This window comes from Pseudophryne corroboree, chromosome 1 (assembly GCF_028390025.1).
Source record: "Pseudophryne corroboree isolate aPseCor3 chromosome 1, aPseCor3.hap2, whole genome shotgun sequence".
NCBI lineage: Eukaryota > Metazoa > Chordata > Amphibia > Anura > Myobatrachidae > Pseudophryne > Pseudophryne corroboree.
The window spans coordinates 1,006,354,929-1,006,427,017 of NC_086444.1; the positions used below are offsets into that span (position 1 = coordinate 1,006,354,929).

General features: G+C 38.6%; 8 non-coding genes across 8 annotated transcripts; 1 reads left to right on the top strand and 7 right to left on the bottom strand.

Annotated features, from left to right (window-relative positions):
- Window positions 1-17,397: 17,397 nt before the first annotated feature.
- On the bottom strand, window positions 17,398-17,469 carry TRNAC-GCA (transfer RNA cysteine (anticodon GCA)). The gene has a single exon. It is a non-coding gene; the product is annotated as a tRNA-Cys (tRNA).
- Window positions 17,470-18,225: 756 nt separating this feature from the next.
- Window positions 18,226-18,297, bottom strand: TRNAG-CCC (transfer RNA glycine (anticodon CCC)). The gene has a single exon. It is a non-coding gene; the product is annotated as a tRNA-Gly (tRNA).
- A 3,230-nt stretch (window positions 18,298-21,527) lies between these two features.
- Window positions 21,528-21,599, bottom strand: TRNAC-GCA (transfer RNA cysteine (anticodon GCA)). Its single transcript has one exon. It is a non-coding gene; the product is annotated as a tRNA-Cys (tRNA).
- A 4,321-nt stretch (window positions 21,600-25,920) lies between these two features.
- TRNAC-GCA (transfer RNA cysteine (anticodon GCA)) lies at window positions 25,921-25,992 on the bottom strand. The gene has a single exon. It is a non-coding gene; the product is annotated as a tRNA-Cys (tRNA).
- Window positions 25,993-26,750: 758 nt separating this feature from the next.
- Window positions 26,751-26,822, bottom strand: TRNAC-GCA (transfer RNA cysteine (anticodon GCA)). Its single transcript has one exon. It is a non-coding gene; the product is annotated as a tRNA-Cys (tRNA).
- A 7,402-nt stretch (window positions 26,823-34,224) lies between these two features.
- On the top strand, window positions 34,225-34,296 carry TRNAC-GCA (transfer RNA cysteine (anticodon GCA)). The gene has a single exon. It is a non-coding gene; the product is annotated as a tRNA-Cys (tRNA).
- A 2,130-nt stretch (window positions 34,297-36,426) lies between these two features.
- On the bottom strand, window positions 36,427-36,498 carry TRNAC-GCA (transfer RNA cysteine (anticodon GCA)). The gene has a single exon. It is a non-coding gene; the product is annotated as a tRNA-Cys (tRNA).
- Window positions 36,499-39,738: 3,240 nt separating this feature from the next.
- Window positions 39,739-39,810, bottom strand: TRNAC-GCA (transfer RNA cysteine (anticodon GCA)). Its single transcript has one exon. It is a non-coding gene; the product is annotated as a tRNA-Cys (tRNA).
- Window positions 39,811-72,089: the final 32,279 nt, after the last annotated feature.

The window sequence follows — 72,089 nt, forward strand, 5'->3', positions numbered from 1 at the left end:
GCCACCACAGGTATACAATGTAGATGGATGGATAGTATACTTTATAGATGACGAGTGACGACACAGAGGTAGGTACAGCAGTGGCCTACCGTACTGCTATATACAGTATAATGGACCTGGTGGACACTGTCAGCAAACTGCTAAACTACTAGTATAAAAAAAAGCCACCACAGGTATACAATGTAGATGGATGGATAGTATACTTTATGGATGACGAGTGATGACACAGAGGTAGGTACAGCAGTGGCCTACCGTACTGCTATATACAGTATAATGGACCTGGTGGACACTGTCAGCAGACTGCTGAACTACTAGTATAAAAAAAAAGCCACCACAGGTATACAATGCAGATGGATGGATAGTATACTTTATGGATGACGAGTGATGACACAGAGGTAGGTACAGCAGTGGCCTACCGTACTGCTATATACAGTATAATGGACCTGGTGGACACTGTCAGCAAACTGCTAAACTACTAGTATTAAAAAAAGGCCACCACAGGTATACAATGTAGATGGATGATTAGTATACTTTATGGATGACGAGTGACGACACAGAGGTAGGTACAGCAGTGGCCTACCATACTGCTATATACAGTATAATGGACCTGGTGGACACTGTCAGCAGACTGCTAAACTACTAGTATAAAAAAAAAGCCACCACAGGTATACAATGTAGATGGATGGATAGTATACTTTATGGATGACGAGTGACGACACAGAGGTAGGTACAGCAGTGGCCTACCGTACTGCTATATACAGTATAATGGACCTGGTGGACACTGTCAGCAAACTGCTAAACTACTAGTATAAAAAAAAGCCACCACAGGTATACAATGTAGATGGATGGATAGTATACTTTATGGATGACGAGTGATGACACAGAGGTAGGTACAGCAGTGGCCTACCGTACTGCTATATACAGTATAATGGACCTGGTGGACACTGTCAGCAGACTGCTGAACTACTAGTATTAAAAAAAAAGCCACCACAGGTATACAATGCAGATGGATGGATAGTATACTTTATGGATGACGAGTGATGACACAGAGGTAGGTACAGCAGTGGCCTACCGTACTGCTATATACAGTATAATGGACCTGGTGGACACTGTCAGCAAACTGCTAAACTACTAGTATAAAAAAAAGCCACCACAGGTATACAATGTAGATGGATGGATAGTATACTTTATGGATGACGAGTGACGACACAGAGGTAGGTACAGCAGTTGCCTACCGTACTGCTATATACAGTATAATGGACCTGGTGGACACTGTCAGCAGACTGCTAAACTACTAGTATAAAAAAAAAAGCCACCACAGGTATACAATGTAGATGGATGGATAGTATACTTTATGGATGATGAGTGATGACACAGAGGTAGGTACAGCAGTGGCCTACCGTACTGCTATATACAGTATAATGGACCTGGTGGACACTGTCAGCAGACTGCTAAACTACTAGTATAAAAAAAAAAGCCACCACAGGTATACAATGTAGATGGATGGATAGTATACTTTATGGATGACGAGTGACGACACAGAGGTAGGTACAGCAGTGGCCTACCGTACTGCTATATACAGTATAATGGACCTGGTGGACACTGTCAGCAGACTGCTAAACTACTAGTATAAAAAAAAAGCCACCACAGGTATACAATGTAGATGGATGGATAGTATACTATTACTTTATGGATGACGAGTGACGACACAGAGGTAGGTACAGCAGTGGCCTGCCGTACTGCTATATACAGTATAATGGACCTGGTGGACACTGTCAGTAGACTGCTAAACTACTAGTATAAAAAAAAGCCACCACAGGTATACAATGTAGATGGATGGATAGTATACTTTATGGATGACGAGTGACGACACAGAGGTAGGTACAGCAGTGGCCTACCGTACTGCTATATACAGTATAATGGACCTGGTGGACACTGTCAGCAGACTGCTAAACTACTAGTATAAAAAAAAAGCCACCACAGGTATACAATGTAGATGGATGGATGGTATACTTTATGGATGACGAGTGACGACACAGAGGTAGGTACAGCAGTGGCCTACCGTACTGCTATATACAGTATAATGGACCTGGTGGACACTGTCAGCAAACTGCTAAACTACTAGTATAAAAAAAAAAGCCACAGGAGTGTTTTTCAGGCAGACAAATGTTTACTGGTGGTCACTGTTAGCAAAACTCTGCACTGTACTCCTGCTATAGCTGATCCCCAGTCCCCACAATTAAGCAGTGTGAGCACTCAGCACAGATATATCATGCAGCACACTGAGCACAGATATGGTATGGAGCGTTTTTTTCAATCAGAGAAGAAAACGGATAAAAAACTGGTGGTCACTATCAGCAAAACTCTGCACTGTACTCCTCCTAACAGCTGCTCCCCAATCCTCCCCACAATAGTAAAATAAACAAGCAAAGCAAAGCAATCAGATCAACTGTAGTGTCTCGTATAAACGGAGAGGACGCCAGCCACGTCCTCTCCCTATCAATCTCAATGCACGTGTGAAAATGGCGGCGACGCGCGGCTGCTTATAGAATCCGAATCTCGCGAGAATCCGACAGCGGGATGATGACGTTCGTGCGCGCTCGGGTTAGCCGAGCAAGGCGGGAGGATCCGAGCCTGCTCGGACCCGTGTAAAAAAAGGTAAAGCTCGGGTGGGTTCGGTTTCTCGGAAACCGAACCCGCTCATCACTAATATTTTCTGAAAACTATCTGACCGTGGTACATTTGTGCTAATACAATAAAATATTTGATTTTTGGGTCAGTGGGCTCATATGATCGGAAATCATGTATGTCTTATGGACTAATAGCAAATTCGTTCTGAGTTCAAAATATGGCTGCACCAAACATTTTAGAATTCTGCAATGGTAATGCCCAATACTACCTTATTTATCAAAATTGGTGAGGAATAAAGCATACATCCTTCATGTACAGTTATTTTTTTGCTGTATAATTCTCTATCACAAGGTACAGTTAAACAGGCCACTGATACTGTACTTTCCTGAGGTAAAGTATTAAGTTTAAATTTTAACATTTATTGTTGTCTGGCTGTCACTTAAATCTGTTTTAACTTTACTTCAGTCCCAAACGAGCTATAGACTGCAAAGTGATTCTATACATTAAAAGCAAGGTATAGGGGGCTCACGCATTTTAACCAGGGACCTTTTGATCTGCAGTCAAATGCTCTACCACTGAGATATATCCCCAGCTTTTCCTAACTGTAAGTACATACACATTGCAGCCTTGATGTAAAGGTTACTGTACTGTATTTTTTGTACAGCAGGAGGTGAGGATGAGTCTGTGTATTTATGGTGATGCTTTGGAGTTATTAGTTAGGGCAGTGGTTTCCAAACTTTTTTGAATCATGGCACCCTAGAAAATCAGATTTTTTTTTTCATGTCACCACTAGGCCAAAAAGTTCCTATTGAGAAATTTAGAAAGAAATATTACATTAAGTAGATTGTGTTTATATGTCATCCTTAGGGTCAGTTGTGTTGTGAGGGACAATATTTGCTTCTGTTTGGCCACATATTTTATGACTGACAGCCACCAGCACTGGTCTTGCCTATTATATTGACCATGAATAATTTGAATTGGTCCTGAGCCACCAACCCAGGGCACCCCTGCAAGTGTCTCGAGGCACCCCAGGGAGCCATGGCACACAGTTTGGGAACCTCTGAGTTAGGGCATAAATAGAGAGTTCACATACTTTAGGTATAAGGGATGTGAATCATCAAATCGACAGTGTCTAGTTCGACAATCTTTAGGTCAACCACTATAGGTTGGCAGTCACTAGGTCGACAGGGTTGTAAGGGAGACAGGGTTTCTAGGTTGACTTGCTAGGTATACAGGTGAAAAGGTCGACATGAGTTTTATTGTGTATCAATATCTGCGTACAGTGACCAGAAAAATTAATTAGCGCACCATGTCCCCTCGCATGGCTCGCTTTGCTCACCATGATTCGGGCAATTACAGCTCCAGTCATAGTCCACGTGGATCGTTAAGTATGAGAAAGTTAAAAAAAAGAAAAACTCATGTCAACCTTTTGACCTGTCAAACTAGCACATGTCGACCTAGAAACCCTATCAACCTTCCAACCCTGTCGACCTAGTGACTGTCGACATTTAGTGGTCAACCTAAACATTGTCGACCTAGACAGTGTTGATCTTCAGACCGGATCCCAGGTATAAGCTGTGAGCATGCTCAAAAGGAAATTTTGATCATCCTAAAGCTCCACTATAGTTAGGGCTAGTCAGAGTAGAATATATTGAAATCCAGTTGTGACATTGCTTTATTGAAGCCAAACAGAACTAAAATACAAATTGTCACCAAACCAATACTAATAATTTCTGAAAAATATCTGATCGTGGTACATATTTGCTAATAAAATCAAATATTTGATTTTTGGGTCAGTGGGCTCAGATGTTCTTAATGTATGTATGCCTTATAGACTAATTGCAAAATTAGTCTGAGTTGAAAACATGGCTGTACCAGTAAAAACCTACAACTGATACTGTACTTTCCTGAGGTAAAGTATTAAGTTGACATTTCAACAGTTTTTGTTGCCTGACTGCCAATTGAGTATGTGTTGTCAAAGTCGAAAAATATCGTTATTCTCATTGCCTTGTACTAACCCCATGCGCTTGCCCGCTGCACGTGCACATTCTCTCCCGTGCATGTGCATATTCGCAGTTGCGCGACGGCGCCTCCACGGTCATGCGCTCAGGCGCGAGGTATGTGCATTTACGGTAGAGTTTGTGTGCGTCTGGCGGGCGACTCGATCGTTACATAATTAATCCAAATAGTGTATTTTATAGGTTATGGTCTCCTTAATAATATCAGTAAGTTTGTTTAGTGTAACTGGTTCATGGACAGAGAGATCCCTCTTTACATGATACGAAGGGTCAGACAGGTTTTGAGCAGTGGTGTTTAGTATGCAACGGTAGAGTATATTATTAGTAACATTCCGGTGTTGGTTTGAAAGAGATTAATCGCTCCTGCGAATAGTTATGGTTATAAGAAGTTTATGGACATTTACTGTATTTGCAATTCATTATCCATGCGGCGGGAATCCTGAGATTCCCTCCCACCTGAGCAGTATGAAATAGTCACAGCCCACCTGTTTGAATCAACCTATGACCTTTTGTTATAATGTGAAGACAGATTCCTGTGTCCAATGAACAATGAGATTGTAGGCCCCTTTGTAGTGTACTGTATGTAGTGTATATAAGACAGCCAGTCTGGGCCAGCTCAGTCTACTCTCCACAACGGTTTTCATCATTGACTAACTAGAGAGCTGGTACCAGGACTGCGCAGCGATCATTCCCCAGTGTGTAAGTTTTTCTCTGTAACCAACTTATTCTCTGTTTGTATTTGCCATACTCTCTCTCTCTCTCTGTTATTGTTACGCTGTTGTATATTGTATAAGTTCAGTTATTTTGTTTAGGTGTTTATGTTAGTGCTGTAGTGTATAAGCTGTAACAGTTTTCCCCTTTTACATACTAAAATCATCTAGATAAAGGTTTTGGAACCTTACAAGGTATTGTGTGTTTATCATTACGTTGCTAAGGGTATTCGGAGTGTCTCAATCGCTCAAGCAGCTTTTACATAATAGAGGTTAATCAGCTTTACATTGTGTTGTATACAAGGTTTACTGTGTGTCATCCTGTGAGCGTCTGCGCCGCTCGTTTTCCTCTTGTGGGCATAGCGTCCGCTACGCTAGTAGCGTAGCATTACGGTACTCGGACCGCCTATAACGTGCTCGATACCCAGCATAAGCCGTGAGCGAACGTGCCGCTCGTGCGTCTCGACCACGGCCTAGCGTCTGCTACGCTAAGTGCGTACCTTTACGGTACCCCGTTCGCCCATTGCGTACTGAGTCTCTTACCAATATATAGTGAATGTTATAAGATAAATAATTAGCTTTATCAATTGGTGGCTCGTCCGTCCTCCACATATCCGCTCTAGCGAACACAAGCAGACTTTATCTGTCAGCAAAGGGCGGGAAGGCAGTATCCCTTCGTATCCGTGTTGGTGGTGAGGGATACGGTAGTGCTGACTAGATAAGCGTCTGCATCGCTACGCTGTAGGAGTGCTGGTGGAATCCGGAACCGGAAGGTAAGAACAGTACGCTATTGTCTTTTAAAACAGTTTTATTTCTGTTTGATACACATTGCGTACGCAACACACGCACACACCTGCATGTTTCATTTGTGTAATTTTACATCTCACTTTCCTGTTTGCCATTTATCATTGATAACGTGCTGAGAAAGATTTGTTGCTATTGGTAGTTAAAAGTAAAATTAATACGTAAGGAAGTAATTTGTAAAACACGCACACGGCTTGCCTAAGATACAAGGAAGTTCTGTTTGGTGTCCAGTAAATGATTACAGTTAAATATCATTTGCATTGATAGAAACGTGTTACTTGTGCTACTGTGGACGTGTCTGGCCTGTGTACACGTGTCCCTAGCAAAGGGCGGGACAAGCGTGCGCGATGCAAGGGCCGATGCACGTAGCGTATATTACGCAACGGAGCGTATGGGTACGCCCACGTAATACAAATCACACGATAGTATTGTTTAGTAGGCGATACGAAAGCAACGCGATAATAGCGCAAGTCAATCTCAGTGTCCTAAATTTTAGCGTAAATAATCCTTCTCTAGTTGTAACTCCTTTCGGGACTAGACTGCGATACTGAATGAAAGGGATTTCTGCGCAGAAACAAAAGTAAAGAGTATATGAGGTGAAAGAGTGTATATATATATATATATGTTTCTCATTTTTGGGTGGAACCACAGGAAATCGAGTTCTCGTGAGGTACATTCGTGAAAGTGACAGCGCGGTGGCTTGGGAGGCATCCCTTGTTAAACATATTAAAATAAGAGCATTAGAGTATAGCAGACCAGGAGGTCACGGACCAGGAGGTCCAGAGACAGACCAGGAGGTCTAGGTACAGCGGACTAGGAAGTCCGCTATAGATAGAGTCAAGAAGCACAACCCCAGGAGGGTTGGTGCAATACCCATATAGGCCATTAAGCTCTGGCTGATGGAATTTGCAGCCACAATTTTCGATTCCACTGGTCGTTCCGCACATAAGATTAGTTGCTTATGTGCAGTACGATTGTACCGCATGTAATTGTGTGCATTAGTTTGTAACTTGACCCAGTACCATTTGCGTACGCTAGAGGGGTCATAAACGCTATTTGTACATTCTAACGTGATTTGTGTAACTTTTTTTATTTTAAGGGAGGTTCGCTGGTCACTCAGGAATTCTCCAGCAACTGATATTTACTGGGAAGGGTAAGTGCTCTTCGGATCACACCCACACGTTCCAGTAAATAGAGGTTCAGGTTGCAGGGGCCCTAGGTTGAGTACGCCAGCGCTAAGGCAGTGTGTGGGCGTATTGGTCGACGTGGGCGAGTGAGTGAAGGTACTCGGTAAACTTTCACCGTCGGCCTACCCCGGACATCTTGGTTTTTGTAAGGGTTCGCTGAAGACCCTGATTTGAAGGTCAGAGGTAGTGAAAGCAACACCTGCAAAGATGGGGGCCAGTTGTTCAGGTAGGGGGCGATCAACCCTGGTTCAGGTTGATTTAGTAAACCGACCAATAGGGTCGGCAAGTTATATCATGTGTGAGAAATACGGTTCACACACAGAGGTTTTGTGCGATGAATGGGAAAGAATGACTGTGCATGACGGGGAAAAGTTCCCACGGGTACGCAGTTTCAGCCCTGAGGTGTTACAAAATCTAAGGAGAAGGATATGTCTCATTAAATCTGCAAAGAGACGGATCAAACATTATGATTATTTACAATTATGGCAACAGGAAGGTGAAATACAAAGAGGATTGGCTCAAGCGGCTGGATCTTACCCTATCAGGAAACTGATAGCCACCGCACCACCACCACCATACATAACGGGAGAGGAAGTGGTTACAGAGAATGGCACACTGGTGTATGATAAACATGCACTTAGTAACTGTATAGATGTTAAGAATAATGGGGGTAATTCCAAGTTGATCGCAGCAGGATTTTTTTTAGCAATTGGGCAAAACCATGTGCACTGCAGGGGAGGCAGATGTAACATTTGCAGAGAGAGTTAGATTTGGGTGGGTTATTTTGTTTCTGTGCAGGTTAAATACTGGCTGCTTTATTTTTACACTGCAAATTAGATTGCAGATTGAACACACCCCACCCAAATCTAACTCTCTCTGCACATGTTATATCTGCCTCCCCTGCAGTGCACATGGTTTTTCCCAATTGCTATCAAAAATCCTGCTGCGATCAACTTGGAATTACCCCCAATGTAACTAAGATTGTTGATGGTAATACTAACTCGTGCAAGCTGTACCCTGTTTTAAACTTTCCCCAGGATTGTGACCAAGAGGATGAGCCCACAACAATATCGGCACTCTCTCTAGCAGCCACCATAGCAGAAACAACAGTGGGCACGTCCCAACCAGTAAGAGCAGTATCAAAGGCCCCTAGTGGAGGGACAGGTGAGGTCGTATCAACTGGTAAGTACGGCACTGTACACAATGCAGAAACCATTACACCACATGTTGTAGAATCTACTCAGAATGATGTTATTGAACTTAATCCCGTTAGGTTAATTGCAGTACCAAATGGGAAAACTGACACTTCAGGAGTCACTCCTGTCAGAAACATCGCCATGCACTGCCCCTTTTCCCGAACGGAATTAAGATCAATGGTGTCTGAATTCCCTGATCCTAGGAAAGATCTAGTTGCAAGCCAGAAGTACATTAGAGAGCTAGGAAATACTGTGGAGCCCAAAAACAAAGATTGGCGGATATTGCTGAGGGCATGTTTACCCTCCAATGTCGACTCAGCGAGATTTATAGCTGACTGTAGACTAGATGAAGAGGTACCCCTTACTGAGGAGTACAATCAAGATAATGTGAAAATAATTAATTTGCAGCTGGGAGTATATTTCCCAGCTGTTGCTAAATGGAACAAAATTTTCTCCATCAAGCAAAAAGAGGGAGAAATAGCTGCTGATTATTTTCATCGGGCACTGCAGGAAATGGCTAAGTATACAGGGATAGAAGACATTAAGACAAATGTGAATCATAGAGAAGTAGCAGTATCTGTGTTAATGGATGGTTTAAAGGAAGTATTGAGGACGAGGGTACAGACCACCCAACCATGTTGGCGAGGTTTGTCGGTGGCTACTTTGAGAGAGGCCGCTATTGATCATGATCGGAACATCACCAGACACAGGGAGTCGCAGAGTGATAAGCTGATGGCCGTAAGTATACAGGCCCTTACCACAAGGCCAACTCAGCATAAGTCTCAGACCCCTGTGGGTAAGTCAAATGTGGTAACTTGTTATTACTGTCATAAAGAGGGACATTTTGCATGAGACTGTAGATTGAAAAATGCACAAAAATCATATCAACCCCCTAGACAACGACATGACACACGAAATTGGGATCAAGGACCGCAGAGACGGAGTTATGAGCCACACGCAGGGGAAACAAAAAGGTATCCCCCAAGAAGAGACTGGCAAGTCTCTGATAGTTCCCATTTACCCCCTTCACAGGTAATAGCTGCCAGCGCAATGCAGGGAGGTCACCACATACAATAGGGGCGGGGCCACACCTGTAGTCTGCAGCCAGTGAAATTAATTGCGAGCCTTGGAAGTGAACCCGAGGTCACAATTGATGTAGCTGGTAAATCTCTAAATTTCCTTGTAGATTCGGGGGCGGCCAAGTCAGTGATAAATTCGACCGTGGGCATGAGAACCACTGGTAAAACAATTCCAGCCATGGGAGTAACAGGAGTAGTACAACACTACCCTTTAAGCAAACCTGCAGAGATTACGATAGGGCCTTTGCATACCAAGCATTCTTTTCTGCTGGCTACATCGGCTCCGACTAATCTCCTAGGGAGAGATTTACTGTGCAAAATGGGATGTGTCATATATTGTACTCCTGAAGGTGTGTTCTTGGACATACCCGAAAACCACGCTCAGGAAGTGCAGGATATGCTAGACTCCCCAACAAGATTAATGTCACACACTGTTGTTGTAAATAGGTGTCCGTCCAAGGTAGAGGAAATGATTTCCCAGATACCGGAATCACTTTGGACCAAGGATGGACAAGACACTGGATTAATGGCAAACGTAGCCTCAGTAGTTGTACAAGTAAAAGATGGTAGGATAGCTCCAAAAATCCCACAATACCCTCTGAAGCCAGAGGTGGAGTTAGGAGTTTACCCTGTAATAGAGCGCTTGCTACAACAGGGCATTCTGGTAAGGACGTCCAGCACTGCCAATAGTCCCATCTTCCCTGTTAAAAAGAGTGGGGGGAGGGGCTACAGATTAGTGCAGGATCTAAGAGGGATCAACAAAATAGTTGAGAGTCAATTCCCCGTAGTGCCAAATCCAGCTGTCATCCTTATGCAAATCCCTCCCACTGCCAAATTTTTCACTGTGATTGACCTCTGCTCCGCCTTCTTCTCGGTACCTCTGCACCCTGACAGTCAATACTTATTCGCATTTACATACAGAGGAGTTCAGTACACCTGGACTCGCTTACCACAAGGTTTCATTGACAGTCCAAGTATTTTCTCACAGGCCTTGCATGATTGTTTACAGTCTTTTCAACCTGAGAGTGGATCAATATTAATACAGTACGTAGATGACCTACTGCTGTGTTCAGATTCACTTGAATCGTCCCTGAGAGATACGAAACAACTCCTGTTTCATCTTTCAAACACCGGACACAAGGTTTCTAAAGACAAGATACAATTATGCCAGACCAAGGTTAAATATTTGGGACACTGTCTGACACAAGGACTGAGACACCTCACCGCTGATAGAATTCAAGCAATTCGTGACATGACCCTGCCACAAACCCAGCAACAGATTAGAACGTTTTTAGGAATGTGTGGGTATTGCCGTAACTGGATCCCAGGTTTTTCCATACTGGCCTTGCCTTTACAGGAGATGGTCTCCTCAAACAAACCTGATCGGATTTCGCACACAGACGAGTCTGAGATGGCATTTGAGAGACTTAAACAGTGCCTAACGCAGGCAACAGCATTAGGCATGCCAGATTATGGAAAACCCTTTGAGCTGTACGGAACAGAGAGTGCTGGGTGCGCGGCAGGTGTCTTAACCAGAAGCATGGTGATGCCAGCAGGCCGGTAGCCTACTATAGCGCTCAGCTAGACACAGTAGCGCGATCCCTCCCCACATGCTTGCGAAGTGTTGCAGCAATAGCATTGCTAGTAAGTAAAAGCGAAGATGTAGTGCTAGGACACAACCTCACAATTCATACACCACATGCAGTGTCAGCTTTACTGAATTCTGCCCAAACCAGACACGTCTCATCAGTGCGGTTTACAAGATGGGAATTGGCGTTGATGGCCCCCGTAAACATCACCATAAGGAGATGCAGCGCACTAAATCCTGCAAAATATCTCCCAGGTGTGCCTGGACAGGCACAAAGGGTGGATGATGAGAATGATGGTGAAGGAGGATTTAGTAAGGAAAATGACACACATGATTGTATGGAATATTTGACCCAAAATTTCACGGCAAGGCCTGACATCAGTGACAACCCACTGGAAGATGTAGATTTTACTTTCTACACTGACGGCAGTTGTCACAGACAGACGGACTCGGGAGACTTGTGTACTGGATACGCAGTCGTAGATGACCAAGGTACCATAGAAGCGGAACCCCTAGGCCCACCACACTCAGCACAAGTTGCTGAACTGGTTGCCCTAACCAGAGCATGCGAATTGGCTAAAGGCAAGTCAGCCAATATCTACACAGATTCTAGGTACGCCTTCGGAGTAGTCCATGATTTCGGGGCCCTATGGCGCCTCAGAAATTTCATGACGGCAGCTGGCACACCCGTAGCGCATGCAGCCCACATCAAAAGACTTCTAACAGCGATACAGGAACCCGACAGAGTGGCTGTTATCAAGAGTAAAGCTCACACGTATAGCCAAGACCCGGTACCACTTGGTAACAGCCGAGCAGACGAAGCTGCTAAATCAGCAGCCAGTAACACCATACAGACAGACAGCACACAACTGATGGTATTTAATACTGTAAACACACAGAAATTGTATGAAATGCAAAATTTGTGTTCACCACAAGAAAAGGCAGTCTGGAGGTCAAAAGGATATGGCCAGGAGTCCTCAGGACTCTGGACAGATGGACAGGGTAAGCCAGTGGCACCCAGAGCATACCTTCCAAGTCTAGCGGAAGCGGCACATGGGCTGACTCATCTAGGCAAAGAAGGAATGTGTAAGTTGGTAAGAGCTTATTGGTGCGCCCCAGGATTTTCTTCCCATGCGGGTAAAAGAGCGATGACATGTCTCACCTGCTTGAGGAAGAATATCGGAAAGGCAATACCAACAGAGCCATCCCATATCCCTCCTACAGATGGTCCTTTCCAGGTAATACAAATTGATTTCATACAATTGCCACATTGTAGAAATTTAAAATATGTATTGGTTTGTATTGACGTGTTCTCAAATTGGGTTGAAGCATTTCCCGCGGCCACAAATACCGCTGTGTTTACTGCAAAGAAAATTGTGCAGGAATTTGTGTGTAGGTACGGTATCCCTAGAATCATTGAGAGTGATAGGGGTACCCATTTTACAGGTGAAGTTTTTCAAGCAATGTGTAAGTTGATGGGTATTAATAGTAAGCTGCACACTCCGTACCGCCCCCAGGCGAGTGCGAAGGTGGAAAGAGTAAACACCACTATTAAAAACAAATTAAGCAAGGTAATGGCTGAAACAGGATTGTTGTGGCCCGAAGCTTTGCCAATCGTATTATACAGCATCAGAACCACTCCCAGGTCCCCTCTTAATCTATCTCCTTTTGAAATTCTTTTTGGTCGACAACCCCATGTTATGATTAACCCCCAGGATTATTTGAAATGTAACAATGAAGTCGCCGTAAAGTATTTAGTTAAGATGAGTAAGCAATTGAGGAATCAGAATGATAATATAAAGTTGATGATTCCTGATTTGCCAGACAGTAATTGTCATGACATTGAACCTGGGGATTATGTAATGATACGGAATTTTCTACGCTCAGGTTGCCTTATTGACAGATGGGAAGGACCATATCAAGTCTTATTGACCAGCCCGACAGCATTGAAGGTTGCCGAGAGAGAGACTTGGGTCCATTCGTCTCATTGTAAAAAGGTTGCTGACCCAGAGAGGTCCCGTGATAAAGAACAGACGGTAGAGGTTGTATCACTAGAGTGTCTGTTTCGGGAAGGTTGAGACGACACCTGAGCGCTGAGAATAATAAGACCGGAGGCGTTTGTCGAGCCAGATTTCTTTTTCCCTTGTGTTATTTTCTCCAGTTCCCATCTCCCTCCTATTCTCCGTCCCCCTTCTTATTTTTCTCCTTTTCCTCCTATAAGATGGACTTGCCCCAAGAGACTGTGATCCGGATTTTCCTGTTGACCATGATGTTGACCAGAACAGTCTGTTTCGGTGAGAGTACCATGGAGGTCGAGAAGGGATCTGGAATGGGTTCTGATTACCAGGATGGAGGCGTAGTTTTCCAAGAGCAACATAATCACCGAGTAAAGGCGAGTATCAGAAAACGATCAGGTAGCATTGACAATAGAAGGAATTGTGAAGGATTGTTAGCTGAAGAGAACTGCATCTGTAGGCATTGTGACAATATAGTTGAGGATGGGTGCATCAAGAAATGTCAGTCCAGTTTTAATGTCCACATGGACCGACATCCATTGAGTGACTATCACTCCTTAGTGGGTAAAGTGTTAAACCAGACAGACTGTTGGGTATGCTCTCAAGTACCTCAAGGTCATAGCAAATCAGGACTAGTACCATTCCCTTTAACTGTAGGAGAGGTACTTGAGTTAAGTGGTGGGAGGCCGGTGGACAAGAGGTTTAATATCTCTAGTCCTCCTAGTTTGAAGCTCCACCAGTATCATGTGGATAGGTCCTTAGTATGCTTTAACATTTCCAATCCCCGAAAGCCGGGAAATTGGGAAGTGTCATGGAGTAATCAAACCATGACCTTTTCATATAGAGCCGATAGAATGCCCATAGACACAGAGCTTATACGCCAGATAGCCAACAGTGGAAAATATTTCCGGTATAGGTATACTCTAGGAAGTAGGACCATGCGAGTTGGAGAAGTATCACCAGGATACTGTGCACATATCGTACAACCTAATACGTGTACTAGACAGATGGGAGAGTTAGGGTTAGGAGATTTCACATGGAAAATTTGTAACATGGTTATGTCATACTCAGTCCCATATGTTCTCCCCGATGATGCATATTTCATATGCGGGAGGAAGGCGTATAAGTGGCTTGCCCCAAACTCAGAGGGATTGTGTTACATTGGAGTACTGCCTGAAGTAATGACTGTATCTCATACCAAAATGAAAGACATTCACCGCGGTGCCCAAGCTCCTTATACTCACACTCATTACGAGCACGTCGTTAAACGGCACCTGATAGAGAGGACAGAGCATCCGGCCTCTGATCTGATCCATGAATCCACCGGGATTCAATTCCTACTCGCGTTAGATATCACTCGTACCGCCAGAGGAGTGATAAATTATAGATATATATCTGCGCTAGCAAACTTGTTAGACAATATCACCGAAATGTATGACGACACGTTCAGGTACACTGGGAAAGAGTTACAAGCCTACAAAACAGAGCTGGTTCAGCATAGGATGATTCTCAATTATCTCACAGCAGTGACAGGCGGGTATTGTGTTACCCTAGCAACTCAGTATGGAATAAAGTGCTGCACGTATATTACAAACAGCACCGAGGACCCGGCCGAGGTCATAGACCAAAAGATGGATGACATTTTGCAATTAAAGTGGGAGTTTCGAAGGAAACACAATATCACACTCGCTGCTGTGGGTAATGAGCTGACCAGTTGGGTGTCATGGTTGAACCCACGAAATTGGTTCTCCGGTTTAGGAGAATGGACCCAAGGTATTATAATGGACGTAGGGAAATTTCTCTTGTGTATTCTGGGAGTCGTCATATTGGTTTGTCTGATATTTAGATGCGTTCAGGCTTTAACGAAGTGTAAAGGTAGTACCAGAGTGATGAGTCTGAGGAGCGAGGACACTGTAATAACAACAACTAATTTGATTTATGACCCGACGATAGAGACAATGTTGTGATGAAAATGTGATTCCACGGTCCGTTTCTTTCACCCGTTTCTCCTTTGTTTTCCTCCAAGGTACAAAGACATCCGCTTGGAAGAAGAATTTGACAACCTCTTTTATACAGACCATTGATAAACTATGCCACAGACCCCCAATATCCCTAGTGACTTTAACTTTTTACGATAGCCCAATACTTTAGAGACTGTAATTTTATGGACAAGGGAACAGCTTTTGCTCACTATTTATAGCAAAAGCACCGAGAGACATCAGACAACATGTACATCAGACAAGACATCAGACAAGACCTCAATCGGCGACTGTTTATTTAAACTCACATAGTTTACGACTGCATTTATAACGATTGTTTCTTATCTTCATCTCTACAACCTCCAGGTAGTATCTCACATAGTCGACAGGGGATTCTCACATATTAGCATTCACATGTTCCCCCCTTCATGTATCATCAACTAAATGTGCTCCCCCATTTGTTGCAACCAAAAGCCGAAAAGAGCTCGGTAGAGTTTGACAGCCCATCCACAGACCCTTGATACGGGATAAGAAGGATTCAAATGTATACTTCGCAATACCTCGAAGCTTGATTTAAAACACGTACGGCACGATGATACATGACCCCTCAAACATGGATTCCATACATACATGCTTTTACTGTCTCACTAGGACATACTTTTCCCACCTTCTCCTCTCCTCCCTAACCCAATCATAAAAAGGTGTTTACATGATGACATATATTTTTCTGTTTTGTTTAGGAAGTGGCAGTTATTGGTGACTGCCAAAGGGTGGACTGTCAAAGTCGAAAAATATCGTTATTCTCATTGCCTTGTACTAACCCCATGCGCTTGCCCGCTGCACGTGCACATTCTCTCCCGTGCGTGCGCATATTCGCAGTTGCGTGATGGCGACTCCACGGTCATGCGCTCAGGCGCGTGGTATGTGCATTTACGGTAGAGTTTGTATGGGTCTGTCGGGCGACTCGATCGTTACATAATTAATCCAAATAGTGTATTCTATAGGTTATGGTCTCCTTAATAATATCAGTAAGTTTGTTTAGTGTAACTGGTTCATGGACAGAGAGATCCCTCTTTACATGATACGAAGGGTCAGACAGGTTTTGAGCTGTGGTGTTTAGTATGCAACGGTAGAGTATATTATTAGTAACATTCCGGTGTTGGTTTGAAAGAGATTTATCGCTCCTGCGAATAGTTATGGTTATAAGAAGTTTATGGACATTTACTGTATTTGCAATTCATTATCCATGCGGCGGGAATCCTGAGATTCCCTCCCACCTGAGCAGTATGAAATAGTCACAGCCCACCTGTTTGAATCAACCTATGACCTTTTGTTATAATGTGAAGACAGATTCCTGTGTCCAATGAACAATGAGATTGTAGGCCCCTTTGTAGTGTACTGTATGTAGTGTATATAAGACAGCCAGTCTGGGCCAGCTCAGTCTACTCTCCACAACGGTTTTCATCATTGACTAACTAGAGAGCTGGTACCAGGACTGCGCAGCGATCATTCCCCAGTGTGTAAGTTTTTTTCTGTAACCAACTTATTCTCTGTTTGTATTTGCCATACTCTCTCTCTCTCTCTCTGTTATTGTTACGCTGTTGTATATTGTATAAGTTCAGTTATTTTGTTTAGGTGTTTATGTTAGTGCTGTAGTGTATAAGCTGTAACTGTTTTCCCCTTTTACATACTAAAATCATCTAGATAAAGGTTTTGGAACCTTACAAAGTATTGTGTGTTTATCATTACGTTGCTAAGGGTATTCGGAGTGTCTCAATCGCTCAAGCAGCTTTTACATAATAGAGGTTAATCAGCGTTACATTGTGTTGCATACAAGGTTTACTGTGTGTCATCCTGTGAGCGTCTGCGCCGCTCGTGTTCCTCTTGTGGGCACAGCGTCCGCTACGCTAGTAGCGTAGCATTACGGTACTCGGACCGCTTATAGCGTGCTCGATACCCAGCGTAAGCCGTGAGCGAACGTGCCGCTCGTGCGTCTCGACCACGGGCTAGCGTCTGCTACGCTAAGTGCGTACCTTTACGGTACCCTGTACGCCCATTGCGTACTGAGTCTCTTACCAATATATAGTGAATGTTATAAGATAAATTATTAGCTTTATCAGTGTTTACATTACGTGAGTCCCAAACAAGGTATAGACTGCAAAGTGATGCTATACAGTAAATGCAAGTAATAGGGAGCACCCAGATTTGAACCAGGGACCTCTCGATCTGCAGTCGAATGCTCAACCACTGAGTTATACCCCCTGCTCTCTCTAACTATAAGCACATACACATTGCAGCCTTGATGTAAAGGTTACTCTACTGTATTTCCTGTCCTGCAGGAGGTGAAGATGAGTCTGTTTCTTTATGGTAATGCTTTGGAGTTATTAGTCAGGGCATAAATAGAGAGTTCACATACTGCAGGTATAATCTGTGAGCATGCTCAAAAAGAAACTTTGATCACCCTAAAGTTCCACTATAGTTAGTGCTAGTCAGAGTAGGATATATTGAAATCCAGTTGTGACATTGTTTTATGGAAGCAAAACTGAACTAAAATACAAATTGTTACCAAACCAATATTAATAATTTCTGAAAACTAACTGATCGAGATACATTTTGGTAATAAAATAAAATATTTGATTTTTAGGTCAGTGGGCTCAGATGTTCTGAATGCATGTATGCCTTATGGACTAATTGCAAAATCAGTATGAGTTCAAAACATGGCTGCACCAAAAAAATTGTAATTCTGCCATGTTAATGCCCAATACTCCCTTATTTATCAAAGTTAGTTAGGAATAAAGCATTCATCCTTCATGTATAGAGATTTTATCCTGTATATTTCTCTATCAAAAGTAGCAGTCAAAACCTGCCACTAATACTGTACTTTCCTGAGGTAAAGTATTAAGTTGACATTTCAACATTTTTTGTTTCCTGACTGCCACTTGAGTATGTTTTTACATTACTTGAGTCCCAAACGAGGTATAGACTGCAAAGTGATGCTATACATTAAAAGGAAGTAATAGGGGGCACCCGGATTTGAACCAGGGACCTCTCGATTGGGAGTCGAATGCTCTACAACTGAGTTATACTCCCTGCTCTTACTAACTATAAGCACATACACATTGCAGCCTTGATGTAAAGGTTACTGTACTGTATTTCTTGTCCTGCAGGAGGTGAAGATGAGTCTGTTTCTTTATGGTAATGCTTTGGATTTATTAGGGCATAAACAGAGAGTTCACATACTGCAGGTATAATCTGTGAGCATGCTCAAAAAGAAACTTTGATCATCCTAAAGTTCCACTATAGATAGTGCTAGTCAGAGTAGGATATATTGAAATGCAGTTGTGACATTGTTTTATGGAAGCAAAACTGAACTAAAATACAAATTGTTACCAAACCAATATTAATAATTTCTGAAAACTAAATGATCAAGATACATTTTGGTAATAAAATAAAATATTTGATTTTTAGGTCACTGAGCTCAGATGTACTGAATGCATGTTTGACTTATGGACTAATTGCAAAATCAGTCGGAGTTGAAAACATGGCTGTACCAAATAATTTTGAATCCTGCCATGTTAATGCCCAATACTCCCTTATTTATCAAAGTTAGTTAGGAATAAAGCATTCATCCTTCATGTACAGTTATTTTATGCTGTATAATTCTCTATCAAAAGTAGCTGTAAAAACATGCTACTGTACTTTCCTGAGGTAAAGTATTAAGTTGACATTTCAACATTTTTTGTTGCCTGACTGCCACTTGAGTATGTTTTTATATTACTTGAGTCCCAAACGAGGTATAGACTGCAAAGTGATGCTATACATTAAAAGCAAGTAATGGGGGGCACCCGGATTTGATCCAGGGACCTCTCGATCTGCCGTCGAATGCTCTGCCACTGAGATATACCCCCTGCTCTTTCTAACTATAAGCCCATACACATTGCAGCCTTGATGTAAAGGTTACTGTACTGTATTTCTTGTCCTGCAGGAGGTGAAGATGAGTCTGTTTCTCTATGGTAATGCTTTGGAGTTATTAGTCAGGGCATAAATAGAGAGTTCACATACTGCAGGTATAATCTGTGAACATGCTCAAAAAGAAACTTTGATCATCCTAAAGTTCCACTATAGTTAGTGCTAGTCAGAGTAGGATATATTGAAATCAATTTGTGTCATTGTTTTATGGAAGCAAAACTAAACTAAAATACAAATTGTTACCAAACCAATATTAATAATTTCTGAAAACTTTTGTATTGTGGTACATTTTTGCTAAGAAAAAATAATAATTGATTTTTGGGTCAGAGGGCTCAGATGTACTGAATGCATGTATGCCTTATGGACTAATTGCAAAATCAGTCGGAGTTGAAAACATGGCTGTACCAAATAATTTTGAATTCTGCCATGTTAATGCCCAATACTCCCTTATTTATCAAAGTTAGTTAGGAATAAAGCATTCATCCTTCATGTACAGTGATTTTATCCTGTATAATTCTCTATCAAAAGTAGCAGTCAAAACCTGCCACTGATACTGTACTTTCATGAGGTAAAGTATTAAGTTGACATTTCAACATTTTTTGTTGCCTGACTGCCACTTGAGTATGTTTTTACATTACTTGAGTCCCAAACGAGGTATAGACTGCAAAGTGATGCTATACATTAAAAGCAGTTAATAGGGGCACCCAGATTTGAACCAGGGACCTCTCGATCGGCAGTCGAATGCTCTACAACTGAGTTATACTCCCTGCTCTTACTAACTATAAGCACATACACATTGCAGCCTTGATGTAAAGGTTACTGTACTGTATTTCTTGTCCTGCAGGAGGTGAAGATGAGTTTGTTTCTTTATGGTAATGCTTTGGAGTTATTAGTCAGGGCATAAATAGAGAGTTTACATACTGTAGGTATAATCTGTGAGCATGCTCAAAAAGAAACTTTGATCATCCTAAAGTTCCACTATAGTTAGTGCTAGTCAGAGTAGTATATTTTGAAATCCATTTGTGACGTTGTTTTATGGAAGCAAAACTGAACTAAAATACAAATTGTTACCAAACCAATATTAATTATATCTGAAAACTATTTTATTGTGGAACATTGTTGCTAAGAAAATAAAATATTTGATTTTTGGATCAGTGGGCTCAGTTGTTCTGAATGCATGTATGCCTTATTGACTAATTGCAAAATTAGTCGGAGTTGAAAACATGGCTGTACCAAATAATTTTGAATTCTGCCATGTTAATGCCCAATACTACCTTATTTATCAAAGTTAGTTAGGAATAAAGCATTCATCCTTCATGTATAGTGATTTTTCCTGTATAATTCTCTATCAAAAGTAGCAGTCAAAACCTGCCACTGATACTGTACTTTCCTGAGGTAAAGTATTAAGTTGACATTTCAACATTTTTTGTTGCCTGCCTGCCACTTGAGTATGTTTTTACATTACTTGAGTCCCAAACGAGGTATAGACTGCAAAGTGATGCTATACAGTAAAAGTAAGTAGGAGGGGTTATCCAGATTTGAACCAGGGACCTCTCAATCTGCAGTCAAATGCTCTACCACTGAGTTATACCCCCTGCTCTTTCTGACTATAAGCACAAACACATTGCAGCCTTGATGTAAAGGTTACTCTTCTGTATTTCCTGTCCTGCAGGAGGTGAAGATGAGTCTGTTTCTTTATGGTAATGCTTTGGAGTTATTAGTTAGGGCATAAATAGAGAGTTCACATACTCCAGGTATAATCTGTGAGCATGCTCAAAAAGAAACTTTGATCATCCTAAAGTTTCACTATAGTTAGTGCTAGTCAGAGTAGGATATATTGAAATCCAGTTGTGACATTGTTTTATGGAAGCAAAACTGAACTAAAATACAAATTGTTACCAAACCAATATTAATAATTTCTGAAAACTAACTGATCGAGATACATTTTGGTAATAAAATAAAATATTTGATTTTTAGGTCAGTGGGCTCAAATGTTCTGAATGCATGTATGCCTTATGGACTAATTGCAAAATCAGTATGAGTTCAAAACATGGCTGCACCAAAAAAATTGTAATTCTGCCATGTTAATGCCCAATACTTCCTTATTTATCAAAGTTAGTTAGGAATAAAGCATTCATCCTTCATGTATAGTGATTTTATCCTGTATAATTCTCTATCAAAAGTAGCAATCAAAACCTGCCACTGATACTGTACTTTCCTGAGGTAAAGTATTAAGTTGACATTTCAACATTTTTTGTTGCCTGACTGCCACTTGAGTATGTTTTTACATTACTTGAGTCACAAACGAGGTATAGACTGCAAAGTGATGTTATACATTAAAAGCAATTAATAGGGGGCACCCGGATTTGAACCAGGGACCTCTCGATCTGCAGTCGAATGCTCTACCACTAAAATATACCCCCTGCATTTTCTAACTAGAAGCCCATACACATTGCAGCCTTGATGTACAGGTTACTGTACTGTATTTCTTGTCCTGCAGGAGGTGAAGATGAGTCTGTTTCTTTATGGAAAGGCTTTGGGGTTATTAGGGCATAAATAGAGAGTTCACATACTGCAGGTATAATCTGTGAGCATGCTCAAATAGAAACTTTGATCATCCTAAAGTTCCACTATAGATAGTGCTAGTCAGAGTAGGATATATTGAAATCCAGTTGTGACATTGTTTTATGGAAGCAAAACTGAACTAAAATACAAATTGTTACCAAACCAATATTAATAATTTCTGAAAACTATTTTATCATGGTACATTTTTGCTAAGAAAATAAAATAATTGATTTTTGGGTCAGTGGGCTCAGATGTTCTGAATGCATGTATGCCTTATGGACTAATTGCAAAATCAGTCGGAGTTGAAAACATGGCTGTACCAAATAATTTTGAATTCTGCCATGTTAATGCCCAATACTCCCTTATTTATCAAAGTTAGTTAGGAATAAAGCATTCATCCTTCATGTACAGTGATTTTATCCTGTATAATTCTCTATCAAAAGTAGCAGTCAAAACCTGCCACTGATACTGTACTTTCATGAGGTAAAGTATTAAGTTGACATTTCAACATTTTTTGTTGCCTGACTGCCACTTGAGTATGTTTTTACATTACTTGAGTCCCAAACGAGGTATAGACTGCAAAGTGATGCTATACATTAAAAGCAAGTAATAGGGGGCACCCGGATTTGAACCAGAGACTTCTCGATCTGCAGTCAAATGCTCAAAAACTGAGATATACCCCCTGCTCTTTCTAACTGTAAGCCCATACACATTGCAGCCTTGATGTAAAGGAAACTGTATTTTATTACTTGTCCTGCAGGAGGTGAAGATGAGTCTGTTTCTTTATGGAAATGCTTTGGAGTTATAAGAGCATAAACAGAGAGTTCACAGACTGCAGGTATAATCTGTGAGCATGCTCAAAAAGAAACTTTGATCATCCTAAAGTTCCACTATAGTTAGTGCTAGTCAGAGTAGGATATATTGAAATCCAGTTGTGACATAGTTTTATGGAAGAAAAACTGAACTAAAAAGCAAATTGTTACCAAACCAATATTAATAATTTCTGAAAACTATTTTATCATGGTACATTTTTGCTAAGAAAAGAAAATATTTGATTTTTGGGTCAGTGGTCTCAGATGTTCTGAATGCATGTATGCCTTATGGACTAATTGCAAAATCAGTCGGAGTTGAAAACATGGCTGTACCAAATAATTTTGAATTCTGCCATGTTAATGCCCAATACTTCCTTATTTATCAAACTTAGGTAGGAATAAAGCATTCATCCTTCATGTACAGTTATTTTATGCTGTATTATTCTCTATCAAAAGTAGCTGTAAAAACCTGCCACTGCTACTGTACTTTCCTGAGGTAAAGTATTAAGTTGACATTTCAACATTTTTTGTTGCCAGACTGCCACTTGAGTATGTTTTTACATTACTTGAGTCCCAAACGAGGTATAGACTGCAAAGTGATGCTATACATTAAAAGCAAGTAATAGGGGTTTCCCAGATTTGAACCAGGGACCTTTCGATCTGCAGTCAAATGCTCTACCACTGAGCAATACCCCCTGCTCTTTCTAACTATAAGCACATACACATTGCAGCCTTGATGTAAAGGTTACTGTACTGTATTTCTTGTCCAGCAGAAGGTGAAGATGAGTCTGTTTCTTTATGGTAAAGAATTGGAGTTATTTGTCAGGGCATAAATATAGAGTTTACATACTGTAGGTATAATCTGTGAGCATGTTTAAAAAGAAACTTTGATCATCCTAAAGTTCCACTATAGTTAGTGCTAGTCAGAGTAGGATATATTGAAATCCAGTTGTGACATTGTTTTATGGAAGAAAAAGTGAATTAAAATACAAATTGTTACCAAACCAATATTAATAATTTCTGAAAACTATTTTATCGTGGTTCATTTTGGTAATAAAATAAAATATTTGATTTTTAGGTCACTGGGCTCAGATGTTTTGAATGCATGTATGCCTTATGGACTAATTGCAAAATCAGTATGAGTTCAAAACATGGCTGCACCAAAAAAATTGTAATTCTGCCATGTTAATGCCCAATACACCCTTATTTATCAAAGTTAGTTAGGAATAAAGCATTCATCCTTCATGTATAGTGATTTTATCCTGTATAATTCTCTATCAAAAGTAGCAGTCAAAACCTGCCACTGATACTGTACTTTCCTGAGGTAAAGTATTAAGTTGACATTTCAAAATTTTTTGTTGCCTGACTGCCACTTGAGTATGTTTTTACATTACTTGAGTCTCAAATGAGGTATAGACTGCAAAGTGATGCTATACATTAAAAGCAAGTAAAAGGAGGGCACCCGGATTTGAACCAGCGACATCTCGATCTGCAGTCAAGTACTCTACCACTGAGCTATACCACCTGCTCTTTCTAGCTATAAGCACATACACTTTGCAGCCTTGATGTAAAGGTTACTGTACTGTATTTCTTGTCCTGCAGGAGGTGAAGATGAGTCTGTTTCTTTATGGTAATGCTTTGGATTTATTAAAGCATAAATAAAGAGTTCAAAACATGGCTGCACCAAAAAAATAGTAATTCTGCCATGTTAATGGCCACCCGGATTTGATCCAGGGACCTCTCGATCTGCCGTCGAATGCTCTACCACTGAGATATACCCCCTGCTCTTTCAAACTATAAGCCCATACACATTGCAGCCTTGATGTAAAGGTTACTCTACTGTATTTCTTGTCCTGCAGGAGGTGAAGATGAGTCTGTTTCTTTATGGTAATGCTTTGGAGTTATTAGTCAGGGCATAAATAGAGAGTTCAATTACTGCAGGTATAATCTGTGAGCATGCTCAAAAAGAAACTTTGATCATCCTAAAGTTCCACTATAGTTAGTGCTAGTCAGAGTAGGATTAATTGAAATCCAGTTGTGACATTGTTTTATGGAAGCAAAACTGATCTAAAATACAAATTGTTACCAAACCAATATTAATAATTTCTGAAAACTATTTTATCATGGTACATTTTTGCTAAGAAAATAAAATATTAGAATTTTGGGTCAGTGGGCTCAGATGTTCTGAATGCATGTAAGCCTTATGGACTAATTGTAAAATCAGTCGGAGTTGAAAACATGGCTGTACCAAATCATTTTGAATTCTGCCATGTTAATGCCCAATACTCCCTTATTTATCAAAGTTAGTTAGGAATAAAGCATTCATTCCTTCATGTACAGTTATTTTATGCTGTATAATTCTCTATCAAAAGTAGCTGTAAAAACCTGCCACTGATACTGTACTTTCCTGAGGTAAAGTATTAAGTTGAAATGTCAACATTTTTTGTTGCCTGACTGCCACTTGAGTATGTTTTTACATTACTTGAGTCCCAAACAAGGTATAGACTGCAAAGGGACGCTATACATTAAAAGCAAATTATAGGGGGCACCTGGATTTGAACCAGGGACCTCTCGACATGCACTCAAATGCTCAACAACTGATTTATACCCCCTGGTCTTTCTAACTATAAGACCATACACATTGCAGCCTTGATGTAAAGGTTACTGTACTGTATTTCTTGTCCTGCAGGAGGAGAAGATGAGTATGTTTCTTTATGGTAAAGGTTTGGAGTTATTAGTCAGGGCATAAATAGAGAGTTTACATACTGTAGGTATAATCTGTGAGCATGTTTAAAAAGAAACTTTGATCATCCTAAAGCTCCACTATTGTTCGTGCTAGTCAGAGTAGTATATATTGAAATCCAGTTGTGACATTGTTTTATGAAAGCCAAAGAGAACTAAAATACAAATTGTCACTAAACCAATATTAATAATTTCTGAAAACTAACTGATTGAGATACATTTTGGTAATAAAATAAAATATTTGATTTTTAGGTCAGTGGGCTCAGATGTTCTGAATGCATGTATGCCTTATGGACTAATTGCAAAATCAGTATAAATTCAAAACATGGCTGCACCAAAAAAATTGTAATTCTGCAATGTTAATGCCCAATACTCCCTTATTTATCAAAGTTAGTTAGGAATAAAGCATTCATCCTTCATGTATAGCGATTTTATCCTGTATAATTCTCTATCAAATTAGCAGTCAAAACCTGCCACTGATACTGTACTTTCCTGAGGTAAAGTATTAAGTTGACATTTCAACATTTTTTGTTGATTGACTACCACTTGAGTATGTTTTTACATTACTTGAGTACCAGACGAGGTATAGACTGCAAAGTGATGCTATACATTAAAAGCAAGTAATAGGGGGCACCCGGATTTGAACCAGGGACCTCTCGATCTGCAGTCGAATGTTCTACCACTGAGCTATACCCCCTGCTCTTTCTTACTATAATCACATACACATTGCAGCCTTGATGTAAAGGTAACTGTACTGTATTTCTTGTCCTGCAGGAGGTGAAGATGAGTCTGTTTCTTTATGGTAATGCTTTGGAGTTATTAGTCAGGGCATAAATAGAGAGTTTACATACTGTAGGTATAATCTGTGAGCATGTTTAAAAAGAAACTTTGATCATCCTAAAGCTCCACTATTGTTCGTGCTAGTCAGAGGAGTAGTATATATTGAAATCCAGTTGTGACATTGTTTTATGGAAGCCAAAGAGAACTAAAATACAAATTGTCACTAAACCAATATTAATAGTTTCTGAAAACTAACTGATTGAGATACATTTTGGTAATAAAATAAAATATTTTATTTTTAGGTCAGTAGGCTCAGATGTTATGAATGCATGTATGCCTTATGGACTAATTGCAAAATCAGTATGAGTTCAAAACATGGCTGCACCAAAAAAATTGTAATTCTGCCATGTTAATGCCCAATACTCCCTTATTTATCAAAGTTAGTTAGGAATAAAGCATTCATCCTTCATGTATAGTTATTTTATCCTGTATAATTCTCTATCAAATTAGCAGTCAAAACCTGCCACTGATACTGTACTTTCCTGAGGTAAAGTATTAAGTTGACATTTCAACATTTTTTGTTGCCTGACTGCCACTTGAGTATGTTTTTATATTACTTGAGTCCCAAACGAAGTATTGACTGCAAAGTGATGCTATACATTACAAGCAAGTAATAGAGGACACCCGGATTTGAACCAGGGACATCTCGATCTGCAGTCGAATGCTCTACCACTGAGCTATGCCCCCTGCTCTTTCTCGCTATAAGCACTTACACATTGCAGCCTTGATGTAAAGGTTACTGTACTGTATTTCTTGTCCTGCAGGAGGTGAAGATGAGTCTGTTTCTTTATGGTAATGCTTTGGAGTTATTAGTCAGGGCATAAATAGAGAGTTCACTTACTGCAGGTATAATCTGTGAGCTTACTCAAAAAGAAACTTTGATCATCCTAAAGTTCCACTATAGTTAGTGCTAGTCAGAGTAGGATTTATTGAAATCCAGTTGTGACATTGTTTTATGGAAGCAAAACTGATCTAAAATACAAATTGTTACCAAACCAATATTAATAATTTCTGAAAACTATTTTATCATGGTACATTTTTGCTAAGAAAATAAAATATTTGAATTTTGGGTCAGTGGGCTCAGATGTTCTGAATGCATGTATGCCTTATGGACTAATTGCAAAATCAGTCGGAGTTGAAAACATGGCTGTACCAAATAATTTTGAATTCTGCCATGTTAATGCCCAATACTCCCTTATTTATCAAAGTTAGTTAGGAATAAAGCATTCATCCTTCATGTACAGTTATTTTATCCTGTATAATTCTCTATCAAAAGAAGCTGTAAAAACCTGCCACTGATACTGTACTTTCCTGAGGTAAAGTATTAAGTTGAAATGTCAACATTTTTTGTTGCCTGACTGCCACTTGAGTATGTTTTTACATTACTTGAGTCCCAAACGAGGTATAGACTGCAAAGGGACACTATACATTAAAAGCAAATTATAGGGGGCACCTGGATTTGAACCAGGGACCTCTCGACATGCACTCAAATGCTCAACAACTGATTTATACCCCCTGGTCTTTCTAACTATAAGACCATACACATTGCTGCCTTGATGTAAAGGTTACTGTACTGTATTTCTTGTCCTGCATGAGGTGAAGATGAGTCTGTTTCTTTATGGTAATGCTTTGGAGTTATTAGTCAGGGCATAAATAGAGAGTTCACTTACTGCAGGTATAATCTGTGAGCTTACTCAAAAAGAAACTTTGATCATCCTAAAGTTCCACTATAGTTAGTGCTAGTCAGAGTAGGATTAATTGAAATCCAGTTGTGACATTGTTTTATGGAAGCAAAACTGATCTAAAATACAAATTGTTACCAAACCAATATTAATAATTTCTGAAAACTATTTTATCATGGTACATTTTTGCTAAGAAAATAAAATATTTGAATTTTGGATCAGTGGGCTCAGATGTTCTGAATGCATGTATGCCTTACGGACTAATTGCAAAATCAGTCGTAGTTGAAAAATAATATTGGTTTGGTAACAATTTGTATTTTAGATCAGTTTTGCTTCAAATAAACAATGTCACAACTGGATTTCAATAAATCCTACTCTGACTAGCACTAACTATAGTGGAACTTTAGGATGATCAAAGTTTCTTTTTGAGCATGCTCACAGATTATACCTGCAGTATGTAAACTCTCTATTTATGCCCTGACTAATAACTCCAAAGCATTACCATAAAGAAACAGACTCATCTTCACCTCCTGCAGGACAAGAAATACAGTACAGTAACCTTTACATCAAGGCTGCAATGTGTATGGTCTTATAGTTGGAAAGACCAGGGGGTTTAAATCAGTTGTTGAGCATTTGAGTGCATGTCTAGAGGTCCCTGGTTCAAATCCAGGTGCCCCCTATAATTTGCTTTTAATGTATAGCGTCCCTTTGCAGTCTATACCTCGTTTGGGACTCAAGTAATGTAAAAACATACTCAAGTGGCAGTCAGGCAACAAAAAATGTTGACATTTCAACTTAATACTTTACCTCAGGAAAGTACAGTATCAGTGGCAGGTTTCTACAGCTACTTTTGATAGAGAATTATACAGCATTAAATAACTGTACATGAAGGATGAATGCTTTATTCCTAACTAACTTTGATAAATAAGGGAGTATTGGGCATTAACATGGCAGAATTCAAAATTATTTAGTACAGCCATGTTTTCAACTACGACTGATTTTGCAATTAGTCCGTAAGGCATACATGCATTCAGAACATCTGAGCCCACTGATCCACAATTCAAATATTTTATTTTCTTAGCAAAAATGTACCATGATAAAATAGTTTTCAGAAATTATTAATATTGGTTTGGTAACAATTTGTATTTTAGATCAGTTTTGCTTCCAATAAACAATGTCACAACTGGATTTCAATAAATCCTACTCTGACTAGCACTAACTATAGTGGAACTTTAGGATGATCAAAGTTTCTTTTTGAGCATGCTCACAGATTATACCTGCAGTATGTGAACTCTCTATTTATGCCCTGACTAATAACTCCAAAGCTTTACCATAAAGAAACAGACTCATCTTCACCTCCTGCAGGACAAGAAATACAGTACAGTAACCTTTACATCAAGGCTGCAATGTGTATGGTCTTATAGTTGGAAAGACCAGGGGGTATAAATTAGTTGTTGAGCATTTGAGTGCATGTCTAGAGGTCCCTGGTTCAAATCCAGGTGCCCCCTATAATTTGCTTTTAATGTATAGCATCCCTTTGCAGTCTATACCTCGTTTGGGACTCAAGTAATGTAAAAACATACTCAAGTGGCAGTCAGGCAACAAAAAATGTTGACATTTCAACTTAATACTTTACCTCAGGAAAGTACAGTATCAGTGGCAGGTTTTTACAGCTACTTTTGATAGAGAATTATACAGCATTAAATAACTGTACATGAAGGATGAATGCTTTATTCCTAACTAACTTTGATAAATAAGGGAGTATTGGGCATTAACGTGGCAGAATTCAAAATTATTTGGTACAGCCATGTTTTCAACTACGACTGATTTTGCAATTAGTCCGTAAGGCATACATGCATTCAGAACATCTGAGCCCACTGATCCACAATTCAAATATTTTATTTTCTTAGCAAAAATGTACCATGATAAAATAGTTTTCAGAAATTATTAATATTGGTTTGGTAACAATTTGTATTTTAGATCAGTTTTGCTTCCAATAAACAATGTCACAACTGGATTTCAATAAATCCTACTCTGACTAGCACTAACTATAGTGGAACTTTAGGATGATCAAAGTTTCTTTTTGAGCATGCTCACAGATTATACCTGCAGTATGTGAACTCTCTATTTATGCCCTGACTAATAACTCCAAAGCTTTACCATAAAGAAACAGACTCATCTTCACCTCCTGCAGGACAAGAAATACAGTACAGTAACCTTTACATCAAGGCTGCAATGTGTATGGTCTTATAGTTAGAAAGACCAGGGGGTATAAATCAGTTGTTGAGCATTCGAGTGCATGTCGAGAGGTCCCTGGTTCAAATCCGGGTGCCCCCTATTACTTGCTTTTAATGTATAGCATCACTTTGCAGTCTATACCTCGTTTGGGACTCAAGTAATGTAAAAACATACTCAAGTGGCAGTCAGGCAACAAAAAATGTTGAAATGTCAACTTAATACTTTACCTCAGGAAAGTACAGTATCAGTGGCAGTTTTTTACAGCTACTTTTGATAGAGAATTATACAGCATTAAATAACTGTACATGAAGGATGAATGCTTTATTCCTAACTAACTTTGATAAATAAGGGAGTATTGGGCATTAACATGGCAGAATTCAAAATTATTTGGTACAGCCATGTTTTCAACTACGACTGATTTTGCAATTAGTCCATAAGGCATACATGCATTCAGAACATCTGAGCCCACTGATCCAAAATTCAAATATTTTATTTTCTTATCAAAAATGTACCATGATAAAATAGTTTTCAGAAATTATTAATATTGGTTTGGTAACAATTTGTATTTTAGATCAGTTTTGCTTCCAATAAACAATGTCACAACTGGATTTCAATAAATCCTACTCTGACTAGCACTAACTATAGTGGAACTTTAGGATGATCAAAGTTTCTTTTTGAGCATGCTCACAGATTATACCTGCAGTATGTAAACTCTCTATTTATGCCCTGACTAATAACTCCAAAGCATTACCATAAAGAAACAGACTCATCTTCACCTCCTGCAGGACAAGAAATACAGTACAGTAACCTTTACATCAAGGCTGCAATGTGTATGGTCTTATAGTTGGAAAGACCAGGGGGTATAAATCAGTTGTTGAGCATTTGAGTGCATGTCTAGAGGTCCCTGGTTCAAATCCAGGTGCCCCCTATAATTTGCTTTTAATGTATAGCGTCCCTTTGCAGTCTATACCTCGTTTGGGACTCAAGTAATGTAAAAACATACTCAAGTGGCAGTCAGGCAACAAAAAATTTTGACATTTCAACTTAATACTTTACCTCAGGAAAGTACAGTATCAGTGGCAGGTTTTTACAGCTACTTTTGATAGAGAATTATACAGCATTAAATAACTGTACATGAAGGATGAATGCTTTATTCCTAACTAACTTTGATAAATAAGGGAGTATTGGGCATTAACATGGCAGAATTCAAAATTATTTAGTACAGCCATGTTTTCAACTACGACTGATTTTGCAATTAGTCCGTAAGGCATACATGCATTCAGAACATCTGAGCCCACTGATCCACAATTCAAATATTTTATTTTCTTAGCAAAAATGTACCATGATAAAATAGTTTTCAGAAATTATTAATATTGGTTTGGTAACAATTTGTATTTTAGATCAGTTTTGCTTCCAATAAACAATGTCACAACTGGATTTCAATAAATCCTACTCTGACTAGCACTAACTATAGTGGAACTTTAGGATGATCAAAGTTTCTTTTTGAGCATGCTCACAGATTATACCTGCAGTATGTGAACTCTCTATTTATGCCCTGACTAATAACTCCAAAGCTTTACCATAAAGAAACAGACTCATCTTCACCTCCTGCAGGACAAGAAATACAGTACAGTAACCTTTACATCAAGGCTGCAATGTGTATGGTCTTATAGTTGGAAAGACCAGGGGGTATAAATTAGTTGTTGAGCATTTGAGTGCATGTCTAGAGGTCCCTGGTTCAAATCCAGGTGCCCCCTATAATTTGCTTTTAATGTATAGCGTCCCTTTGCAGTCTATACCTCGTTTGGGACTCAAGTAATGTAAAAACATACTCAAGTGGCAGTCAGGCAACAAAAAATGTTGACATTTCAACTTAATACTTTACCTCAGGAAAGTACAGTATCAGTGGCAGGTTTTTACAGCTACTTTTGATAGAGAATTATACAGCATTAAATAACTGTACATGAAGGATGAATGCTTTATTCCTAACTAACTTTGATAAATAAGGGAGTATTGGGCATTAACATGGCAGAATTCAAAATAATTTGGTACAGCCATGTTTTCAACTACGACTGATTTTGCAATTAGTCCGTAAGGCATACATGCATTCAGAACATCTGAGCCCACTGATCCACAATTCAAATATTTTATTTTCTTAGCAAAAATGTACCATGATAAAATAGTTTTCAGAAATTATTAATATTGGTTTGGTAACAATTTGTATTTTAGATCAGTTTTGCTTCCAATAAACAATGTCACAACTGGATTTCAATAAATCCTACTCTGACTAGCACTAACTATAGTGGAACTTTAGGATGATCAAAGTTTCTTTTTGAGCATGCTCACAGATTATACCTGCAGTATGTGAACTCTCTATTTATGCCCTGACTAATAACTCCAAAGCTTTACCATAAAGAAACAGACTCATCTTCACCTCCTGCAGGACAAGAAATACAGTACAGTAACCTTTACATCAAGGCTGCAATGTGTATGGTCTTATAGTTAGAAAGACCAGGGGGTTTAAATCAGTTGTTGAGCATTCGAGTGCATGTCGAGAGGTCCCTGGTTCAAATCCGGGTGCCCCCTATTACTTGCTTTTAATGTATAGCATCACTTTGCAGTCTATACCTCGTTTGGGACTCAAGTAATGTAAAAACATACTCAAGTGGCAGTCAGGCAACAAAAAATGTTGAAATGTCAACTTAATACTTTACCTCAGGAAAGTACAGTATCAGTGGCAGTTTTTTACAGCTACTTTTGATAGAGAATTATACAGCATTAAATAACTGTACATGAAGGATGAATGCTTTATTCCTAACTAACTTTGATAAATAAGGGAGTATTGGGCATTAACATGGCAGAATTCAAAATTATTTGGTACAGCCATGTTTTCAACTGCGACTGATTTTGCAATTAGTCCGTAAGGCATACATGCATTCAGAACATCTGAGCCCACTGATCCAAAATTCAAATATTTTATTTTCTTATCAAAAATGTACCATGATAAAATAGTTTTCAGAAATTATTAATATTGGTTTGGTAACAATTTGTATTTTAGATCAGTTTTGCTTCCAATAAACAATGTCACAACTGGATTTCAATAAATCCTACTCTGACTAGCACTAACTATAGTGGAACTTTAGGATGATCAAAGTTTCTTTTTGAGCATGCTCACAGATTATACCTGCAGTATGTGAACTCTCTATTTATGCCCTGACTAATAACTCCAAAGCATTACCATAAAGAAACAGACTCATCTTCACCTCCTGCAGGACAAGAAATACAGTACAGTAACCTTTACATCAAGGCTGCAATGTGTATGGTCTTATAGTTAGAAAGACCAGGGGGTATAAATCAGTTGTTGAGCATTTGAGTGCATGTCTAGAGGTCCCTGGTTCAAATCCAGGTGCCCCTATTACTTGCTTTTAATGTATAGCATCACTTTGCAGTCTATACCCCGTTTGGGACTCAAGTAATGTAAAAACATACTCAAGTGGCAGTCAGGCAACAAAAAATGTTGAAATGTCAACTTAATACTTTACCTCAGGAAAGTACAGTATCAGTGGCAGGTTTTTACATCTACTTTTGATAGAGAATTATACAGCATTAAATAACTGTACATGAAGGATGAATGCTTTATTCCTAACTAACTTTGATAAATAAGGGAGTATTGGGCATTAACATGGCAGAATTCAAAATTATTTGGTACAGCCATGTTTTCAACTACGACTGATTTTGCAATTAGTCCATAAGGCATACATGCATTCAGAACATCTGAGCCCACTGACCCAAAATTCAAATATTTTATTTTCTTAGCAAAAATGTACCATGATAAAATAGTTTTCAGAAATTATTAATATTGGTTTGGTAACAATTTGTATTTTAGATCAGTTTTGCTTCAATAAACAATGTCACAACTGGATTTCAATAAATCCTACTCTGACTAGCACTAACTATAGTGGAACTTTAGGATGATCAAAGTTTCTTTTTGAGCATGCTCACAGATTATACCTGCAGTATGTGAACTCTCTATTTATGCCCTGACTAATAACTCCAAAGCATTACCATAAAGAAACAGACTTATCTTCACCTCCTGCAGGACAAGAAATACAGTACAGTAACCTTTACATCAAGGCTGCAATGTGTATGTGCTTGTAATGAGAAAGGGCAGGGGTATATCTCAGTGGTAGAGCATTCAACTGCAGATCGAGAGGTCCCTGGTTCAAATCCGGGTGCCCCCTATTACTTGCTTTTAATGTATAGCATCACTTTGCAGTCTATACCTCGTTTGGGACTCAAGTAATGTAAAAACATACTCAAGTGGCAGTCAGGCAACAAAAAATGTTGAAATGTCAACTTAATACTTTACCTCAGGAAAGTACAGTATCAGTGGCAGGTTTTTACAGCTACTTTTGATAGAGAATTATACAGCATTAAATAACTGTACATGAAGGATGAATGCTTTATTCCTAACTAACTTTGATAAATAAGGGAGTATTGGGCATTAACATGGCAGAATTCAAAATTATTTGGTACAGCCATGTTTTCAACTTCGACTGATTTTGCAATTAGTCCGTAAGGCATACATGCATTCAGAACATCTGAGCCCACTGATCCAAAATTTAAATATTTTATTTTCTTAGCAAAAATGTACCATGATAAAATAGTTTTCAGAAATTATTAATATTGGTTTGGTAACAATTTGTATTTTAGATCAGTTTTGCTTCCAATAAACAATGTCACAACTGGATTTCAATAAATCCTACTCTGACTAGCACTAACTATAGTGGAACTTTAGGATGATCAAAGTTTCTTTTTGAGCATGCTCACAGATTATACCTGCAGTATGTGAACTCTCTATTTATGCCTTGACTAATAACTCCAAAGCATTACCATAAAGAAACAGACTCATCTTCACCTCCTGCAGGACAAGAAATACAGTACAGTAACCTTTACATCAAGGCTGCAATGTGTATGGTCTTATAGTTAGAAAGACCAGGGGGTATAAATCAGTTGTTGAGCATTCGAGTGCATGTCGAGAGGTCCCTGGTTCAAATCCAGGTGCCCCTATAATTTGCTTTTAATGTATAGCGTCCATTTGCAGTCTTTACCTCGTTTGGGACTCAAGTAATGTAAAAACATACTCAAGTGGCAGTCAGGCAACAAAAAATGTTGACATTTCAATTTAATACTTTACCTCAGGAAAGTACAGTATCGGTGGCAGGTTTTTACAGCTACTTTTGATAGAGAATTATACAGCATTAAATAACTGTACATGAAGGATGAATGCTTTATTCCTAACTAACTTTGATAAATAAGGGAGTATTGGGCATTAACATGGCAGAATTCAAAATTATTTGGTACAGCCATGTTTTCAACTCCGACTGATTTTGCAATTAGTCCGTAAGGCATACATGCATTCAGAAGTTGAAATGTCAATATTTTTTGTTGCCTGACTGCCACTTGAGTATGTTTTTACATTACTTGAGTCCCAAACGAGGTATAGACTGCAAAGGGACACTATACATTAAAAGCAAATTATAGGGGGCACCCGGATTTCAACCAGGGACCTCTCGACATGCACTCAAATGCTCAACAACTGATTTATACCCCCTGGTCTTTCTAACTATAAGACCATACACATTGCAGCCTTGATGTAAAGGTTACTGTACTGTATTTCTTGTCCTGCAGGAGGTGAAGATGAGTCTGTTTCTTTTTGGTAATGCTTTGGAGTTATTAGTCAGGGCATAAATAGAGAGTTCACATACTGCAGGTATAATCTGTGAGCATGCTCAAAAAGAAACTTTGATCATCCTAAAGTTCCACTATAGTTAGTGCTAGTCAGAGTAGGATTTATTGAAATCCAGTTGTGACATTGTTTATTGGAAGCAAAACTGATCTAAAATACAAATTGTTACCAAACCAATATTAATAATTTCTGAAAACTATTTTATCATGGTACATTTTTGCTAAGAAAATAAAATATTTGAATTTTGGATCAGTGGGCTCAGATGTTCTGAATGCATGTATGCCTTACGGACTAATTGCAAAATCAGTCATAGTTGAAAACATGGCTGTACCAAATAATTTTGAATTCTGCCATGTTAATGCCCAATACTCCCTTATTTATCAAAGTTAGTTAGGAATAAAGCATTCATCCTTCATGTACAGTTATTTAATGCTGTATAATTCTCTATCAAAAGTAGCTGTAAAAACCTGCCACTGATACTGTACTTTCCTGAGGTAAAGTATTAAGTTGACATTTCAACATTTTTTGTTGCCTGACTGCCACTTGAGTATGTTTTTACATTACTTGAGTCCCAAACGAGGTATAGACTGCAAAGTGATGCTATACATTAAAAGCAAGTAATAGGGGGCACCCGGATTTGAACCAGGGACCTCTCGATCTGCAGTCGAATGCTCTACCACTGAGATATACCCCTGCCCTTTCTCATTACAAGCACATACACATTGCAGCCTTGATGTAAAGGTTACTGTACTGTATTTCTTGTCCTGCAGGAGGTGAAGATGAGTCTGTTTCTTTATGGTAATGCTTTGGAGTTATTAGTCTGGGCATAAATAGAGAGTTCACATACTGCAGGTATAATCTGTGAGCATGCTCAAAAAGAAACTTTGATCATCCTAAAGTTCCACTATAGTTAGTGCTAGTCAGAGTAGGATTTATTGAAATTCAGTTGTGACATTGTTTATTGGAAGCAAAACTGATCTAAAATACAAATTGTTACCAAACCAATATTAATAATTTCTGAAAACTATTTTATCATGGTACATTTTTGCTAAGAAAATAAAATATTTGAATTTTGGGTCAGTGGGCTCAGATGTTCTGAATGCATGTATGCCTTACGGACTAATTGCAAAATCAGTCGGAGTTGAAAACATGGCTGTACCAAATAATTTTGAATTCTGCCATGTTAATGCCCAATACTCCCTTATTTATCAAAGTTAGTTAGGAATAAAGCATTCATCCTTCATGTACAGTTATTTAATGCTGTATAATTCTCTATCAAAAGTAGCTGTAAAAACCTGCCACTGATACTGTACTTTCCTGAGGTAAAGTATTAAGTTGAAATGTCAACATTTTTTGTTGCCTGACTGCCACTTGAGTATGTTTTTACATTACTTGAGTCCCAAACGAGGTATAGACTGCAAAGTGATGCTATACATTAAAAGCAAATTATAGGGGCACCTGGATTTGAACCAGGGACCTCTCGACATGCACTCAAATGCTCAACAACTGATTTATACCCCCTGGTCTTTCTAACTATAAGACCATACACATTGCAGCCTTGATGTAAAGGTTACTGTACTGTATTTCTTGTCCTGCAGGAGGTGAAGATGAGTCTGTTTCTTTATGGTAATGCTTTGGAGTTATTAGTCAGGGCATAAATAGAGAGTTCACATACTGCAGGTATAATCTGTGAGCATGCTCAAAAAGAAACTTTGATCATCCTAAAGTTCCACTATAGTTAGTGCTAGTCAGAGTAGGATTTATTGAAATCCAGTTGTGACATTGTTTATTGGAAGCAAAACTGATCTAAAATACAAATTGTTACCAAACCAATATTAATTATTTCTGAAAACTATTTTATCATGGTACATTTTTGCTAAGAAAATAAAATATTTGAATTTTGGATCAGTGGGCTCAGATGTTCTGAATGCATGTATGCCTTACGGACTAATTGCAAAATCAGTCGTAGTTGAAAACATGGCTGTACCAAATAATTTTGAATTCTGCCATGTTAATGCCCAATACTCCCTTATTTATCAAAGTTAGTTAGGAATAAAGCATTCATCCTTCATGTACAGTTATTTAATGCTGTATAATTCTCTATCAAAAGTAGCTGTAAAAAACTGCCACTGATACTGTACTTTCCTGAGGTAAAGTATTAAGTTGACATTTCAACATTTTTTGTTACCTGACTGCCACTTGAGTATGTTTTACATTACTTGAGTCCCAAACGAGGTATAGACTGCAAAGGGACGCTATACATTAAAAGCAAATTATAGGGGCACCTGGATTTGAACCAGGGACCTCTCGACATGCACTCAAATGCTCAACAACTGATTTATACCCCCTGGTCTTTCTAACTATAAGACCATACACATTGCAGCCTTGATGTAAAGGTTACTGTACTGTATTTCTTGTCCTGCAGGAGGTGAAGATGAGTCTGTTTCTTTATGGTAAAGCTTTGGAGTTATTAGTCAGGGCATAAATAGAGAGTTCACATACTGCAGGTATAATCTGTGAGCATGCTCAAAAAGAAACTTTGATCATCCTAAAGTTCCACTATAGTTAGTGCTAGTCAGAGTAGGATTTATTGAAATCCAGTTGTGACATTGTTTATTGGAAGCAAAACTGATCTAAAATACAAATTGTTACCAAACCAATATTAATAATTTCTGAAAACTATTTTATCATGGTACATTTTTGCTAAGAAAATAAAATATTTGAATTGTGGATCAGTAGGCTCAGATGTTCTGAATGCATGTATGCCTTACGGACTAATTGCAAAATCAGTCGTAGTTGAAAACATGGCTGTACCAAATAATTTTGAATTCTGCCATGTTAATGCCCAATACTCCCTTATTTATCAAAGTTAGTTAGGAATAAAGCATTCATCCTTCATGTACAGTTATTTAATGCTGTATAATTCTCTATCAAAAGTAGCTGTAAAAACCTGCCACTGATACTGTACTTTCCTGAGGTAAAGTATTAAGTTGAAATGTCAACATTTTTTGTTGCCTGACTGCCACTTGAGTATGTTTTTACATTACTTGAGTCCCAAACGAGGTATAGACTGCAAAGGGACGCTATACATTAAAAGCAAATTATAGGGGGCACCTGGATTTGAACCAGGGACCTCTAGACATGCACTCAAATGCTCAACAACTGATTTATACCCCCTGGTCTTTCCAACTATAAGACCATACACATTGCAGCCTTGATGTAAAGGTTACTGTACTGTATTTCTCGTCCTGCAGGAGGTGAAGATGAGTCTGTTTCTTTATGGTAATGCTTTGGAGTTATTAGTCAGGGCATAAATAGAGAGTTCACATACTGCAGGTATAATCTGTGAGCATGCTCAAAAAGAAACTTTGATCATCCTAAAGTTCCACTATAGTTAGTGCTAGTCAGAGTAGGATTTATTGAAATCCAGTTGTGACATTGTTTATTGGAAGCAAAACTGATCTAAAATACAAATTGTTACCAAACCAATATTAATAATTTCTGAAAACTATTTTATCATGGTACATTTTTGCTAAGAAAATAAAATATTTGAATTGTGGATCAGTAGGCTCAGATGTTCTGAATGCATGTATGCCTTACGGACTAATTGCAAAATCAGTCGTAGTTGAAAACATGGCTGTACCAAATAATTTTGAATTCTGCCATGTTAATGCCCAATACTCCCTTATTTATCAAAGTTAGTTAGGAATAAAGCATTCATCCTTCATGTACAGTTATTTAATGCTGTATAATTCTCTATCAAAAGTAGCTGTAAAAACCTGCCACTGATACTGTACTTTCCTGAGGTAAAGTATTAAGTTGAAATGTCAACATTTTTTGTTGCCTGACTGCCACTTGAGTATGTTTTTACATTACTTGAGTCCCAAACGAGGTATAGACTGCAAAGTGATGCTATACATTAAAAGCAAGTAATAGGGGGCACCCGGATTTGAACCAGGGACCTCTCGATCTGCAGTCGAATGCTCTACCACTGAGATATACCCCTGCCCTTTCTCATTACAAGCACATACACATTGCAGCCTTGATGTAAAGGTTACTGTACTGTATTTCTTGTCCTGCAGGAGGTGAAGATGAGTCTGTTTCTTTATGGTAATGCTTTGGAGTTATTAGTCAGGGCATAAATAGAGAGTTCACATACTGCAGGTATAATCTGTGAGCATGCTCAAAAAGAAACTTTGATCATCCTAAAGTTCCACTATAGTTAGTGCTAGTCAGAGTAGGATTTATTGAAATCCAGTTGTGACATTGTTTATTGGAAGCAAAACTGATCTAAAATACAAATTGTTACCAAACCAATATTAATAATTTCTGAAAACTATTTTATCATGGTACATTTTTGCTAAGAAAATAAAATATTTGAATTTTGGGTCAGTGGGCTCAGATGTTCTGAATGCATGTATGCCTTACGGACTAATTGCAAAATCAGTCGGAGTTGAAAACATGGCTGTACCAAATAATTTTGAATTCTGCCATGTTAATGCCCAATACTCCCTTATTTATCAAAGTTAGTTAGGAATAAAGCATTCATCCTTCATGTACAGTTATTTAATGCTGTATAATTCTCTATCAAAAGTAGCTGTAAAAACCTGCCACTGATACTGTACTTTCCTGAGGTAAAGTATTAAGTTGAAATGTCAACATTTTTTGTTGCCTGACTGCCACTTGAGTATGTTTTTACATTACTTGAGTCCCAAACGAGGTATAGACTGCAAAGTGATGCTATACATTAAAAGCAAGTAATAGGGGCACCTGGATTTGAACCAGGGACCTCTAGACATGCACTCAAATGCTCAACAACTGATTTATACCCCCTGGTCTTTCTAACTATAAGACCATACACATTGCAGCCTTGATGTAAAGGTTACTGTACTGTATTTCTTGTCCTGCAGGAGGTGAAGATGAGTCTGTTTCTTTATGGTAATGCTTTGGAGTTATTAGTCAGGGCATAAATAGAGAGTTCACATACTGCAGGTATAATCTGTGAGCATGCTCAAAAAGAATCTTTGATCATCCTAAAGTTCCACTATAGTTAGTGCTAGTCAGAGTAGGATTTATTGAAATCCAGTTGTGACATTGTTTATTGGAAGCAAAACTGATCTAAAATACAAATTGTTACCAAACCAATATTAATTATTTCTGAAAACTATTTTATCATGGTACATTTTTGCTAAGAAAATAAAATATTTGAATTTTGGATCAGTGGGCTCAGATGTTCTGAATGCATGTATGCCTTACGGACTAATTGCAAAATCAGTCGTAGTTGAAAACATGGCTGTACCAAATAATTTTGAATTCTGCCATGTTAATGCCCAATACTCCCTTATTTATCAAAGTTAGTTAGGAATAAAGCATTCATCCTTCATGTACAGTTATTTAATGCTGTATAATTCTCTATCAAAAGTAGCTGTAAAAAACTGCCACTGATACTGTACTTTCCTGAGGTAAAGTATTAAGTTGACATTTCAACATTTTTTGTTACCTGACTGCCACTTGAGTATGTTTTTACATTACTTGAGTCCCAAACGAGGTATAGACTGCAAAGTGATGCTATACATTAAAAGCAAGTAATAGGGGGCACCCGGATTTGAACCAGGGACCTCTCGACATGCACTCGAATGCTCATCAACTGATTTATACCCCCTGGTCTTTCTAACTATAAGACCATACACATTGCAGCCTTGATGTAAAGGTTACTGTACTGTATTTCTTGTAGAGATGAGCGGGTTCGGTTTCTCTGAATCCGAACCCGCCAGAACTTCATGTTTTTTTTCACGGGTCCGAGCGACTCGGATCTTCCCGCCTTGCTCGGTTAACCCGAGCGCGCCCGAACATCATCATGACGCTGTCGGAATCTCGCGAGGCTCGGATTCTATCGCGAGACTCGGATTCTATATAAGGAGCCGCGCGTCGCCGCCATTTTCACACGTGCATTGAGATTGATAGGGAGAGGACGTGGCTGGCGTCCTCTCCGTTTAGAATAGATTAGAGAGACACTTGATTTACTAATTTTGGGGAGCATTAGGAGTACTCAGTACAGTGCAGAGTTTTGCTGATAGTGACCACCAGTTTTATTTATAATCCGTTCTCTGCCTGAAAAAAGCGATACACAGCACACAGTGACTCAGTCACATACCATATCTGTGTGCACTGCTCAGGCTCAGGCCAGTGTGCTGCATCATCTATTATCTATATATAATATTATATATATCTGTCTGACTGCTCAGCTCACACAGCTTATAATTGTGGGGGAGACTGGGGAGCACTACTGCAGTGCCAGTTATAGGTTATAGCAGGAGCCAGGAGTACATAATATATTATATAGTGAGTGACCACCAGACAGACAGTGCAGTTTATTTAATATATCCGTTCTCTGCCTGAAAAAAGCGATACACACAGTGACTCAGTCAGTCACATACCATATCTGTGTGCACTGCTCAGGCTCAGGCCAGTGTGCTGCATCATCTATATAATATATATTATATATCTGTCTGACTGCTCAGCTCACACAGCTTATAATTGTGGGGGAGACTGGGGAGCACTACTGCAGTGCCAGTTATAGGTTATAGCAGGAGCCAGGAGTACATAATATTATATTAAAACAGTGCACACTTTTGCTGCAGGAGTGCCACTGCCAGTGTGACTAGTGACCAGTGACCTGACCACCAGTATATATAATATTAGTAGTATACTATCTCTTTATCAACAAGTCTATATTAGCAGCAGACACAGTACAGTGCGGTAGTTCACGGCTGTGGCTACCTCTGTGTCGGCACTCGGCAGCCCGTCCATAATTGTATATACCACCTAACCGTGGTTTTTTTTTCTTTCTTTATACATACATACTAGTTACGAGTATACTATCTCTTTATCAACCAGTCTATATATTAGCAGCAGACACAGTACAGTGCGGTAGTTCACGGCTGTGGCTACCTCTGTGTCGGCACTCGGCAGCCCGTCCATAATTGTATATACCACCTAACCGTGGTTTTTTTTTCTTTCTTTATACATACATACTAGTTACGAGTATACTATCTCTTTATCAACCAGTCTATATATTAGCAGCAGACACAGTACAGTGCGGTAGTTCACGGCTGTGGCTACCTCTGTGTCGGCACTCGGCAGCCCGTCCATAATTGTATATACCACCTAACCGTGGTTTTTTTTTCTTTCTTTATACATACATACTAGTTACGAGTATACTATCTCTTTATCAACCAGTCTATATATTAGCAGCAGACACAGTACAGTGCGGTAGTTCACGGCTGTGGCTACCTCTGTGTCGGCACTCGGCAGCCCGTCCATAATTGTATACACCACCTAACCGTGGTTTTTTTTTCTTTCTTTATACAAACATACTAGTTACGAGTATACTATCTCTTTATCAACCAGTCTATATATTAGCAGCAGACACAGTACAGTGCGGTAGTTCACGGCTGTGGCTACCTCTGTGTCGGCACTCGGCAGCCAGTCCATAATTGTATATACCACCTAACCGTGGTTTTTTTTTCTTTCTTTATACATACATACTAGTTACGAGTATACTATCTCTTTATCAACCAGTCTATATATTAGCAGCAGACACAGTACAGTGCGGTAGTTCACGGCTGTGGCTACCTCTGTGTCGGCACTCGGCAGCCCGTCCATAATTGTATATACCACCTAACCGTGGTTTTTTTTTCTTTCTTTATACATACATACTAGTTACGAGTATACTATCTCTTTATCAACCAGTCTATATATTAGCAGCAGACACAGTACAGTGCGGTAGTTCACGGCTGTGGCTACCTCTGTGTCGGCACTCGGCAGCCCGTCCATAATTGTATATACCACCTAACTGTGGTTTTTTTTTCTTTCTTTATACATACATACTAGTTACGAGTATACTATCTCTTTATCAACCAGTCTATATATTAGCAGCAGACACAGTACAGTGCGGTAGTTCACGGCTGTGGCTACCTCTGTGTCGGCACTCGGCAGCCCGTCCATAATTGTATATACCACCTAACCGTGGTTTTTTTTTCTTTCTTTATACATACATACTAGTTACGAGTATACTATCTCTTTATCAACCAGTCTATATATTAGCAGCAGACACAGTACAGTGCGGTAGTTCACGGCTGTGGCTACCTCTGTGTCGGCACTCGGCAGCCCGTCCATAATTGTATATACCACCTAACCGTGGTTTTTTTTTCTTTCTTTATACATACATACTAGTTACGAGTATACTATCTCTTTATCAACCAGTCTATATATTAGCAGCAGACACAGTACAGTGCGGTAGTTCACGGCTGTGGCTACCTCTGTGTCGGCACTCGGCAGCCCGTCCATAATTGTATATACCACCTAACCGTGGTTTTTTTTTCTTTCTTTATACATACATACTAGTTACGAGTATACTATCTCTTTATCAACCAGTCTATATATTAGCAGCAGACACAGTACAGTGCGGTAGTTCACGGCTGTGGCTACCTCTGTGTCGGCACTCGGCAGCCCGTCCATAATTGTATATACCACCTAACCGTGGTTTTTTTTTCTTTCTTTATACATACATACTAGTTACGAGTATACTATCTCTTTATCAACCAGTCTATATATTAGCAGCAGACACAGTACAGTGCGGTAGTTCACGGCTGTGGCTACCTCTGTGTCGGCACTCGGCAGCCCGTCCATAATTGTATACTAGTATCCAATCCATCCATCTCCATTGTTTACCTGAGGTACCTTTTAGTTGTGCCTATTAAAATATGGAGAACAAAAATGTTGAGGTTCCAAAATTAGGGAAAGATCAAGATCCACTTCCACCTCGTGCTGAAGCTGCTGCCACTAGTCATGGCCGAGACGATGAAATGCCAGCAACGTCGTCTGCCAAGGCCGATGCCCAATGGCATAGTACAGAGCATGTCAAAACCAAAACACCAAATATCAGTAAAAAAAGGACTCCAAAACCTAAAATAAAATTGTCGGAGGAGAAGCGTAAACTTGCCAATATGCCATTTACCACACGGAGTGGCAAGGAACGGCTGAGGCCCTGGCCTATGTTCATGGCTAGTGGTTCAGCTTCACATGAGGATGGAAGCACTCAGCCTTTCGCTAGAAAACTGAAAAGACTCAAGCTGGCAAAAGCACCGCAAAGAACTGTGCGTTCTTTGAAATCCCAAATCCACAAGGAGAGTCCAATTGTGTCGGTTGCGATGCCTGACCTTCCCAACACTGGACGTGAAGAGCATGCGCCTTCCGCCATTTGCACGCCCCCTGCAAGTGCTGGAAGGAGCACCCGCAGTCCAGTTCCTGATAGTCAGATTGAAGATGTCAGTGTTGAAGTACACCAGGATGAGGAGGATATGGGTGTTGCTGGCGCTGGGGAGGAAATTGACCAGGAGGATTCTGATGGTGAGGTGGTTTGTTTAAGTCAGGCACCCGGGGAGACACCTGTTGTCCGTGGGAGGAATATGGTCGTTGACATGCCAGGTGAAAATACCAAAAAAATCAGCTCTTCGGTGTGGAGGTATTTCACCAGAAATGCGGACAACAGGTGTCAAGCCGTGTGTTCCCTTTGTCAAGCTGTAATAAGTAGGGGTAAGGACGTTAACCACCTCGGAACATCCTCCCTTATACGTCACCTGCAGCGCATTCATAATAAGTCAGTGACAAGTTCAAAAACTTTGGGTGACAGCGGAAGCAGTCCACTGACCAGTAAATCCCTTCCTCTTGTAACCAAGCTCACGCAAACCACCCCACCAACTCCCTCAGTGTCAATTTCCTCCTTCCCCAGGAATGCCAATAGTCCTGCAGGCCATGTCACTGGCAATTCTGACGAGTCCTCTCCTGCCTGGGATTCCTCCGATGCATCCTTGCGTGTAACGCCTACTGCTGCTGGCGCTGTTGTTGTTGCCGCTGGGAGTCGATGGTCATCCCAGAGGGGAAGTCGTAAGCCCACTTGTACTACTTCCAGTAAGCAATTGACTGTTCAACAGTCCTTTGCGAGGAAGATGAAATATCACAGCAGTCATCCTACTGCAAAGCGGATAACTGAGTCCTTGACAACTATGTTGGTGTTAGACGTGCGTCCGGTATCCGCCGTTAGTTCACAGGGAACTAGACAATTTATTGAGGCAGTGTGCCCCCGTTACCAAATACCATCTAGGTTCCACTTCTCTAGGCAGGCGATACCGAGAATGTACACGGACGTCAGAAAAAGACTCACCAGTGTCCTAAAAAATGCAGTTGTACCCAATGTCCACTTAACCACGGACATGTGGACAAGTGGAGCAGGGCAGGGTCAGGACTATATGACTGTGACAGCCCACTGGGTAGATGTATGGACTCCCGCCGCAAGAACAGCAGCGGCGGCACCAGTAGCAGCATCTCGCAAACGCCAACTCTTTCCTAGGCAGGCTACGCTTTGTATCACCGCTTTCCAGAATACGCACACAGCTGAAAACCTCTTACGGCAACTGAGGAAGATCATCGCAGAATGGCTTACCCCAATTGGACTCTCCTGTGGATTTGTGGCATCGGACAACGCCAGCAATATTGTGTGTGCATTAAATATGGGCAAATTCCAGCACGTCCCATGTTTTGCACATACCTTGAATTTGGTGGTGCAGAATTTTTTAAAAAACGACAGGGGCGTGCAAGAGATGCTGTCGGTGGCCAGAAAAATTGCGGGACACTTTCGGCGTACAGGCACCACGTACAGAAGACTGGAGCACCACCAAAAACTACTGAACCTGCCCTGCCATCATCTGAAGCAAGAAGTGGTAACGAGGTGGAATTCAACCCTCTATATGCTTCAGAGGTTGGAGGAGCAGCAAAAGGCCATTCAAGCCTATACAATTGAGCACGATATAGTAGGTGGAATGCACCTGTCTCAAGTGCAGTGGAGAATGATTTCAACGTTGTGCAAGGTTCTGATGCCCTTTGAACTTGCCACACGTGAAGTCAGTTCAGACACTGCCAGCCTGAGTCAGGTCATTCCCCTCATCAGGCTTTTGCAGAAGAAGCTGGAGGCATTGAAGAAGGAGCTAAAAGGGAGCGATTCCGCTAGGCATGTGGGACTTGTGGATGCAGCCCTTAATTCGCTTAACAAGGATTCACGGGTGGTCAATCTGTTGAAATCAGAGCACTACATTTTGGCCACCGTGCTCGATCCTAGATTTAAAGCCTACCTTGGATCTCTCTTTCCGGCAGACACAGGTCTGCTGGGGTTGAAAGACCTGCTGGTGACAAAATTGTCAAGTCAAGCGGAACGCGACCTGTCAACATCTCCTCCTTCACATTCTCCCGCAACTGGGGGTGCGAGGAAAAGGCTCAGAATTCCGAGCCCACCCGCTGGCGGTGATGCAGGGCAGTCTGGAGCGACTGCTGATGCTGACATCTGGTCCGGACTGAAGGACCTGACAACGATTACGGACATGTCGTCTACTGTCACTGCATATGATTCTCTCAACATTGATAGAATGGTGGAGGATTATATGAGTGACCGCATCCAAGTAGGCACGTCACACAGTCCGTACTTATACTGGCAGGAAAAAGAGGCAATTTGGAGGCCCTTGCACAAACTGGCTTTATTCTACCTAAGTTGCCCTCCCACAAGTGTGTACTCCGAAAGAGTGTTTAGTGCCGCCGCTCACCTTGTCAGCAATCGGCGTACGAGGTTACATCCAGAAAATGTGGAGAAGATGATGTTCATTAAAATGAATTATAATCAATTCCTCCGCGGAGACATTGACCAGCAGCAATTGCCTCCACAAAGTACACAGGGAGCTGAGATGGTGGATTCCAGTGGGGACGAATTGATAATCTGTGAGGAGGGGGATGTACACGGTGATATATCGGAGGGTGAAGATGAGGTGGACATCTTGCCTCTGTAGAGCCAGTTTGTGCAAGGAGAGATTAATTGCTTCTTTTTTGGGGGGGGTCCAAACCAACCCGTCATATCAGTCACAGTCGTGTGGCAGACCCTGTCACTGAAATGATGGGTTGGTTAAAGTGTGCATGTCCTGTTTTGTTTATACAACATAAGGGTGGGTGGGAGGGCCCAAGGACAATTCCATCTTGCACCTCTTTTTTCTTTTCTTTTTCTTTGCATCATGTGCTGATTGGGGAGGGTTTTTTGGAAGGGACATCCTGCGTGACACTGCAGTGCCACTCCTAGATGGGCCCGGTGTTTGTGTCGGCCACTAGGGTCGCTAATCTTACTCACACAGTCAGCTACCTCATTGCGCCTCTTTTTTTCTTTGCGTCATGTGCTGTTTGGGGAGGGTTTTTTGGAAGGGACATCCTGCGTGACACTGCAGTGCCACTCCTAGATGGGCCCGGTGTTTGTGTCGGCCACTAGGGTCGCTAATCTTACTCACACAGCTACCTCATTGCGCCTCTTTTTTTCTTTGCGTCATGTGCTGTTTGGGGAGGGTTTTTTGGAAGGGACATCCTGCGTGACACTGCAGTGCCACTCCTAGATGGGCCCGGTGTTTGTGTCGGCCACTAGGGTCGCTAATCTTACTCACACAGCTACCTCATTGCGCCTCTTTTTTTCTTTGCATCATCTGCTGTTTGGGGAGGGTTTTTTGGAAGGGACATCCTGCGTGACACTGCAGTGCCACTCCTAGATGGGCCCGGTGTTTGTGTCGGCCACTAGGGTCGCTTATCTTACTCACACAGCGACCTCGGTGCAAATTTTAGGACTAAAAATAATATTGTGAGGTGTGAGGTATTCAGAATAGACTGAAAATGAGTGTAAATTATGGTTTTTGAGGTTAATAATACTTTGGGATCAAAATGACCCCCAAATTCTATGATTTAAGCTGTTTTTTAGTGTTTTTTTAAAAAAACACCCGAATCCAAAACACACCCGAATCCGACAAAAAAAATTCGGTGAGGTTTTGCCAAAACGCGTTCGAACCCAAAACACGGCCGCGGAACCGAACCCAAAACCAAAACACAAAACCCGAAAAATTTCAGGCGCTCATCTCTAATTTCTTGTCCTGCAGGAGGTGAAGATGAGTCTGTTTCTTTATGGTAAAGCTTTGGAGTTATTAGTCAGGGCATAAATAGAGAGTTCACATACTGCAGGTATAATCTGTGAGCATGCTCAAAAAGAAACTTTGATCATCCTAAAGTTCCACTATAGTTAGTGCTAGTCAGAGTAGGATTTATTGAAATCCAGTTGTGACATTGTTTATTGGAAGCAAAACTGATCTAAAATACAAATTGTTACCAAACCAATATTAATAATTTCTGAAAACTATTTTATCATGGTACATTTTTGCTAAGAAAATAAAATATTTGAATTTTGGGTCAGTGGGCTCAGATGTTCTGAATGCATGCATGCCTTACAGACTAATTGCAAAATCAGTCAGAGTTGAAAACATGGCTGTACCAAATAATTTTGAATTCTGCCATGTTAATGCCCAATACTCCCTTATTTATCAAAGTTAGTTAGGAATAAAGCATTCATCCTTCATGTACAGTTATTTAATGCTGTATAATTCTCTATCAAAAGTAGCTGTAAAAACCTGCCACTGATACTGTACTTTCCTGAGGTAAAGTATTAAGTTGAAATGTCAACATTTTTTGTTGCCTGACTGCCACTTGAGTATGTTTTACATTACTTGAGTCCCAAACGAGGTATAGACTGCAAAGGGACGCTATACATTAAAAGCAAATTATAGGGGCACCTGGATTTGAACCAGGGACCTCTCGACATGCACTCAAATGCTCAACAACTGATTTATACCCCCTGGTCTTTCTAACTATAAGACCATACACATTGCAGCCTTGATGTAAAGGTTACTGTACTGTATTTCTTGTCCTGCAGGAGGTGAAGATGAGTCTGTTTCTTTATGGTAAAGCTTTGGAGTTATTAGTCAGGGCATAAATAGAGAGTTCACATACTGCAGGTATAATCTGTGAGCATGCTCAAAAAGAAACTTTGATCATCCTAAAGTTCCACTATAGTTAGTGCTAGTCAGAGTAGGATTTATTGAAATCCAGTTGTGACATTGTTTATTGGAAGCAAAACTGATCTAAAATACAAATTGTTACCAAACCAATATTAATAATTTCTGAAAACTATTTTATCATGGTACATTTTTGCTAAGAAAATAAAATATTTGAATTGTGGATCAGTGGGCTCAGATGTTCTGAATGCATGTATGCCTTACGGACTAATTGCAAAATCAGTCGTAGTTGAAAACATGGCTGTACCAAATAATTTTGAATTCTGCCATGTTAATGCCCAAAACTCCCTTATTTATCAAAGTTAGTTAGGAATAAAGCATTCATCCTTCATGTACAGTTATTTAATGCTGTATAATTCTCTATCAAAAGTAGCTGTAAAAACCTGCCACTGATACTGTACTTTCCTGAGGTAAAGTATTAAGTTGAAATGTCAACATTTTTTGTTGCCTGACTGCCACTTGAGTATGTTTTTACATTACTTGAGTCCCAAACGAGGTATAGACTGCAAAGGGACGCTATACATTAAAAGCAAATTATAGGGGGCACCTGGATTTGAACCAGGGACCTCTAGACATGCACTCAAATGCTCAACAACTGATTTATACCCCCTGGTCTTTCCAACTATAAGACCATACACATTGCAGCCTTGATGTAAAGGTTACTGTACTGTATTTCTCGTCCTGCAGGAGGTGAAGTTGAGTCTGTTTCTTTATGGTAATGCTTTGGAGTTATTAGTCAGGGCATAAATATAGAGTTCACATACTGCAGGTATAATCTGTGAGCATGCTCAAAAAGAAACTTTGATCATCCTAAAGTTCCACTATAGTTAGTGCTAGTCAGAGTAGGATTTATTGAAATCCAGTTGTGACATTGTTTATTGGAAGCAAAACTAATCTAAAATACAAATTGTTACCAAACCAATATTAATAATTTCTGAAAACTATTTTATCATGGTACATTTTTGCTAAGAAAATAAAATATTTGAATTGTGGATCAGTGGGCTCAGATGTTCTGAATGCATGTATGCCTTACGGACTAATTGCAAAATCAGTCGTAGTTGAAAACATGGCTGTACCAAATAATTTTGAATTCTGCCATGTTAATGCCCAATACTCCCTTATTTATCAAAGTTAGTTAGGAATAAAGCATTCATCCTTCATGTACAGTTATTTAATGCTGTATAATTCTCTATCAAAAGTAGCTGTAAAAACCTGCCACTGATACTGTACTTTCCTGAGGTAAAGTTTTAAGTTGAAATGTCAACATTTTTTGTTGCCTGACTGCCACTTGAGTATGTTTTTACATTACTTGAGTCCCAAACGAGGTATAGACTGCAAAGTGATGCTATACATTAAAAGCAAGTAATAGGGGCACCTGGATTTGAACCAGGGACCTCTAGACATGCACTCAAATGCTCAACAACTGATTTATACCCCCTGGTCTTTCTAACTATAAGACCATACACATTGCAGCCTTGATGTAAAGGTTACTGTACTGTATTTCTTGTCCTGCAGGAGGTGAAGATGAGTCTGTTTCTTTATGGTAATGCTTTGGAGTTATTAGTCAGGGCATAAATAGAGAGTTCACATACTGCAGGTATAATCTGTGAGCATGCTCAAAAAGAAACTTTGATCATCCTAAAGTTCCACTATAGTTAGTGCTAGTCAGAGTAGGATTTATTGAAATCCAGTTGTGACATTGTTTATTGGAAGCAAAACTGATCTAAAATACAAATTGTTACCAAACCAATATTAATAATTTCTGAAAACTATTTTATCATGGTACATTTTTGCTAAGAAAATAAAATATTTGAATTTTGGATCAGTGGGCTCAGATGTTCTGAATGCATGTATGCCTTACGGACTAATTGCAAAATCAGTCGTAGTTGAAAACATGGCTGTACCAAATAATTTTGAATTCTGCCATGTTAATGCCCAATACTCCCTTATTTATCAAAGTTAGTTAGGAATAAAGCATTCATCCTTCATGTACAGTTATTTAATGCTGTATAATTCTCTATCAAAAGTAGCTGTAAAAAACTGCCACTGATACTGTACTTTCCTGAGGTAAAGTATTAAGTTGACATTTCAACATTTTTTGTTACCTGACTGCCACTTGAGTATGTTTTTACATTACTTGAGTCCCAAACGAGGTATAGACTGCAAAGTGATGCTATACATTAAAACCAAGTAATAGGGGGCACCCGGATTTGAACCAGGGACCTCTCGACATGCACTCGAATGCTCATCAACTGATTTATACCCCCTGGTCTTTCTAACTATAAGACCATACACATTGCAGCCTTGATGTAAAGGTTACTGTACTGTATTTCTTGTCCTGCAGGAGGTGAAGATGAGTCTGTTTCTTTATGGTAATGCTTTGGAGTTATTAGTCAGGGCATAAATAGAGAGTTCACATACTGCAGGTATAATCTGTGAGCATGCTCAAAAAGAAACTTTGATCATCCTAAAGTTCCACTATAGTTAGTGCTAGTCAGAGTAGGATTTATTGAAATCCAGTTGTGACATTGTTTATTGGAAGCAAAACTGATCTAAAATACAAATTGTTACCAAACCAATATTAATAATTTCTGAAAACTATTTTATCATGGTACATTTTTGCTAAGAAAATAAAATATTTGAATTTTGGGTCAGTGGGCTCAGATGTTCTGAATGCTTGTATGCCTTACGGACTAATTGCAAAATCAGTCAGAGTTGAAAACATGGCTGTACCAAATAATTTTGAATTCTGCCATGTTAATGCCCAATACTCCCTTATTTATCAAAGTTAGTTAGGAATAAAGCATTCATCCTTCATGTACAGTTATTTAATGCTGTATAATTCTCTATCAAAAGTAGCTGTAAAAACCTGCCACTGATACTGTACTTTCCTGAGGTAAAGTATTAAGTTGAAATGTCAACATTTTTTGTTGCCTGACTGCCACTTGAGTATGTTTTACATTACTTGAGTCCCAAACGAGGTATAGACTGCAAAGGGACGCTATACATTAAAAGCAAATTATAGGGGCACCTGGATTTGAACCAGGGACCTCTCGACATGCACTCAAATGCTCAACAACTGATTTATACCCCCTGGTCTTTCTAACTATAAGACCATACACATTGCAGCCTTGATGTAAAGGTTACTGTACTGTATTTCTTGTCCTGCAGGAGGTGAAGATGAGTCTGTTTCTTTATGGTAAAGCTTTGGAGTTATTAGTCAGGGCATAAATAGAGAGTTCACATACTGCAGGTATAATCTGTGAGCATGCTCAAAAAGAAACTTTGATCATCCTAAAGTTCCACTATAGTTAGTGCTAGTCAGAGTAGGATTTATTGAAATCCAGTTGTGACATTGTTTATTGGAAGCAAAACTGATCTAAAATACAAATTGTTACCAAACCAATATTAATAATTTCTGAAAACTATTTTATCATGGTACATTTTTGCTAAGAAAATAAAATATTTGAATTGTGGATCAGTGGGCTCAGATGTTCTGAATGCATGTATGCCTTACGGACTAATTGCAAAATCAGTCGTAGTTGAAAACATGGCGGTACCAAATAATTTTGAATTCTGCCATGTTAATGCCCAATACTCCCTTATTTATCAAAGTTAGTTAGGAATAAAGCATTCATCCTTCATGTACAGTTATTTAATGCTGTATAATTCTCTATCAAAAGTAGCTGTAAAAACCTGCCACTGATACTGTACTTTCCTGAGGTAAAGTATTAAGTTGAAATGTCAACATTTTTTGTTGCCTGACTGCCACTTGAGTATGTTTTACATTACTTGAGTCCCAAACGAGGTATAGACTGCAAAGGGACGCTATACATTAAAAGCAAATTATAGGGGCACCTGGATTTGAACCAGGGACCTCTCGACATGCACTCAAATGCTCAACAACTGATTTATACCCCCTGGTCTTTCTAACTATAAGACCATACACATTGCAGCCTTGATGTAAAGGTTACTGTACTGTATTTCTTGTCCTGCAGGAGGTGAAGATGAGTCTGTTTCTTTATGGTAAAGCTTTGGAGTTATTAGTCAGGGCATAAATAGAGAGTTCACATACTGCAGGTATAATCTGTGAGCATGCTCAAAAAGAAACTTTGATCATCCTAAAGTTCCACTATAGTTAGTGCTAGTCAGAGTAGGATTTATTGAAATCCAGTTGTGACATTGTTTATTGGAAGCAAAACTGATCTAAAATACAAATTGTTACCAAACCAATATTAATAATTTCTGAAAACTATTTTATCATGGTACATTTTTGCTAAGAAAATAAAATATTTGAATTGTGGATCAGTGGGCTCAGATGTTCTGAATGCATGTATGCCTTACGGACTAATTGCAAAATCAGTCGTAGTTGAAAACATGGCTGTACCAAATAATTTTGAATTCTGCCATGTTAATGCCCAAAACTCCCTTATTTATCAAAGTTAGTTAGGAATAAAGCATTCATCCTTCATGTACAGTTATTTAATGCTGTATAATTCTCTATCAAAAGTAGCTGTAAAAACCTGCCACTGATACTGTACTTTCCTGAGGTAAAGTATTAAGTTGAAATGTCAACATTTTTTGTTGCCTGACTGCCACTTGAGTATGTTTTTACATTACTTGAGTCCCAAACGAGGTATAGACTGCAAAGGGACGCTATACATTAAAAGCAAATTATAGGGGGCACCTGGATTTGAACCAGGGACCTCTAGACATGCACTCAAATGCTCAACAACTGATTTATACCCCCTGGTCTTTCCAACTATAAGACCATACACATTGCAGCCTTGATGTAAAGGTTACTGTACTGTATTTCTCGTCCTGCAGGAGGTGAAGTTGAGTCTGTTTCTTTATGGTAATGCTTTGGAGTTATTAGTCAGGGCATAAATATAGAGTTCACATACTGCAGGTATAATCTGTGAGCATGCTCAAAAAGAAACTTTGATCATCCTAAAGTTCCACTATAGTTAGTGCTAGTCAGAGTAGGATTTATTGAAATCCAGTTGTGACATTGTTTATTGGAAGCAAAACTGATCTAAAATACAAATTGTTACCAAACCAATATTAATAATTTCTGAAAACTATTTTATCATGGTACATTTTTGCTAAGAAAATAAAATATTTGAATTGTGGATCAGTGGGCTCAGATGTTCTGAATGCATGTATGCCTTACGGACTAATTGCAAAATCAGTCGTAGTTGAAAACATGGCTGTACCAAATAATTTTGAATTCTGCCATGTTAATGCCCAATACTCCCTTATTTATCAAAGTTAGTTAGGAATAAAGCATTCATCCTTCATGTACAGTTATTTAATGCTGTATAATTCTCTATCAAAAGTAGCTGTAAAAACCTGCCACTGATACTGTACTTTCCTGAGGTAAAGTATTAAGTTGAAATGTCAACATTTTTTGTTGCCTGACTGCCACTTGAGTATGTTTTTACATTACTTGAGTCCCAAACGAGGTATAGACTGCAAAGTGATGCTATACATTAAAAGCAAGTAATAGGGGCACCTGGATTTGAACCAGGGACCTCTAGACATGCACTCAAATGCTCAACAACTGATTTATACCCCCTGGTCTTTCTAACTATAAGACCATACACATTGCAGCCTTGATGTAAAGGTTACTGTACTGTATTTCTTGTCCTGCAGGAGGTGAAGATGAGTCTGTTTCTTTATGGTAATGCTTTGGAGTTATTAGTCAGGGCATAAATAGAGAGTTCACATACTGCAGGTATAATCTGTGAGCATGCTCAAAAAGAAACTTTGATCATCCTAAAGTTCCACTATAGTTAGTGCTAGTCAGAGTAGGATTTATTGAAATCCAGTTGTGACATTGTTTATTGGAAGCAAAACTGATCTAAAATACAAATTGTTACCAAACCAATATTAATAATTTCTGAAAACTATTTTATCATGGTACATTTTTGCTAAGAAAATAAAATATTTGAATTTTGGATCAGTGGGCTCAGATGTTCTGAATGCATGTATGCCTTACGGACTAATTGCAAAATCAGTCGTAGTTGAAAACATGGCTGTACCAAATAATTTTGAATTCTGCCATGTTAATGCCCAATACTCCCTTATTTATCAAAGTTAGTTAGGAATAAAGCATTCATCCTTCATGTACAATTATTTAATGCTGTATAATTCTCTATCAAAAGTAGCTGTAAAAAACTGCCACTGATACTGTACTTTCCTGAGGTAAAGTATTAAGTTGACATTTCAACATTTTTTGTTACCTGACTGCCACTTGAGTATGTTTTTACATTACTTGAGTCCCAAACGAGGTATAGACTGCAAAGTGATGCTATACATTAAAAGCAAGTAATAGGGGGCACCCGGATTTGAACCAGGGACCTCTCGACATGCACTCGAATGCTCATCAACTGATTTATACCCCCTGGTCTTTCTAACTATAAGACCATACACATTGCAGCCTTGATGTAAAGGTTACTGTACTGTATTTCTTGTCCTGCAGGAGGTGAAGATGAGTCTGTTTCTTTATGGTAATGCTTTGGAGTTATTAGTCAGGGCATAAATAGAGAGTTCACATACTGCAGGTATAATCTGTGAGCATGCTCAAAAAGAAACTTTGATCATCCTAAAGTTCCACTATAGTTAGTGCTAGTCAGAGTAGGATTTATTGAAATCCAGTTGTGACATTGTTTATTGGAAGCAAAACTGATCTAAAATACAAATTGTTACCAAACCAATATTAATAATTTCTGAAAACTATTTTATCATGGTACATTTTTGCTAAGAAAATAAAATATTTGAATTTTGGGTCAGTGGGCTCAGATGTTCTGAATGCTTGTATGCCTTACGGACTAATTGCAAAATCAGTCAGAGTTGAAAACATGGCTGTACCAAATAATTTTGAATTCTGCCATGTTAATGCCCAATACTCCCTTATTTATCAAAGTTAGTTAGGAATAAAGCATTCATCCTTCATGTACAGTTATTTAATGCTGTATAATTCTCTATCAAAAGTAGCTGTAAAAACCTGCCACTGATACTGTACTTTCCTGAGGTAAAGTATTAAGTTGAAATGTCAACATTTTTTGTTGCCTGACTGCCACTTGAGTATGTTTTACATTACTTGAGTCCCAAACGAGGTATAGACTGCAAAGGGACGCTATACATTAAAAGCAAATTATAGGGGCACCTGGATTTGAACCAGGGACCTCTCGACATGCACTCAAATGCTCAACAACTGATTTATACCCCCTGGTCTTTCTAACTATAAGACCATACACATTGCAGCCTTGATGTAAAGGTTACTGTACTGTATTTCTTGTCCTGCAGGAGGTGAAGATGAGTCTGTTTCTTTATGGTAAAGCTTTGGAGTTATTAGTCAGGGCATAAATAGAGAGTTCACATACTGCAGGTATAATCTGTGAGCATGCTCAAAAAGAAACTTTGATCATCCTAAAGTTCCACTATAGTTAGTGCTAGTCAGAGTAGGATTTATTGAAATCCAGTTGTGACATTGTTTATTGGAAGCAAAACTGATCTAAAATACAAATTGTTACCAAACCAATATTAATAATTTCTGAAAACTATTTTATCATGGTACATTTTTGCTAAGAAAATAAAATATTTGAATTGTGGATCAGTGGGCTCAGATGTTCTGAATGCATGTATGCCTTACGGACTAATTGCAAAATCAGTCGTAGTTGAAAACATGGCGGTACCAAATAATTTTGAATTCTGCCATGTTAATGCCCAATACTCCCTTATTTATCAAAGTTAGTTAGGAATAAAGCATTCATCCTTCATGTACAGTTATTTAATGCTGTATAATTCTCTATCAAAAGTAGCTGTAAAAACCTGCCACTGATACTGTACTTTCCTGAGGTAAAGTATTAAGTTGAAATGTCAACATTTTTTGTTGCCTGACTGCCACTTGAGTATGTTTTTACATTACTTGAGTCCCAAACGAGGTATAGACTGCAAAGGGACGCTATACATTAAAAGCAAATTATAGGGGGCACCTGGATTTGAACCAGGGACCTCTAGACATGCACTCAAATGCTCAACAACTGATTTATACCCCCTGGTCTTTCCAACTATAAGACCATACACATTGCAGCCTTGATGTAAAGGTTACTGTACTGTATTTCTCGTCCTGCAGGAGGTGAAGATGAGTCTGTTTCTTTATGGTAATGCTTTGGAGTTATTAGTCAGGGCATAAATAGAGAGTTCACATACTGCAGGTATAATCTGTGAGCATGCTCAAAAAGAAACTTTGATCATCCTAAAGTTCCACTATAGTTAGTGCTAGTCAGAGTAGGATTTATTGAAATCCAGTTGTGACATTGTTTATTGGAAGCAAAACTGATCTAAAATACAAATTGTTACCAAACCAATATTAATAATTTCTGAAAACTATTTTATCATGGTACATTTTTGCTAAGAAAATAAAATATTTGAATTTTGGGTCAGTGGGCTCAGATGTTCTGAATGCATGTATGCCTTACGGACTAATTGCAAAATCAGTCGTAGTTGAAAACATGGCTGTACCAAATAATTTTGAATTCTGCCATGTTAATGCCCAATACTCCCTTATTTATCAAAGTTAGTTAGGAATAAAGCATTCATCCTTCATGTACAGTTATTTAATGCTGTATAATTCTCTATCAAAAGTAGCTGTAAAAACCTGCCACTGATACTGTACTTTCCTGAGGTAAAGTATTAAGTTGAAATGTCAACATTTTTTGTTGCCTGACTGCCACTTGAGTATGTTTTTACATTACTTGAGTCCCAAACGAGGTATAGACTGCAAAGTGATGCTATACATTAAAAGCAAGTAATAGGGGCACCTGGATTTGAACCAGGGACCTCTAGACATGCACTCAAATGCTCAACAACTGATTTATACCCCCTGGTCTTTCTAACTATAAGACCATACACATTGCAGCCTTGATGTAAAGGTTACTGTACTGTATTTCTTGTCCTGCAGGAGGTGAAGATGAGTCTGTTTCTTTATGGTAAAGGTTTGGAGTTATTAGTCAGGGCATAAATAGAGAGTTCACATACTGCAGGTATAATCTGTGAGCATGCTCAAAAAGAAACTTTGATCATCCTAAAGTTCCACTATAGTTAGTGCTAGTCAGAGTAGGATTTATTGAAATCCAGTTGTGACATTGTTTATTGGAAGCAAAACTGATCTAAAATACAAATTGTTACCAAACCAATATTAATAATTTCTGAAAACTATTTTATCATGGTACATTTTTGCTAAGAAAATAAAATATTTGAATTTTGGATCAGTGGGCTCAGATGTTCTGAATGCATGTATGCCTTACGGACTAATTGCAAAATCAGTCGTAGTTGAAAACATGGCTGTACCAAATAATTTTGAATTCTGCCATGTTAATGCCCAATACTCCCTTATTTATCAAAGTTAGTTAGGAATAAAGCATTCATCCTTCATGTACAGTTATTTAATGCTGTATAATTCTCTATCAAAAGTAGCTGTAAAAAACTGCCACTGATACTGTACTTTCCTGAGGTAAAGTATTAAGTTGACATTTCAACATTTTTTGTTACCTGACTGCCACTTGAGTATGGTTTTACATTACTTGAGTCCCAAACGAGGTATAGACTGCAAAGTGATGCTATACATTAAAAGCAAGTAATAGGGGGCACCCGGATTTGAACCAGGGACCTCTCGACATGCACTCGAATGCTCATCAACTGATTTATACCCCCTGGTCTTTCTAACTATAAGACCATACACATTGCAGCCTTGATGTAAAGGTTACTGTACTGTATTTCTTGTCCTGCAGGAGGTGAAGATGAGTCTGTTTCTTTATGGTAATGCTTTGGAGTTATTAGTCAGGGCATAAATAGAGAGTTCACATACTGCAGGTATAATCTGTGAGCATGCTCAAAAAGAAACTTTGATCATCCTAAAGTTCCACTATAGTTAGTGCTAGTCAGAGTAGGATTTATTGAAATCCAGTTGTGACATTGTTTATTGGAAGCAAAACTGATCTAAAATACAAATTGTTACCAAACCAATATTAATAATTTCTGAAAACTATTTTATCATGGTACATTTTTGCTAAGAAAATAAAATATTTGAATTTTGGGTCAGTGGGCTCAGATGTTCTGAATGCTTGTATGCCTTACGGACTAATTGCAAAATCAGTCAGAGTTGAAAACATGGCTGTACCAAATAATTTTGAATTCTGCCATGTTAATGCCCAATACTCCCTTATTTATCAAAGTTAGTTAGGAATAAAGCATTCATCCTTCATGTACAGTTATTTAATGCTGTATAATTCTCTATCAAAAGTAGCTGTAAAAACCTGCCACTGATACTGTACTTTCCTGAGGTAAAGTATTAAGTTGAAATGTCAACATTTTTTGTTGCCTGACTGCCACTTGAGTATGTTTTACATTACTTGAGTCCCAAACGAGGTATAGACTGCAAAGGGACGCTATACATTAAAAGCAAATTATAGGGGCACCTGGATTTGAACCAGGGACCTCTCGACATGCACTCAAATGCTCAACAACTGATTTATACCCCCTGGTCTTTCTAACTATAAGACCATACACATTGCAGCCTTGATGTAAAGGTTACTGTACTGTATTTCTTGTCCTGCAGGAGGTGAAGATGAGTCTGTTTCTTTATGGTAAAGCTTTGGAGTTATTAGTCAGGGCATAAATAGAGAGTTCACATACTGCAGGTATAATCTGTGAGCATGCTCAAAAAGAAACTTTGATCATCCTAAAGTTCCACTATAGTTAGTGCTAGTCAGAGTAGGATTTATTGAAATCCAGTTGTGACATTGTTTATTGGAAGCAAAACTGATCTAAAATACAAAATGTTACCAAACCAATATTAATAATTTCTGAAAACTATTTTATCATGGTACATTTTTGCTAAGAAAATAAAATATTTGAATTGTGGATCAGTGGGCTCAGATGTTCTGAATGCATGTATGCCTTACGGACTAATTGCAAAATCAGTCGTAGTTGAAAACATGGCGGTACCAAATAATTTTGAATTCTGCCATGTTAATGCCCAATACTCCCTTATTTATCAAAGTTAGTTAGGAATAAAGCATTCATCCTTCATGTACAGTTATTTAATGCTGTATAATTCTCTATCAAAAGTAGCTGTAAAAACCTGCCACTGATACTGTACTTTCCTGAGGTAAAGTATTAAGTTGAAATGTCAACATTTTTTGTTGCCTGACTGCCACTTGAGTATGTTTTTACATTACTTGAGTCCCAAACGAGGTATAGACTGCAAAGGGACGCTATACATTAAAAGCAAATTATAGGGGGCACCTGGATTTGAACAAGGGACCTCTAGACATGCACTCAAATGCTCAACAACTGATTTATACCCCCTGGTCTTTCCAACTATAAGACCATACACATTGCAGCCTTGATGTAAAGGTTACTGTACTGTATTTCTCGTCCTGCAGGAGGTGAAGATGAGTCTGTTTCTTTATGGTAATGCTTTGGAGTTATTAGTCAGGGCATAAATAGAGAGTTCACATACTGCAGGTATAATCTGTGAGCATGCTCAAAAAGAAACTTTGATCATCCTAAAGTTCCACTATAGTTAGTGCTAGTCAGAGTAGGATTTATTGAAATCCAGTTGTGACATTGTTTATTGGAAGCAAAACTGATCTAAAATACAAATTGTTACCAAACCAATATTAATAATTTCTGAAAACTATTTTATCATGGTACATTTTTGCTAAGAAAATAAAATATTTGAATTTTGGGTCAGTGGGCTCAGATGTTCTGAATGCATGTATGCCTTACGGACTAATTGCAAAATCAGTCGTAGTTGAAAACATGGCTGTACCAAATAATTTTGAATTCTGCCATGTTAATGCCCAATACTCCCTTATTTATCAAAGTTAGTTAGGAATAAAGCATTCATCCTTCATGTACAGTTATTTAATGCTGTATAATTCTCTATCAAAAGTAGCTGTAAAAACCTGCCACTGATACTGTACTTTCCTGAGGTAAAGTATTAAGTTGAAATGTCAACATTTTTTGTTGCCTGACTGCCACTTGAGTATGTTTTTACATTACTTGAGTCCCAAACGAGGTATAGACTGCAAAGTGATGCTATACATTAAAAGCAAGTAATAGGGGCACCTGGATTTGAACCAGGGACCTCTAGACATGCACTCAAATGCTCAACAACTGATTTATACCCCCTGGTCTTTCTAACTATAAGACCATACACATTGCAGCCTTGATGTAAAGGTTACTGTACTGTATTTCTTGTCCTGCAGGAGGTGAAGATGAGTCTGTTTCTTTATGGTAAAGGTTTGGAGTTATTTGTCAGGGCATAAATAGAGAGTTCACATACTGCAGGTATAATCTGTGAGCATGCTCAAAAAGAAACTTTGATCATCCTAAAGTTCCACTATAGTTAGTGCTAGTCAGAGTAGGATTTATTGAAATCCAGTTGTGACATTGTTTATTGGAAGCAAAACTGATCTAAAATACAAATTGTTACCAAACCAATATTAATAATTTCTGAAAACTATTTTATCATGGTACATTTTTGCTAAGAAAATAAAATATTTGAATTTTGGATCAGTGGGCTCAGATGTTCTGAATGCATGTATGCCTTACGGACTAATTGCAAAATCAGTCGTAGTTGAAAACATGGCTGTACCAAATAATTTTGAATTCTGCCATGTTAATGCCCAATACTCCCTTATTTATCAAAGTTAGTTAGGAATAAAGCATTCATCCTTCATGTACAGTTATTTAATGCTGTATAATTCTCTATCAAAAGTAGCTGTAAAAAACTGCCACTGATACTGTACTTTCCTGAGGTAAAGTATTAAGTTGACATTTCAACATTTTTTGTTACCTGACTGCCACTTGAGTATGTTTTTACATTACTTGAGTCCCAAACGAGGTATAGACTGCAAAGTGATGCTATACATTAAAAGCAAGTAATAGGGGGCACCCGGATTTGAACCAGGGACCTCTCGACATGCATTCGAATGCTCATCAACTGATTTATACCCCCTGGTCTTTCTAACTATAAGACCATACACATTGCAGCCTTGATGTAAAGGTTACTGTACTGTATTTCTTGTCCTGCAGGAGGTGAAGATGAGTCTGTTTCTTTATGGTAATGCTTTGGAGTTATTAGTCAGGGCATAAATAGAGAGTTCACATACTGCAGGTATAATCTGTGAGCATGCTCAAAAAGAAACTTTGATCATCCTAAAGTTCCACTATAGTTAGTGCTAGTCAGAGTAGGATTTATTGAAATCCAGTTGTGACATTGTTTATTGGAAGCAAAACTGATCTAAAATACAAATTGTTACCAAACCAATATTAATAATTTCTGAAAACTATTTTATCATGGTACATTTTTGCTAAGAAAATAAAATATTTGAATTTTGGGTCAGTGGGCTCAGATGTTCTGAATGCTTGTATGCCTTACGGACTAATTGCAAAATCAGTCAGAGTTGAAAACATGGCTGTACCAAATAATTTTGAATTCTGCCATGTTAATGCCCAATACTCCCTTATTTATCAAAGTTAGTTAGGAATAAAGCATTCATCCTTCATGTACAGTTATTTAATGCTGTATAATTCTCTATCAAAAGTAGCTGTAAAAACCTGCCACTGATACTGTACTTTCCTGAGGTAAAGTATTAAGTTGAAATGTCAACATTTTTTGTTGCCTGACTGCCACTTGAGTATGTTTTACATTACTTGAGTCCCAAACGAGGTATAGACTGCAAAGGGACGCTATACATTAAAAGCAAATTATAGGGGCACCTGGATTTGAACCAGGGACCTCTCGACATGCACTCAAATGCTCAACAACTGATTTATACCCCCTGGTCTTTCTAACTATAAGACCATACACATTGCAGCCTTGATGTAAAGGTTACTGTACTGTATTTCTTGTCCTGCAGGAGGTGAAGATGAGTCTGTTTCTTTATGGTAAAGCTTTGGAGTTATTAGTCAGGGCATAAATAGAGAGTTCACATACTGCAGGTATAATCTGTGAGCATGCTCAAAAAGAAACTTTGATCATCCTAAAGTTCCACTATAGTTAGTGCTAGTCAGAGTAGGATTTATTGAAATCCAGTTGTGACATTGTTTATTGGAAGCAAAACTGATCTAAAATACAAATTGTTACCAAACCAATATTAATAATTTCTGAAAACTATTTTATCATGGTACATTTTTGCTAAGAAAATAAAATATTTGAATTGTGGATCAGTGGGCTCAGATGTTCTGAATGCATGTATGCCTTACGGACTAATTGCAAAATCAGTCGTAGTTGAAAACATGGCGGTACCAAATAATTTTGAATTCTGCCATGTTAATGCCCAATACTCCCTTATTTATCAAAGTTAGTTAGGAATAAAGCATTCATCCTTCATGTACAGTTATTTAATGCTGTATAATTCTCTATCAAAAGTAGCTGTAAAAACCTGCCACTGATACTGTACTTTCCTGAGGTAAAGTATTAAGTTGAAATGTCAACATTTTTTGTTGCCTGACTGCCACTTGAGTATGTTTTTACATTACTTGAGTCCCAAACGAGGTATAGACTGCAAAGGGACGCTATACATTAAAAGCAAATTATAGGGGGCACCTGGATTTGAACAAGGGACCTCTAGACATGCACTCAAATGCTCAACAACTGATTTATACCCCCTGGTCTTTCCAACTATAAGACCATACACATTGCAGCCTTGATGTAAAGGTTACTGTACTGTATTTCTCGTCCTGCAGGAGGTGAAGATGAGTCTGTTTCTTTATGGTAATGCTTTGGAGTTATTAGTCAGGGCATAAATAGAGAGTTCACATACTGCAGGTATAATCTGTGAGCATGCTCAAAAAGAAACTTTGATCATCCTAAAGTTCCACTATAGTTAGTGCTAGTCAGAGTAGGATTTATTGAAATCCAGTTGTGACATTGTTTATTGGAAGCAAAACTGATCTAAAATACAAATTGTTACCAAACCAATATTAATAATTTCTGAAAACTATTTTATCATGGTACATTTTTGCTAAGAAAATAAAATATTTGAATTTTGGGTCAGTGGGCTCAGATGTTCTGAATGCATGTATGCCTTACGGACTAATTGCAAAATCAGTCGTAGTTGAAAACATGGCTGTACCAAATAATTTTGAATTCTGCCATGTTAATGCCCAATACTCCCTTATTTATCAAAGTTAGTTAGGAATAAAGCATTCATCCTTCATGTACAGTTATTTAATGCTGTATAATTCTCTATCAAAAGTAGCTGTAAAAACCTGCCACTGATACTGTACTTTCCTGAGGTAAAGTATTAAGTTGAAATGTCAACATTTTTTGTTGCCTGACTGCCACTTGAGTATGTTTTTACATTACTTGAGTCCCAAACGAGGTATAGACTGCAAAGTGATGCTATACATTAAAAGCAAGTAATAGGGGCACCTGGATTTGAACCAGGGACCTCTAGACATGCACTCAAATGCTCAACAACTGATTTATACCCCCTGGTCTTTCTAACTATAAGACCATACACATTGCAGCCTTGATGTAAAGGTTACTGTACTGTATTTCTTGTCCTGCAGGAGGTGAAGATGAGTCTGTTTCTTTATGGTAAAGGTTTGGAGTTATTTGTCAGGGCATAAATAGAGAGTTCACATACTGCAGGTATAATCTGTGAGCATGCTCAAAAAGAAACTTTGATCATCCTAAAGTTCCACTATAGTTAGTGCTAGTCAGAGTAGGATTTATTGAAATCCAGTTGTGACATTGTTTATTGGAAGCAAAACTGATCTAAAATACAAATTGTTACCAAACCAATATTAATAATTTCTGAAAACTATTTTATCATGGTACATTTTTGCTAAGAAAATAAAATATTTGAATTTTGGATCAGTGGGCTCAGATGTTCTGAATGCATGTATGCCTTACGGACTAATTGCAAAATCAGTCGTAGTTGAAAACATGGCTGTACAAAATAATTTTGAATTCTGCCATGTTAATGCCCAATACTCCCTTATTTATCAAAGTTAGTTAGGAATAAAGCATTCATCCTTCATGTACAGTTATTTAATGCTGTATAATTCTCTATCAAAAGTAGCTGTAAAAAACTGCCACTGATACTGTACTTTCCTGAGGTAAAGTATTAAGTTGACATTTCAACATTTTTTGTTACCTGACTGCCACTTGAGTATGTTTTTACATTACTTGAGTCCCAAACGAGGTATAGACTGCAAAGTGATGCTATACATTAAAAGCAAGTAATAGGGGGCACCCGGATTTGAACCAGGGACCTCTCGACATGCACTCGAATGCTCATCAACTGATTTATACCCCCTGGTCTTTCTAACTATAAGACCATACACATTGCAGCCTTGATGTAAAGGTTACTGTACTGTATTTCTTGTCCTGCAGGAGGTGAAGATGAGTCTGTTTCTTTATGGTAATGCTTTGGAGTTATTAGTCAGGGCATAAATAGAGAGTTCACATACTGCAGGTATAATCTGTGAGCATGCTCAAAAAGAAACTTTGATCATCCTAAAGTTTCACTATAGTTAGTGCTAGTCAGAGTAGGATTTATTGAAATCCAGTTGTGACATTGTTTATTGGAAGCAAAACTGATCTAAAATACAAATTGTTACCAAACCAATATTAATAATTTCTGAAAACTATTTTATCATGGTACATTTTTGCTAAGAAAATAAAATATTTGAATTTTGGGTCAGTGGGCTCAGATGTTCTGAATGCTTGTATGCCTTACGGACTAATTGCAAAATCAGTCAGAGTTGAAAACATGGCTGTACCAAATAATTTTGAATTCTGCCATGTTAATGCCCAATACTCCCTTATTTATCAAAGTTAGTTAGGAATAAAGCATTCATCCTTCATGTACAGTTATTTAATGCTGTATAATTCTCTATCAAAAGTAGCTGTAAAAACCTGCCACTGATACTGTACTTTCCTGAGGTAAAGTATTAAGTTGAAATGTCAACATTTTTTGTTGCCTGACTGCCACTTGAGTATGTTTTACATTACTTGAGTCCCAAACGAGGTATAGACTGCAAAGGGACGCTATACATTAAAAGCAAATTATAGGGGCACCTGGATTTGAACCAGGGACCTCTCGACATGCACTCAAATGCTCAACAACTGATTTATACCCCCTGGTCTTTCTAACTATAAGACCATACACATTGCAGCCTTGATGTAAAGGTTACTGTACTGTATTTCTTGTCCTGCAGGAGGTGAAGATGAGTCTGTTTCTTTATGGTAAAGCTTTGGAGTTATTAGTCAGGGCATAAATAGAGAGTTCACATACTGCAGGTATAATCTGTGAGCATGCTCAAAAAGAAACTTTGATCATCCTAAAGTTCCACTATAGTTAGTGCTAGTCAGAGTAGGATTTATTGAAATCCAGTTGTGACATTGTTTATTGGAAGCAAAACTGATCTAAAATACAAATTGTTACCAAACCAATATTAATAATTTCTGAAAACTATTTTATCATGGTACATTTTTGCTAAGAAAATAAAATATTTGAATTGTGGATCAGTGGGCTCAGATGTTCTGAATGCATGTATGCCTTACGGACTAATTGCAAAATCAGTCGTAGTTGAAAACATGGCGGTACCAAATAATTTTGAATTCTGCCATGTTAATGCCCAATACTCCCTTATTTATCAAAGTTAGTTAGGAATAAAGCATTCATCCTTCATGTACAGTTATTTAATGCTGTATAATTCTCTATCAAAAGTAGCTGTAAAAAACTGCCACTGATACTGTACTTTCCTGAGGTAAAGTATTAAGTTGACATTTCAACATTTTTTGTTACCTGACTGCCACTTGAGTATGTTTTTACATTACTTGAGTCCCAAACGAGGTATAGACTGCAAAGTGATGCTATACATTAAAAGCAAGTAATAGGGGGCACCCGGATTTGAACCAGGGACCTCTCGACATGCACTCGAATGCTCATCAACTGATTTATACCCCCTGGTCTTTCTAACTATAAGACCATACACATTGCAGCCTTGATGTAAAGGTTACTGTACTGTATTTCTTGTCCTGCAGGAGGTGAAGATGAGTCTGTTTCTTTATGGTAATGCTTTGGAGTTATTAGTCAGGGCATAAATAGAGAGTTCACATACTGCAGGTATAATCTGTGAGCATGCTCAAAAAGAAACTTTGATCATCCTAAAGTTCCACTATAGTTAGTGCTAGTCAGAGTAGGATTTATTGAAATCCAGTTGTGACATTGTTTATTGGAAGCAAAACTGATCTAAAATACAAATTGTTACCAAACCAATATTAATAATTTCTGAAAACTATTTTATCATGGTACATTTTTGCTAAGAAAATAAAATATTTGAATTTTGGGTCAGTGGGCTCAGATGTTCTGAATGCTTGTATGCCTTACGGACTAATTGCAAAATCAGTCAGAGTTGAAAACATGGCTGTACCAAATAATTTTGAATTCTGCCATGTTAATGCCCAATACTCCCTTATTTATCAAAGTTAGTTAGGAATAAAGCATTCATCCTTCATGTACAGTTATTTAATGCTGTATAATTCTCTATCAAAAGTAGCTGTAAAAACCTGCCACTGATACTGTACTTTCCTGAGGTAAAGTATTAAGTTGAAATGTCAACATTTTTTGTTGCCTGACTGCCACTTGAGTATGTTTTACATTACTTGAGTCCCAAACGAGGTATAGACTGCAAAGGGACGCTATACATTAAAAGCAAATTATAGGGGCACCTGGATTTGAACCAGGGACCTCTCGACATGCACTCAAATGCTCAACAACTGATTTATACCCCCTGGTCTTTCTAACTATAAGACCATACACATTGCAGCCTTGATGTAAAGGTTACTGTACTGTATTTCTTGTCCTGCAGGAGGTGAAGATGAGTCTGTTTCTTTATGGTAAAGCTTTGGAGTTATTAGTCAGGGCATAAATAGAGAGTTCACATACTGCAGGTATAATCTGTGAGCATGCTCAAAAAGAAACTTTGATCATCCTAAAGTTCCACTATAGTTAGTGCTAGTCAGAGTAGGATTTATTGAAATCCAGTTGTGACATTGTTTATTGGAAGCAAAACTGATCTAAAATACAAATTGTTACCAAACCAATATTAATAATTTCTGAAAACTATTTTATCATGGTACATTTTTGCTAAGAAAATAAAATATTTGAATTGTGGATCAGTGGGCTCAGATGTTCTGAATGCATGTATGCCTTACGGACTAATTGCAAAATCAGTCGTAGTTGAAAACATGGCGGTACCAAATAATTTTGAATTCTGCCATGTTAATGCCCAATACTCCCTTATTTATCAAAGTTAGTTAGGAATAAAGCATTCATCCTTCATGTACAGTTATTTAATGCTGTATAATTCTCTATCAAAAGTAGCTGTAAAAACCTGCCACTGATACTGTACTTTCCTGAGGTAAAGTATTAAGTTGAAATGTCAACATTTTTTGTTGCCTGACTGCCACTTGAGTATGTTTTTACATTACTTGAGTCCCAAACGAGGTATAGACTGCAAAGGGACGCTATACATTAAAAGCAAATTATAGGGGGCACCTGGATTTGAACCAGGGACCTCTAGACATGCACTCAAATGCTCAACAACTGATTTATACCCCCTGGTCTTTCCAACTATTAGACCATACACATTGCAGCCTTGATGTAAAGGTTACTGTACTGTATTTCTCGTCCTGCAGGAGGTGAAGATGAGTCTGTTTCTTTATGGTAATGCTTTGGAGTTATTAGTCAGGGCATAAATAGAGAGTTCACATACTGCAGGTATAATCTGTGAGCATGCTCAAAAAGAAACTTTGATCATCCTAAAGTTCCACTATAGTTAGTGCTAGTCAGAGTAGGATTTATTGAAATCCAGTTGTGACATTGTTTATTGGAAGCAAAACTGATCTAAAATACAAATTGTTACCAAACCAATATTAATAATTTCTGAAAACTATTTTATCATGGTACATTTTTGCTAAGAAAATAAAATATTTGAATTTTGGGTCAGTGGGCTCAGATGTTCTGAATGCATGTATGCCTTACGGACTAATTGCAAAATCAGTCGTAGTTGAAAACATGGCTGTACCAAATAATTTTGAATTCTGCCATGTTAATGCCCAATACTCCCTTATTTATCAAAGTTAGTTAGGAATAAAGCATTCATCCTTCATGTACAGTTATTTAATGCTGTATAATTCTCTATCAAAAGTAGCTGTAAAAACCTGCCACTGATACTGTACTTTCCTGAGGTAAAGTATTAAGTTGAAATGTCAACATTTTTTGTTGCCTGACTGCCACTTGAGTATGTTTTTACATTACTTGAGTCCCAAACGAGGTATAGACTGCAAAGTGATGCTATACATTAAAAGCAAGTAATAGGGGCACCTGGATTTGAACCAGGGACCTCTAGACATGCACTCAAATGCTCAACAACTGATTTATACCCCCTGGTCTTTCTAACTATAAGACCATACACATTGCAGCCTTGATGTAAAGGTTACTGTACTGTATTTCTTGTCCTGCAGGAGGTGAAGATGAGTCTGTTTCTTTATGGTAAAGGTTTGGAGTTATTAGTCAGGGCATAAATAGAGAGTTCACATACTGCAGGTATAATCTGTGAGCATGCTCAAAAAGAAACTTTGATCATCCTAAAGTTCCACTATAGTTAGTGCTAGTCAGAGTAGGATTTATTGAAATCCAGTTGTGACATTGTTTATTGGAAGCAAAACTGATCTAAAATACAAATTGTTACCAAACCAATATTAATAATTTCTGAAAACTATTTTATCATGGTACATTTTTGCTAAGAAAATAAAATATTTGAATTTTGGATCAGTGGGCTCAGATGTTCTGAATGCATGTATGCCTTACGGACTAATTGCAAAATCAGTCGTAGTTGAAAACATGGCTGTACCAAATAATTTTGAATTCTGCCATGTTAATGCCCAATACTCCCTTATTTATCAAAGTTAGTTAGGAATAAAGCATTCATCCTTCATGTACAGTTATTTAATGCTGTATAATTCTCTATCAAAAGTAGCTGTAAAAAACTGCCACTGATACTGTACTTTCCTGAGGTAAAGTATTAAGTTGACATTTCAACATTTTTTGTTACCTGACTGCCACTTGAGTATGTTTTTACATTACTTGAGTCCCAAACGAGGTATAGACTGCAAAGTGATGCTATACATTAAAAGCAAGTAATAGGGGGCACCCGGATTTGAACCAGGGACCTCTCGACATGCACTCGAATGCTCATCAACTGATTTATACCCCCTGGTCTTTCTAACTATAAGACCATACACATTGCAGCCTTGATGTAAAGGTTACTGTACTGTATTTCTTGTCCTGCAGGAGGTGAAGATGAGTCTGATTCTTTATGGTAATGCTTTGGAGTTATTAGTCAGGGCATAAATAGAGAGTTCACATACTGCAGGTATAATCTGTGAGCATGCTCAAAAAGAAACTTTGATCATCCTAAAGTTCCACTATAGTTAGTGCTAGTCAGAGTAGGATTTATTGAAATCCAGTTGTGACATTGTTTATTGGAAGCAAAACTGATCTAAAATACAAATTGTTACCAAACCAATATTAATAATTTCTGAAAACTATTTTATCATGGTACATTTTTGCTAAGAAAATAAAATATTTGAATTTTGGGTCAGTGGGCTCAGATGTTCTGAATGCTTGTATGCCTTACGGACTAATTGCAAAATCAGTCAGAGTTGAAAACATGGCTGTACCAAATAATTTTGAATTCTGCCATGTTAATGCCCAATACTCCCTTATTTATCAAAGTTAGTTAGGAATAAAGCATTCATCCTTCATGTACAGTTATTTAATGCTGTATAATTCTCTATCAAAAGTAGCTGTAAAAACCTGCCACTGATACTGTACTTTCCTGAGGTAAAGTATTAAGTTGAAATGTCAACATTTTTTGTTGCCTGACTGCCACTTGAGTATGTTTTACATTACTTGAGTCCCAAACGAGGTATAGACTGCAAAGGGACGCTATACATTAAAAGCAAATTATAGGGGCACCTGGATTTGAACCAGGGACCTCTCGACATGCACTCAAATGCTCAACAACTGATTTATACCCCCTGGTCTTTCTAACTATAAGACCATACACATTGCAGCCTTGATGTAAAGGTTACTGTACTGTATTTCTTGTCCTGCAGGAGGTGAAGATGAGTCTGTTTCTTTATGGTAAAGCTTTGGAGTTATTAGTCAGGGCATAAATAGAGAGTTCACATACTGCAGGT